This window comes from Toxorhynchites rutilus, chromosome 2 (assembly GCF_029784135.1).
Source record: "Toxorhynchites rutilus septentrionalis strain SRP chromosome 2, ASM2978413v1, whole genome shotgun sequence".
NCBI classification, from domain to species: domain Eukaryota; kingdom Metazoa; phylum Arthropoda; class Insecta; order Diptera; family Culicidae; genus Toxorhynchites; species Toxorhynchites rutilus.
Window position 1 is genome coordinate 121,937,982 of NC_073745.1, and position 60,948 is coordinate 121,998,929.

At 40.8% G+C, this 60,948-nt stretch overlaps 6 protein-coding genes across 8 annotated transcripts in view; 3 read left to right on the forward strand and 3 right to left on the reverse strand.

The window, feature by feature from the left end:
• LOC129766090 (uncharacterized) overlaps positions 1 to 1,817 on the reverse strand; it is a 3,546-nt gene extending 1,729 nt beyond the window's left edge. The window contains exon 1 of the mRNA XM_055766547.1: positions 1 to 1,817. This exon is cut by the window's left edge and continues 1,729 nt beyond it. Coding sequence (XP_055622522.1) covers positions 1 to 1,817 — 1,817 coding nt within the window.
• Positions 1,818 to 16,125: 14,308 nt separating this feature from the next.
• Positions 16,126 to 19,584, forward strand: LOC129766091 (uncharacterized). The gene has a single exon (XM_055766548.1). It carries the CDS (start codon positions 16,126 to 16,128, stop codon positions 19,582 to 19,584), a length of 3,459 nt encoding a protein of 1,152 aa, XP_055622523.1.
• An 8,131-nt stretch (positions 19,585 to 27,715) lies between these two features.
• LOC129765049 (uncharacterized) lies at positions 27,716 to 31,914 on the reverse strand. Of its 3 annotated transcripts, none has more exons than XM_055764877.1 (3): positions 31,707 to 31,914; positions 30,072 to 31,172; positions 27,716 to 29,651 (listed from the first exon to the last, which is right to left on the reverse strand). In XM_055764877.1, exons 2-3 carry the CDS (start codon positions 30,570 to 30,572, stop codon positions 29,544 to 29,546), a joined length of 609 nt encoding a protein of 202 aa, XP_055620852.1. In that variant the 5' UTR covers positions 30,573 to 31,172; positions 31,707 to 31,914; the 3' UTR covers positions 27,716 to 29,543. The 3 variants fall into 3 exon arrangements, with proteins under 3 accessions (XP_055620852.1, XP_055620853.1, XP_055620851.1); XM_055764878.1 differs by having other exon boundaries at positions 27,716 to 29,673; XM_055764876.1 differs by having other exon boundaries at positions 27,716 to 31,172.
• Positions 31,915 to 32,012: 98 nt separating this feature from the next.
• On the reverse strand, positions 32,013 to 35,699 carry LOC129765040 (exportin-2). The gene is made up of 7 exons (XM_055764863.1): positions 35,385 to 35,699; positions 35,148 to 35,299; positions 33,431 to 35,082; positions 33,279 to 33,370; positions 32,916 to 33,222; positions 32,683 to 32,850; positions 32,013 to 32,617 (listed from the first exon to the last, which is right to left on the reverse strand). Exons 1-7 carry the CDS (start codon positions 35,467 to 35,469, stop codon positions 32,155 to 32,157), a joined length of 2,919 nt encoding a protein of 972 aa, XP_055620838.1. The 5' UTR covers positions 35,470 to 35,699; the 3' UTR covers positions 32,013 to 32,154.
• An 8,486-nt stretch (positions 35,700 to 44,185) lies between these two features.
• Positions 44,186 to 55,800, forward strand: LOC129765047 (m7GpppX diphosphatase). Its single transcript, XM_055764873.1, has 3 exons — positions 44,186 to 44,854; positions 44,949 to 45,094; positions 55,273 to 55,800. Exons 1-3 carry the CDS (start codon positions 44,362 to 44,364, stop codon positions 55,798 to 55,800), a joined length of 1,167 nt encoding a protein of 388 aa, XP_055620848.1. The 5' UTR covers positions 44,186 to 44,361.
• Positions 55,801 to 55,868: 68 nt separating this feature from the next.
• LOC129765045 (uncharacterized) lies at positions 55,869 to 57,283 on the forward strand. The gene is made up of 2 exons (XM_055764872.1): positions 55,869 to 56,606; positions 56,666 to 57,283. Exons 1-2 carry the CDS (start codon positions 55,869 to 55,871, stop codon positions 57,263 to 57,265), a joined length of 1,338 nt encoding a protein of 445 aa, XP_055620847.1. The 3' UTR covers positions 57,266 to 57,283.
• Positions 57,284 to 60,948: the final 3,665 nt, after the last annotated feature.

Here is a 60,948-nt window from a genome sequence, read left to right on the forward strand (position 1 = left end):
ACCAATCGTGTTATTGGTTCTTTAATCTCTTCCTGTTCTGCAGCAGCAGTGTATTCGTAGCCGCTCTGCAGATAATATTGTCTTCTTCGTATACATTCCGGTCCGTGTAACCAAAATTCTAGTTTTGCTTCGCGTAATTTTCTGACTGGAATTCCTCTCGAAACCATATCAGCCGGATTTTCTTTCGTAGATATATATTTCCAATGCTCTGGATTCGTGGTGGAGTGTATCTTCTGCACTCTATTTCTAATGAAGGTTCCCCAACGTGTATTTGAAGATTTGATCCAACTTAGCGCTACTTGTGAATCACTGTAGTAATATTCCGACGAGATTCGACCGGCCAGAATGCTCTTTATTTTAGCAGTTAGTTCTGCTAGAAGTGCCGCCGCCAAGAGTTCCAGACGGGGCAGAGTGACCTTCTTCAAAGGCGCCACTCTCGATTTCGAACATAAGAGATTCGTACTCTCTTCTCCTTTTAAGTTGATTGCATGTAAGTAAATGACGCATCCATAAGCCTTTTCGGAGGCGTCACTGAATCCGTGTAAATCTAGTGCGATCGTATGACTCGGAGTCGACATCCGAGGTATTTCTATCTTGCTGAGCTCCACTAATGAAGCTTCGAACTTCTTCCATGAGCTTAGTGCTTGATCTGGAACATCATCGTCCCAGCTGACGTTATAAGTCCACAATTCTTGCATCAATATTTTAGCTGTAATGATTACAGGTTGTATCAATCCGATTGGGTCATACAGTCTCAAAATCTTCGAGACCATCTGTCGCTTTGTGAGCGCTTCGTATGTTTCACCTATGTTTTTCGTACTGATGAACTGGAACACGTCTGTTTTGGGGTTCCAGGCTATCCCCAATGTCTTTATGATCTCTTGGTCACCAACTTGGATCAATGGTTCCAAGTCTTTCTCTGGAATTCCTTCCAGTACGCTTGCGTTGTTTGATGCCCACTTTCGAAGTGGAAATCCATGAAGTGACAATGCATGCTCTATTTCTCGTTTAGTCTCCGTCAGTTCATCTGCGTTGGACGCTCCAATCATTAGATTGTCAACATAGAACGATCGTTGAATGGTGTCGGCAATTCTCGGATTTACCGACCGATAATCTTCAGCTGCTTCGTGTAGTGCCCTACAGGCCAAGAATGATGAAGACGCTTCACCATATGTGACAGTCGTCAGTCTATACGCTTTCAATTGATCATTGGGGCTGTCGCGCCACAAAATACATTGTAACCAAGTGTCTGTGTATGCGATGTGAATTTGTCTGTACATCTTTGCAATATCTGCTACTAGCACGTCGTTGTGCGTCTTGAAATCAATTAGCAGATCAAATAAGTCCTTTTGAATGGTTGGTCCCACGATTTGTATATCGTTCAGGGATACTCCGGTTGACGTCTTTGCACTTGCGTCGAACACCACCCTAACCTTGGTGGATGTTGAATCTGGTTTCACCACACACGAGTGAGGGATGAAATACTTTACTTTGTGAAAGTCTTCTGTGGTGACTGGTACCATATGTCCCAGTGTTTCATATTCATTCATGAATGCCCTGTACTCTTTGTACAGGTCTGCATTCCGCTTGAGCCTTTGCTCAAGCGATGTGAATCTTCTATATGCTTGTTGATAAGAGTCGCCTAACGATGACGGCTCCCCCCGTAGGGGCATTCGTGTAATGTATCTCCCGTCGGGAGCGATCTCTAACGTTGTGCGGAAGTGACTTTCCGCCTCGCATTCGTCATGTTGCTTTGGTTCCCAGTCTTGAAAGCACGCTTCTTCAAGACGCCAAAACTTCTCTATGAGTTTGGCCATTTCGTCCTGTGGGAATTCGAATTCATTTCTGCTACACCTTGTAGCAGACAATACAGTGGTTGATGGGCTGCTGTGACGTAGCGTCCCACATGCAATCCAGCCCAAGCTGGACTCTTGATACGTAAGACCGTTGGCTACGCTAAGCCGGCCTGGCATTAGAATTTTGAAAAATATTCTCGCTCCGAGGAGAATGTCGATTTCATTCGATCTGTAAAACTGGGGATCGGCAAGGTGCAATTGTTCTGGTATCCGTATACCCTTTTCATCAATAGCTGTGCTTGGTTGATCGTCCAATATCTTTGGCACTATGATCAATTCTAAACTTTCATTGTAGTTGCTTGCGTGAGAGGCTATCACAGTTTTGATACCCCTTTTAACATGTGCTTGTCCGCTAACTCCTTTAATGGTTACGTTTACCGAGTGTTGCGGAATTCCTAGGCTTCGAGCAGCCTTTTCTGTGATTGTTTCTACTTGACTCCCTGAATCAAGTAGACATCGAAGAGGGTGCCATTTCTGCTCACCCTTAACATGAATTATGGCTGTGCCCAGAAAGACGTATTCTTCCTGAGCTAGTCATTTCGTTGAACTTGCTTGTGCTTGATTGACATCCTTCTCGGGATGCAATTGTTGGATCTCGTCCCCCTTGGGAGAGTCTCCACGATGAAGTAGTGTATGATGCTTCGTGCTGCATATTTGGCATTTCCGTTGTGATTTGCACTCCTTCGTTGAGTGCCCAGGTATGAGGCAATTAAAGCAGTGCCTCCCTGCTTTGATAGTTTCCCATCGTTCTGGGATGCTCATTTTCGTGAATTTAGGACACGTAAATGCTGTGTGTCCTTCATTGTGACAAACGTAGCACCGCTGTGCTTCCCTTTTGTCTTTGGTGGTCGCAGCTTTGCCTTCGATTGCTGCTACGACTTTCGGCTGGGGTCGATGACTAGAGTGTGCCGTTTCGGCAGCCACTTTGCAAGTCATCTGGTTAGCCAGCCGCTCTAATTCTATTTTGAATTCGCTCCAAACATAAATGCGCTGGAGGTCCAACTTTTCTTCAATCTTAGAAAGTGTTGATTCATCCAATCGTTCTTTCACTAAGCATATTAGTAACCCATTGGCGATGCAATCTGGTTCGCCAGGTTGTTCATTTGCTATTTGTCGAGTGGCGGACAATAGTGTATCGACAGCGTCGATCAGTCCTAGTATCGCTCTTTGCGATGCCTTATGTATCCTTTTAATTTTCAGCAGAGTGTAAAAGTAACCTTCATATGCGATTCGTTTCTTGTAGAATCTTGCTTCCAGTTTGGCCCAGGCTTCAGTGAAAGGCACTCCTGAATTCTCGAGTGCTTCGCAGGAGTTACGAGCGGGCTCGTATTCTAAACATTTCGCCAGGAAAGCGTATTTGCTTGCATCCTCGTTTAGGGTCGCAATCCGCTTCTCAAAGCGGGCTTTAAACGATAGCCACTCGGTGGCTGACCCACGGAACTTCGGGAGCTCCAATCGGGGTAAATAATCGGCCTTGCTATTGCCGGTGATCATTGTTTGATCCAGTACTTGCCTTGAACCTTCATCCTGACTCGGTTCATTCGTCTGTGATTGCGCATGCCGTATTCTCTTTGCCAAACTGGCTCTGGACTTGATATATGCGGGGAGGAGAGCATCCCGTCTCTTGGAGGGCCCCGTTTGGCCCTCAATTTTCAGTATCACTGCACAAGCTTGATCGTACAAGCTTGTTAGTACTTCTTGTTGCACTAGTAATGTTTCGACTTCGTCGTCGTCTTCTGCTAATTTGCATGCGTCTTTGATAATCGGAGCAATGCTTTGCTCCAGTGCCGTTAGCTGCTTTTTCCAGCTTTCAACGGCATCGTCCTCGTTTGTCGTCATGTTTATTTGATTTGATAATTACTAACCGCTTTACTTGTTTGATTGACTCAAATACTTAGCTGGGTCATTGATTATGCTCCAGTCTAAATAGTCGGCTATGGCTTCGGCCGATCTATTTAGTTCAGTGGTAAATCTGCTTTCGTATCTGTTTATAACCGCGGCTCCTGCCGCCAAGTTGAACATGTGCGATATTATCAGTTTTATCGCTGCAGCTTCTTCCCGCGTACGACGCGGGTCCTGTTTCAAATTCTCCTCCGTATCCCTCATATACATGTAGCACATGGAATACAGTAGGTCGTTGGAATGTCGAGAATTCATCTTTACAAATTTTTCACATCAGTCACAATAATTCGTGTTTATCACACATCTTCCACGCAGTTGCACACCGTGCTTCGCTCACGGGCGAAGTTTACTTATTGATCACACAGTCACGCAGTGTCATGTTATGATTCCCGCGAATGGGAAATTCACGTTGTCAATTTTCAGCCACACAGTGGCGCATTGTAATAACTATGCAGTGGCGCAGCATACTTCCCGCGAGTAGGAAGTTCACTTTGTTAATTTTTAGCCACGCAGTGGCACACCATACTTCCCGCGAATGGGAGATTCATTTTCTTGGTTTCAGCCACTTAATGGCGCAACATCTTCCGTGCGCTGAGACAATGTCACTTCACTTTCCGATTATACAGCCATGCAATGGCATCACTTTTTCGCGCGCGGAGAGAATGTCACTTCACTTATCAGAATCGATTACTTTCGCGAGTCCGTGATCGCTCGAAGTGCGATCACGTCGGGGTCTCCAAATGTTGTTCGTTAAAATTAAGATGTTAGTATTGGGCCATAGTGGCCCAACACGGCTTTCGGACTAAGTACTAACTCCTTCACGGTCGGTTTTAGACTGAACTGTATTTCCTTAAATTTTACATTGCTTAGGTCACTTGGGTGTTTCTTGTTTCTCCATGTCAGCACAAAATGTGCGTTTGATTATACAGCGTTCGCATTATTTTGATTATACAGCATTCACACTATCGAGTCGGATCCTCCGCTGCGCCCCTTCCAGTTCGCGCAGTCGTTTCGTGTTTCTCCTCCAATGGTAGTAAATGATGGCGATCACCATCGCCACGATGAATGCCCCGTCTATGGAATATGATGCGACGTCGTGCATCGATATGGTATTCTCGATCTTATCGCTGCCGAACATTATACTTGTTTTTAATTGTCGCGTTTTCTTGGAACTCGTAATGTTCCCTACATTGTGGCGCATTTTATTGCATCGAGGAGGGTCTTAATCGCTGACCCAAGCACTCGAGCGTGTGAAACCACTTCGTTTGGAATTTCGGGTCTCGCTATTATCAGCGGAAATTTGCATTGTCAATTTTTTCATAGGGTCGTCACCCAATCTGATTTCGTGTACTTCCACTGTTCTTGAAACTGCTGTATTTCCTGGTTTTGAGAGTCTATTCATCGTTCTGCTTTTAGGATGTACACCCGCAATCGTTCTCTTTCGTTTTCAGCTTTTTACTTTGCCTTAAAGGTGCTATTGAGTTTTTGCTGCAGATCCCTCAACGAGCTTTTCAATTCATCGATCTCATAGTCCTGAATCTGCATTCTTCGGAGAAAGTTGTTGCCGTTAATATTGGGTGACTTCCTCTTGACAGCATCACGTGCTTGCTTCCAGGTGAGATTTTTGGGCCTGATCACGAACATCACTGCCACGCACGCTTTCACGTTAATTACATTTCACTTAATCTTTTTGTGTCTATCATCATTGTCACGGACAGTTGCGTGTAAAAATGAACTCCGTGAATTGAAAGTGTTCATTCCCGTTTATAGGAGACATTTTGGTTGCATAATGTCGGGTGTTTGAACGTTGTGTCGGTTGCATAATTTCGGACGTTTGAACATTATGTAGGTAAAATTAATACAGCATATGAGATAATATTCCATTTGATTAATCGCATATTTCACAATGTCAAGCTTGCGATTATACCTCGATGATTAGTTTGCTGAATCAAATGCCGGCTCAAAAATGAGGAGGAAACTTGGTTGCTCGGGAATAATGTAGTTGTTGAACTAGAGATAAAACATGACTATTATGTTTAATAATCAAAATCTCGCATACTCTTGTACTTAGCTCTGTCTTACTCGTTTGAATAGTGAGAAATATTTAGAATCATTATTTATGAGCCGTTTCTACAATTTTGATGAATAATATTATCTTCCATATCTCAGAACAAACCCGAATTTATCCACCTCACAATCAGTATAATCTGAGCCACTCCCATATGGGATTCTGAAGTTTAATCCTCTTTTCCTTCCCATTCTTCCAATTTGACATAAGGGACATGTGGTTTGATTTAATTATTTAAACAGAAACAGATCAGCAGCGTCGGTCAGAAGCATAATCCTCATAGCAAACATCTGATGGCTTTCAAGGAATTTGATAAAAGCGGAAAGTGATTCAGATTTTCTTTAGACGGATATCATAATTATGGGAAAAAAAACTGGAGAAGAATTTAAAAACAGTATCTTGTGAATGCTTTGCAATGATAAAGGGTGTGTCACATCAAATTGCATCACGGAAATTGAATGTAGAAATTTAATTTTTAGGAATTATATCTTCAGCTTTCGCTTATAATCAGATAAGAGTGTATAGTTCACGTTGGCCATGCTTCACTGTCAATTTTTCGTAAATTTGGAAAAAATGTCGTCGAACGAAAAAGAGCGTCGTGAATTAATCCTGTGCACTCATTTCGAGAATCCGGAGTTGTCACATCGGGACATCGTTAAGATGCTGGAAATCGTCCAATCCACGGTCAGCAGAGTACTAAAACGATACTTCGAGAACCTAACCATCGACCGGAAGGTGAAGAACGGCAAAAATGGATGCTCCGTCAGTGAAAAAGATCACAAGCGCGTAGTTAAGCAGTTTAGACGTGATCCGAGAAGTTCGGTTCGGGATGTCGCCAATAAGCTGAATTTGTCAAGTTCATTCGTCCAGCGGACCAAGCAGCGGTAGGGCCTACGTACATACAAGGTTCAGACGGCTCCTAAGCGCGACGAAAGGCAAAACATGGTGGGGAAGACGCGAGCCCGGAAGCTGTACACCGAAATGCTGACGAAACCGCATTGCCTGGTAATGGACGACGAAACCTACGTCAAATCGGACTTTCGTCAGCTGCCGGGCCTGTTGTTCTTCTCCGCAGAGGACAAATTCAGCGTTCCGGAGGAGATTCGCAAGCAGAAACTATCCAAGTTTGCCAAAAAGTTCATGGTGTGGCAAGCGATCTGCTCTTGCGGAAAGCGGAGCGCCCCCTTCGTGATGACCGGCACGGTAAACGGGCAGGTTTACCTTAAGGAGTGCCTACAGAAGCGCTTACTACCACTTTTGAAGCAGCACGAGGGCCCGACCATCTTCTGGCCGGATCTCGCTTCGTACCACTATTCAAAGGACGTGTTGGAGTGGTACGAAGCCAACGGGGTCACCTTCGTGCCAAAGGAAATGAACCCGCCCAATGCGCCGGAGCTTCGCCCAATAGAGAAATGTTGGGCGGTTATGAAGCAGGCCCTCCGGAAGAACCCAAAAGTTGTCAAAGTTGTTGACGTTGTACAGAACCTTATGGACGGGGTAAAGAGAAAGGTGCGAGCATACGGGCTTGGGCTCGAAATATGAATAAAAAGAAAATGCCAAAAGTTGTTTAATAGTTTTTATTTTACTGTCTAAAATTTTCAAAAGGATCGGTCTACTGGGCGAATTTCTACAGCGTTTCCTTGTTTGAAACTTATTATTACATTGTCAACTCGCGTTTTAACTGATCCGGCATGTTGAACGTCAAATAAAATCGAGGGGAACTTCAATGAATTGTTTGTTTCGCGTTGATCATGAAATTGGATAAACAAAAGGATTCCAGTTGAAGTTTGAATTCTCATTCGATGGAATTATTTTTTCTGTAATTTAATCAATGTTTTTGTCATGCGAAAATAATGTCAATTTTCATAACATTTCAAATTACATTCGAATGTCACAGCGAATCTTCCATTTGAATATGGCGTCGATTGTTTACGAAATTCTGCTTTTCAACTGGTCCAAGGACCAGTTAATGTTCGCCCAGTTAAAAAGCAGACCAGTTAAACCAGGACCAGTTAGCGAACGATTACTGTAATAGGAAACAACGCCAATTATGTGACTGTTGGATTTCGCGTTATGATCATCAGCTTTAGTATCACTAACGTAAATTTCTCCATATTTTCATACCAATTCGTCCAACTTTTCAGGTCCATTTTTCATAGGTTCTGGTGGTGACATTCAGAGGATTTTGTGGACAGTGACTTTATTGTTTACTGCATTTTGACAATTCAACTGCTCTAGATAGGTTTGAAAATTCTAAACAAATCAGGATCAGGTATGGGCAAAATCGCATCGAAATTCGTTCAACAACACTCATTCACAGATGAAACTCACCCTTCTATTCTCCGTTTATGCCTCACTTTATATGAGACAGAAAACATTCACCTCTTTGCAAAGTTTATTCTCGAGTTTAACAGAAAAATACTATCTCGATTCCGCTCATCTATTCTCAGAGAATTTTGCATTCCCTCATTTGCCTCTCGCAATGACGTTAGATGGTGATAGAATCAAATTGGAAACTTGCTTGAGCCAGCGAGTGTCTCTGTAAAATCATTCGTTTTTCACTCAAATAGCAATCATTGAGCCTCGATCGCGGCAGTAAAATATAGGTAGATAGTTGAAATCGAGTTGTTTCCTGTGCATTATTGCAATTGCATTTTTTGTTTCTAATATGGAATGATCTAAGCCAACGCAAAAGACCACATTACCGTAAGTTATTGGTGAGCGGGAAGGCAAATTCATGTGCACTTCAATGCTGATATGGAAAAGAGTACAAGGGAAAATGAAATCATACATATGCGCAGATTCAGTCTATTTTGACTCACTCGTTATTTTGTTTCGTGCGATCCTTCCAAAGGAGTATTCATTCATTGAATGTTGTTTTCCACTCTTTGTTTTGTTATGTTCACTCTCAGTCCCGAATAAAGATGGTCAGAGAATGAAAAATGATTCATCGTGCAATCTCACGATTGCTTATTGCATTCTTTTCGCCATGATTATTCCAAGCAGATACAAGAGTGATTTATAATTAGGTTTGGAGAAATGAGCGAATGCACTTTTCCATACATGATCAGGGGTGGCATTGCGCATTTTGAAACGAATAACTCGTTTCGAGATCATTCGAACTCAAATCGAATTGGTTTTAGTATTATGTATCTTTTTCAAGTTAATATTTTCAGTGTACTGGATTTAGAGCAAAATTTGTCTCGTAGAGAAATGTAAAATTTTTGGGTTCGTAAACAAAGCTAAGTCGAAGTGAACAAAAATCACTCGTTTCGAAATGCGCAATGTCACCCCAGGTAACACCATCAGTGTTTACATTCGAATGTGCATTCGTTCAGCCAGATTCGAACGAAACCAATGATACCTTCTTCGAACGTGTTCGAACGAAAGCAGATACGGCCGTTAACAAGAATTATGGTGTTATTTTTTTCTACTTATGTAGAAATTTCCCACTTTAATTAAAATAAACATTTGAGAAAATCAATTTGAGTATTTTTTACATACCACATCGCCTGAATAAACCACAAAAACGTAAACATCGATTGAATTTCTACCTTCTACGCTTCATCTGATTCGCTACTCAAAAGTAGCGTTTGACTGACCGAGGATACGAATGAGGGCTACTTTCGAACGTTCGAAAACAAAAATAAGGGTGATAGTCAACTGAGGATAGTCAGCTGACTATCTGAATGATTATCACCCCTGTTCGAAACCATTGGACCTGATCACAAACGTCACTTCACGGTGAAAACGAAGTGAACAACGTTATTACGGCTGCCACCGTGTGTGTAGAATCCGGAAGAGTTCGTCCGCCGTGACAACTTTGATGAACTCGGTGTTATGAATACCACGATACTGTTATATCACGTAGAAAAACAAGTATATTTGTCACTTGTGTTTCAGATGGAGAAAGCTGGTCACACGGATTGGAGCAAGTTTTATTTCGTATTTATTTAGGGTTTTTGTTAACATTTTGAATCTTATCTTGCTATTTAGGAAAGAAAAGATAAACAAACAGCAACTTACCTGCCTGGTGGCATTTTTAGAACGAAATCCTGATATATCCAGAGGACGTAAATTTGTTTATTTGGATTCGGTAAATGCGCTATGGGATGTAATTAAGGACTAAAAATGTGACTCCCGTAGGCCTATTTAAACATGGCGAAAGGTCTACTGCCGATTGTCCTAAATCAGTGATTTTCAACCGGTGGGGACTTCCCCCCTAGTGGGGAACTTGGTCAATAAAAGTGGGGAATTGTGCAAGGGAATATTGTACATTTACTGATGATTAGCAAAAATTGCCACAAAAACTTTATTGAAGACGTTACAATTTGCGATCCTCGGCAAACATTTCCAAACCTCAAATGTAATGTTCATTTGAACAACTTCGCAATGTTTGAAAGACTTTCGTCAGTGAATGATGATGACAGATGACGAAACGGTAGAGTAGACCATAAAAAAGGAAATCATACAGCATTTGTTAAACTTGGAACATATTTTCCTTATATCAAAGATCAAATTTGGTCAAGGTTTGAAATAAATTCCGACTTGCAGTTACGAGTGTTGTCTTTTGCGTAGAATTTATGTGAATCTGGATTTCCTACAATACTGCTGATGGGAACGAAACACCGTAACAGAGTGGATATCGGAGACATGAGGTGAGCTTTGCGACAACGTTCTCAAGAATTACGATTTTGACGGAAATCGTTTGGGCGAAGGTGCCATAGTGACTTGCCAAACTACCTATATCTTTTGATGTAGGACTACGTCTAACCGGAAGATATAGGGGGTGAAATGAGAATCTAGGCACTGAACAAGTAGGAAAAAATGCAAGATTTGGAACGCTTATAACTCGAGCATTTCTCAATAGATCGCAAAGGTTTTTGCATCAATTGATAGGAAATATATCTGAAGTGAAGTTTTAGAAGTGCCCTAGAAGCGTTCTGGATCGTTGATTTTCAAACGTTCAGCTGCTAGCAGTACTTGTTGGAATTCATCGAAACTAGTTGCTTGGTAGATGCTCATGATACAGATTTTCTTCCAGTCCTACCAGACCCAGCCATAACTTTCTTCAAGCGAAAACCTGCTTCGGGGTTCCATTCACTTGCTAAGATTTTTTTAACTCAACATTCTTGTAAATGATTTGCCCTTTCCAATTCGTTACAAATATGTATTTTTGTCGCGTTAATGAAACGAATCGCAGATTGAGATAAGTCCTTTCAAGTGTTTTTCGGTAAAACAAACCCTCATTCCGGAATCCGGTCGGATTTGAAATTAGCACAATGTTGCGTTCTTTAAGAGGGTATTCTAGTCTAGAATTTTGAAAAAATCAATTTCTTTTCTTCATATTTGTCTAATTCAGACATTTAAGAATATACCATAGGAGAGCCTTTTCGAAAATCTCATTATTTACCAAGTTATAGCCATTTTAGTGATGCGATATCTTATCTAGTACGGCCATAACAATTAACTTCAAACGCGTTTTTCTCGAAACATGTTTTTTTCAAACTGGCTTACACGATATCTCAAGTTCTACTTATCCGATCTATGTTTATATGAATACAATCTGTATGTATCTTTCTATCGCATGAACCTATAAAAAATCATGATTTTGTAACTTTACTATTTTAAAAAAATCAAGAAACTTGAAAAAATGTTTTAAACAGCATTTTTTTCTTCAAATTACCGCCATTTTATCAAAAAACACGTTTTTGACTTGTCCGAGGTTCATGCGATAGTGGCATCTTTACTGATTCAGAATCTGTTCGATTTGTTCGAGAACCTGAAGTGCTGGAATCTTGTACGCCATGGCAAAACTTTTTTTTGAACCCCCTCACTTGATCAGCTTCTAATTATGGATATATTTTTTTTCGTTCAATTTTCGTTTTATTGTTGAAAGATAGATAAACGAATAGTGATATAATGGATGGTAAAAATATTCTTTGTTTTACTTTTTCGGAGCTCGAAGAAACGTCCGAAATTCGGTCTCTATCCCCCTTTATCTGATCGAGTCAGATCCTATCGGATTGTACAAATGTTGCAACCTTGAAATGCGGAATGCCAAAGTTTATTTCGTCGGATTGCGATATGTCAAATCCGATCGGGTTCCGTAATATGGGTTAATATGTAGTCCACGCAGTGTTGCATGTTTGCATGTTGCATGCATGTTTTTCGTGATGTTTTGTTTCTGTGATTTCGGTGATTTTCGACATCTGTAGCGAATCTACTAATTCATGTGCATGAAAGATTAATCTTGTCTTTTAATTAATCAACAGTAGCAGCATGAACTTTCCAGACAACTCAAAAGAAGCGCATTACAAAAATTACCAGACATCAATGAAGAACAACATCATTGAAAGAAATAGATCTCCAGAGATACGGCCCGTACACTCATGGAAGAAATTGTTGTTCGTTTCAATGTTCAGAAATCCTTGGGAGTTCTCGAAAAAAAAAACAGTTTTGTCATCAAGAGCAAAAGCTGAATTCAACCCGCACTTAAGTCGTGAATATAGTAGAACCCCGATTATCTGCGGAATAGTGCGGCAAGGCCTCCGCGGATTACGAAAATCGCGGATAACGTAATAAATTACTAAAAATGAGATTCGAACACAAAAAAAAATATTTCGGCATGATAACTAAGTTTTATGAATACAGACATCATTAAACTATGCATCTGTAAAGTCGTACACACCAGGGGTAAATTAATGTAAAAGCCATAACCAAAACAAAATAGCAAAAGCCTATCACTCACTGATCAATTCCGGGAAAGTCCATAGAATTACTATGGAACTCACTTCCACGGATAAACCGCACCGCGGATCATCCGCTCGTGGATAATCGAGGTTCCACTGTACTACAAAAATCCAACTTTTTTTTTGTTATTGGGTGTCTTCATCCTGGCGGATTTAATGGCCCTCTATTACCGATTGGAATAAATTGGATCCTAGTTCATGTGCGTTACTTTCAGAATATACATTTCAGGAAATAGGTTCAGTCAGATGAAAAAATATGGATGTTTGGCCGAGCAGCACTCTCAGGCAGCTCAGTATTTTTATTGATGAATACTGAGTACTCAGGACGTGCGTGAAGTTCAGAAAATCGTGTATATACAAAACATATCTCATTCAATTTTGACTACTAACTTGAATGTTTTACTTTAAAAAATACTTAACGTGTCCACGTGGACAGTATCAAAACCCCCTCCCCCCTCACCGTGGACAAGCGTGGACATTCTCGTAACCCCTACCCCCCCTAAAGTTGTCCACGTGGTATGTGGACAGCTCATTTCATTCTTCCCAGTCAAGTTGTCTTCATTGTGTTTTGAAGTGACTTCTCCCAAAACGAATTCATTCCTCTCTCTCCCCCATGTATAATGTATGCATGCATCTATGTTTGAGTTCAACTAATTTGACATACGCTACAGGTGAGCTAGATTTCGTTGTATCGTACACGAAAATTACTCACACGTATAAAATAGCGTGCAGTGTGTGTGCGCTATTTTGCACGCTATTTACTAATACTAACGCGAGGATTTTATAGCATACCTGATAACTGTCTAAGTTTCTTGGTTTGAGTTCAGGATGGGTAGACAATAAACCGTCCATTGGTGGTGTTTAGGCATATCACCCCTCGGATGTCGATATGAGATGCTGTGAGTTTATCCCATCACCCTTTCGGAAAAATAACTGGTCGGTCGTAATCCATCAGCATGTCCACATAGTTTGTACGTTTGATTGTAGTCTTTTTCTGTAACTTTATGTAATTTATGTGACTAGAATAATATGTGTTAGAATTAAATATGTGTTAATATTCACTTCGACAATCAATTGGTGGAATACATGTTTGCTGTGCCCTCCGAAAAACCAGTACACGGAAAACCCATCCAATCCCTAATCAGCTGGTCCTTCGAACCGGATTTCCAATTCGGTAATTGGAAAATCCTGGAAACATCCAATCCAAAGGGCACAGTCCAAAGGAAGTTTACGCCATTGTCTTCGGAAGAAACAATCACAATATTGGCATAGCGGACAAAAGAAGGATCCATTTTTGAGATCGACTATTCATCGAACGCCATACTTGGCTATCCACAACCTTTGTTCGACATTATATTCAATACAAGGCCTGGATAAGTGGATAGCATGTGAGTAGCTTTCCAAATCATCTAAACAGTTTCCCTGGTATTCCGCTTTGGATTTTCTTTCCGGATTCCCTCCAAGGTTTATGCAACACATTGTTCGCATCCCAAGTAAACGGACTACATCATCCATCGCAGTTCCTGGAATATACCCATACAAGGATTCTAACCATCATCCGGACATTTTCCCTAATAAGTTCAAGGCACGAATTTATTAGGAGCAGGTTAGTACCTCTCCAATCACCACTTACCATCAGAAGGTGCTTCCTGTTTTTTTCTTTCTCCACTTCTCGGTTCTCGGATCAACAATCAACGCTTGTGCTACAAAATGTCAAAGTTGCGGGTCAAACAAATTCGTCTTCGTAATCTGATGACATCGTTTAATGTAATATATTCCTTCATGGAGGAGTATGAAGCCAATGAACAACCCCAAGAGCTGGCGTCGCGGTTGGAGAAATTGGAGCCACTGTGGGAGAAGATAAACGAATCGATGACTGAGACGGAATTGACCGATACTGAAGCGGATGAAGCAGGAGAAAAGTACGTTAAGAAGCGTGCAGATTTTTAAAATAAATTCTTTACATTAAAAGGATTTCTGTTATCCAAGCTTCGGGAGAATCCCGATCAAAACGCAGCCATGAGATCACCCCAGGTTTCGCAGTCCTCTTCTACTACGACTTCTCATCCGCATGTGAAATTGCCATTGATTAGTCTTCCGACGTTCTCAGGGGACGTAGGAGATTGGTTGACGTTTCGAGATCTATTCCTGTCCTTGATTCATCTGTCTAATGAGTTGCCTGAGATTGAAAAATTTCATTATCTTCGGAGCCAGTTGGAAGGAGAAGCTTTAGCAGTAATATCGTCTTTGCCATTAACGCAAGCTAACTACTGTATCGCCTAGGAGCTTCTTGTGAAAAGATATTCCAATAGCAAAATTCTTCGTAAAAGGCAAGTGCAGAATTTGTTCGACATTCCAAATGTTAAGAAGTAGAGTTACACCGATTGGTAGAAGGCTTTGAGAAGGCAACCGAGATTCTAGATCAGTTAACCGAGCCAGAACAATATAAGGATCTAGTTCTAATTCAATTGCTTAGCACAAGATTAGACGAAAAAACAAGACGCAGCTGGGAGGAAAAGTCATCAACTTTAGAAGAGGAAAAATTCTGTGACATTTTGAAGTTTTTACATCGCCGTATTGAAGTTCTGGAGTCTTTGCCTACTAAACAAGCAGAACCAACACAAACATCATTCAGAAAGATTCAACCTGCCAAAATTACTAGCCACGGGGTTTTCCAAACGAATGCGAGCAGATGTTTTTCCTGCACTGATTCACATCCTTTGTATACTTGCCCAGCGTTCGGAAAAATGTCAGTAAATGATCGGGAAAAGATTATTCGACAGCATTCGCTGTGCCGCAATTGCTTCCGCAAGGGCCATCAAGCGAAGAATTGCGTTTCTAAATTTTCATGTAAACGTTGTAAGGAACGTCATCACACGCTTGTCTGCTATAAAACAGACGAAGGATTCAAGTATTCGCAACCAAAAGGGTCCGAAAATCAAACGAGGGAAGCGGGAAACGCAAGCATTACCGAAAGAGTAGTTACAGCCGCAATAGCGGTGGACGAACAAGTAGTCAATACCACGAGCGAATTAATTAGCAAAGTTCTACTAGCCACAGCGGTGGTTTCGATAGTCGATGAATCGGGGTGTGAATTTATGGCACGTGCACTCCTCGATTCGGGTTCCGAATGCAACATAATTTCTTCCAAACTTGCGCAGATGCTACGTACGAAAACAGAAAGGGTGGACGTTCAGATATCAGGGGTAGGACAAGCGCCAACCAAAACTAGGGAAAGGATGCAAGCCGTCGTGAAATCCAAACAAACCAATTACACAGAAGTCATGGATTTTTATGTTTTGCCAAAGGTTACTGAGGATTTACCAACATCAACTATAAACATGGCTAATTGGAAGCTACCATCAGGGGTCCAGCTAGCCGATCCACAATTTTTCAAAAGGAATACTATTGATTTGATACTTGGTGGTGAGTTCTTTTTTGAGTTTTTTCCCACTAAACAACGTATTACATTGGGCACTGGCCTGACTCAGTATTTGGGTGGTTGGTCACTGGCAGATGCGGAGCAAATGGTAGAAGTTCATTGATAATGTGTCAGACTGTGGCAGTATCAGAGTCGTTAGAGAATCTAATGAATAAATTCTGGGAGTGCGAAGATGGACGATCACTCTCCAATAATTCCATAGAGGAAGCAAAATGTGAGGAGCATTTTGTGAAAAGCGTTAAGCGCAACGAAGATGGGCGTTATATAGTAGGACTACCAAAATCAGACGAAGCTCTGGCACGATTAGGCGAGTCGAAGTCGACGGCTATTCAACGTTTAAAAATGCTAGAAAGACGCCTGGGCCGCGATCGCACGCTTAAAAATGAGTATCACGCCTTTATGGCTGAATATTTAGCACAAGGGCACATGAAGAAGGTGGTAAACGATCATACGAGTAGTTCCATTGTCAGCTACTATCTTCCACATCATCCGGTAATTAAAAATTCGAGCACCACCACACGAGTTAGAGTCGTTTTTGATGCGTCTAGTAAGACATCAACTGGAATGTCACTAAACGATGCCCTACTGAACGGCCCAGTTATACAAGATGACCTTCGATCAATCATAATGAGAAGCCGGCTGTATCCTATAGTACTAATCGCTGATGTGGAAAAGATGTTCCGGCAAGTGTTGATAGACCCTGCAGACCTACCATTGCAAAGGATCATATGGAGATTTTCAACAGATGAACCAATAGAGGAATACGAACTATGTACAGTTACTTATGGCACTAAACCTGCCCCCTTCTTAGCTACACGCACCCTGAAGCAGCTTTCGCTAGATGAGGCCGAAAATTTCCCACATGCGTCAAGGAAAATGGCAAGGGATGTCTATATGGATGACATCATCACGGGTGCGAGTGATGTATCAGAAGCAAAAACACTTCGCAAACAATTGGATGATATGTTGTTGACAGCAGGTTTTCGTTTGCGTAAGTGGGCCTCGAATGATGAAGATGCATTAGAGGGAGTCGAACATCAGAATCTCGCTCTTCCTCTTATTAATGGAATAAATTTAGACTCAGAACAGACAATCAAAACACTCGGTTTGATGTGGGAGCCGATAACCGATAATTTCCGGTTCAACATTGAATGTTCGTCAATACCCACCACAGAGATGACCAAGCGAAAAGTTCTTTCATGCATCGCAAGAATTTTCGATCCCTTAGGTTTGGTTGGACCCGTGGTAACAAAGGCCAAAATATTCATGCAGCGGATTTGGGAACTAAAAAATAATGCCAAACAACCCTTAGATTGGGATGAAATACTTCCGCAACCATTATTGAATTATTGGATGGAATTCCATAAAACGATTCCAGAGCTGCATAAACTTCGCATCCCTCGTTTCGCTAAGCAAGTTGATTCGACTCACAATGAACTGCACTGTTTTTCCGATGCGTCCGAACAAGCTTATGGAGCTTGTATGTATCTTCGATCCCAAGATGCAAATGGATTAGTAAAGATTACTCTTCTATCCTCGAAATCGCGCGTTTCCCCTTTGAAGCGTCAAACCATACCTCGGTTGGAGCTGTGTGGAGCAAAATTAGCTGCAGAAATATATATTAAAGGTGTGGAATCACTCAACAATACCTTCGAAACCTTTTTCTGGACAGACTCCAAAACCGTACTGCAATGGCTTAAACAGCCCCCAAATACGTGGAACACTTTCGTGGCTCACCGAGTTGCATTCATTCAACACTCTACTCAAAATTGTCAATGGAGGCATGTTCCAGGAGTATGTAACCCAGCCGATCAGCTGTCAAGGGGCTTAACGGCTCAACAACTTATTGAGGATTTTGTTTGGTGGAATGGACCCGATTGGTTACACAAGGCGAAGGATTTATGGCCAAATCCAATGGATATCTCTTTCGAATCCAATCAATATGAAAATGAAAGGCGGAAGACTGTTGTTGCGACCGTTGCTTCCCAAATCTCGCCTTTCAACAGTTGGTATTTCGGAAGGTTTAGCGAATATTCCGCTCTTATTCGTATAACAGCAATACTCCAACGTTATCTACAGAATTTGAAAACTCCAGATGCTAAGCGGGTTCGCTCTGAGCCACTATCACCCAAAGAATTACTGGCAGCAGAAATGCGTCTTGTCCAATTGGTTCAGCAGGAAACTTTCTGTAAAGAAATAAAGGCATTGTCGAAAGGCGAATATGTACATCGTGACTCCAAATTAAGATGGTTTAATCCAAGACTTTCCAGTGAGGGAATCATTCGCATCGGAGGAAGACTAGAGAACGCCGAACTGTATGACGATGTAAAACATCCAATGGTGATTCCAGGAAATCATCAATTTTCAAAACTCCTAGCTGTCAGCTATCACAAACGATTACTCCATGCCGGACCGCAACTTATGTTAAACGAAATTCGTCAAAGATTCTGGCCATTGGGGGGACGAAATTTATGCCGGACTACTGTGCACCACTGTCTCAGCTGTTATCGAGCAAAACCTCAGCTACTACAACAATTCATGGGGCAGCTACCTGTTAAACGCGTTACTGCTTCACGGCCGTTCACCACAACTGGGGTAGATTATTTTGGCCCAGTGTTTATACGACAAGGCTATCGGAGAGCTCCGATCAAGGCTTATGTGGCAGTGTTTATCTGCTTCAGTACCAAGGCGGTTCATTTAGAATTGGTTTCGGACTTATCCACCGCTAAGTTTATCCAAGCTCTCCGACGTTTCACTGCTCGCAGAGGCAAATGTTCCCATATATATTCCGACAATGGTACTAATTTTGTCGGCGCACGCAACGAATTACGAGAACTCCTTCAGAAATTACAATGCCGTAAACACCATGAAGAAATACGAATTCAATGTGCACAAGATGGAATCAATTGGCACTTTATTCCGCCAAGCGCTCCACACTTCGGTGGATTGTGGGAAGCTGCTGTGCGTTCCGCCAAAAAACACCTTCTTCGAATTTTAGGGCGCTCTTCTGTATCTTATGAAGATTTTACAACATTGTTAGCCCAAGTAGAAGGTTGCTTGAATTCGAGGCCTCTCACATCGCTTACGGACGACCCCACAGATCTCCAACCGCTTACGCCAGCTCACTTCCTTGTGGGATCATCACTACAAGCGTTACCCGACCAGCAGTACACGTGCATTCCAAGTAACCGGCTCGCTCATTGGCAACAAATTCAGCAGCAACTTCAGAATTTTTGGCGTCGATGGCATCTTGAGTATTTGGCTCAACTTCAAGCTCGAGTGAAGAACTGGCACCCGCCAGTAAACATAGAACCAGGGAGACTTGTCATCATTGTCGACGAGAATCAGCCGTCGATGAAGTGGAAGATGGCCCGTATACACCAAGTGCACCCCGGAAATGATGGTATAGTTCGCGTTGTAACTCTGCGTACTTCGAGTGGCTATTTGAAGAGACCAGTTACCAAAATTTGCTTACTCCCAGTTACACCAACTACTGAATCGGTCGAAAGTGTATCACAAGATTCAACTGAAATTCCTAATTTCAGGGGGGGTCGGGATGTTTAGGCATATCACCCCTCGGATGTCGATATGAGATGCTGTGAGTTTATCCCATCACCCGAATCTCGGTTATTCATAAAAAAAACAATAGGGAATTCATCGATGAAAGGCAATAATAACAGTCGGAAAAATAACTGGTCGGTCGTAATCCATCAGCATGTCCACATAGTTTGTACGTTTGATTGTAGTCTTTTTCTGTAACTTTATGTGACTAGAATAATATGTGTTAGAATTAAATATGTGTTAATATTCACTTCGACAATTAATTGGTGGAATACATGTTTGCTGTGCATTCCGAAAAACCAGTACACGGAAAACCCATCCAATCCCTAATCAGGTGGGGTAACTACTTTTTTGCATCAGAAATCAAGTTTCCGTTCCTCTTTATATGGACGTAAAAATAAGATTGCGTACTTTTGTAACCATTACGTTTCTAAGAGGGTAGAAAAGTGGATTGAAGTCAGTTGGATGAAGAGGCAGATTTGTATTCATTAGTCGCGTCAGTTAGAATAACCACTGTCTGGACTAGTTCATCAGTCATCCATCACTAACGCTAATCAATTCATTTTTTGTTGACGGTGTCCGAGATTCAGGTGCAGGGAAAGATTCTTCCAGAGGAAATAACGCCTAGTCGAGTTGACGGTTGAACTACTAATGAAAAATCTTTATTATTCTACAGTAGTTGCTACATTAAATATATAGCAACGGAACGATGTTGCATATGCGCAGGTTGCCTTGATGCTTCAACACTCCTCATCAACATCGTATGGTAGAATCCCAATGGCTTCCCGTAACTGCCGCAACTTCATTGCACCCAAGAGCTTGATGAGAAGATCCGCTTGCATCTGCTCGGTTGGACAGTACCGAATGGACACGATGCCACTTGCTGTCAGATCCTTGATGAAACACTACTTGGTGTCGATGTGTTTTGAATTTCGCGAAATCCTTTCCGCCGCCGCCAGTGCGATACAGCTCTGGTTGTCTTCGTTGACTACGATGGGTAACTCCAGACGCTTGCCCAAGTCTTCAATCAATCGACCAGGCACTGCAGCTCTTGCAAACATTCGGATAGCGCGAATTCATTCCGCTTTAGTGCTGGATAGAGACACACACGTTTGCTTTCTGCTTCTCCAGCCAACTAGTCCGCCACCGAACTTGAAGATGTAGCCAGTGTTCGACTTCCTGTTGTCGACTTCACCTGCCCAGTCCGCGTCTACGAAGCACTCCAGTTGAAGGTTGCTTCTTCTTCTTCTTCTTCAATGGCACTAACGTTCCTAGAGGAACTTCGCCGTCTCAACGTAGTATTACTTGCGTCATTTTTATTAGTACTCAGTTGAGATTTCTATGCCAAATAACACGCCTTGAATACATTCTGAGTGGCAAGCTCTAGAATACGCGTGATCACAGTGCAAGTCGGAGGAAATTTCTTTTGACGAAAAATTCCCCCGACCAGAACGGGAATCGAACCCGAACACCCGGCATGTTGGTTATGACGCTAACCACTCGGCCAAGGGAGCACCAGAGTTGAAGGATGCTACCTCCACCTAGATGCAGCTCGTGGTCCGCCGTACCTTTGAGGTAACGAAGCACCCGCTTGGCCTCGATCCAATCCGCCGTGGTTGGTTTGGTGACCCGCCGCCCGAAAATGGATGTGAAGATTCCTATGTCCGGGCGCGTATTGACAGAAATGTATAACAAAGCACAATTAGACTCTGGTATTGTTGTCCATCTGCTAACGAGTCACTGTCCTCCTCCTTTTGTTGCACGAATCCTGTCACCATCGGAACCCGGGAGGTTTTGCAGTTCCCCATGTTGAACCACGTCAGAGTCTTCGCCACGTATGATTTCTGGTTCAAGACGTATCGGCCCGCTTGCTGTCGAACGTGGGTTCCAAGAAAGAACGTCAGATCGCCCAGCTCCGTTATCTTGAAACTCTTCTTCAACGCTCCGACCAGTAACCGATAGTCCTGCTCTGTCTTGCACACAACGATATTGTCCACGTAAATCAGGATAAACGTAAACACACCGTCCAAATTCCGCAGGTAGGAGAAGTCGGGTCAGCTGCTGATTGGTAGAACCCCATTTCCTACAGTACCGCATCGATTCGTTGGTTCCACACGCGCGCTTGCTTCAGACCGTAGAGACTTCGCTTTAAAGCGCACACCGTATCTGGATCACCGTTAGAGTACCCCGGGGGCTGCTTCATAAAAATCTCCTACTGCAGGGCGCCATACAGGTACGCTGTCTTTATATCGATGTGTTTGACCAACAATCGCTGCTTGCTCGCTACTGTCAGCACAGTACGGAACGTGATCAGCTTCACCACCGGTGCGAAAACCCTGATCGTAATCAGTTCCGTACTTTTGGGAGAATCCCTGTGCGACCAACCTGGCATTGTATCGCACGATCTCCCCGGACTCGTTGGCCTTGCACTTGAACACCCACTTACAGCCTACCTCGTTGCGCCGTTGGGGTAGCTTTGTGAAGATCCACGTTCCGTTGTCCCGGTAGGAGGCCATTTCCTCGTTCATGGCCGCTTTCCACTTTTCACTGTCCGGACTCGCAATCGCATAGCTGTACCTTTTTGGCTCTGCGCTCGTGTTCACGGCCAAGCCAATCGTGCATGTGGCTAACCGCTCCGGTGGAACTCCAATGTTTGCTCTCTGTGACCGTCTCACGCCATCACTTGCTGCCGGAACTACTGCGGTTTGCTCCTCTTGTACCGGCACCGCCTCGTCCGGATCATCTTTGGGATCGTCGTCGCTATCCTCATCGAACCCGGAAAATTCTTCTTCGGACTCTTCGCTTCGCTTGGCATCGAACAATGGCACCGACACGTCCACATCTGCAGCGGTTGACTCACCTGGTGCACCACGGATGGTGAAAAATTTCTCTATTGAAAGAAAAATTTTAACGCTTTCGCGTGAGTTCTGTTACAATACTAAAAAATTTATTCAAAAGTTTCACAATATATACATGGTTCCTTAAACTAAGATTGACGAGGAACATCTCCTCTCTCTCTCTTGAAAACCGATAACATATCGGTTTCGTTTAGATCATCTACCTTCCTTGTCCCTTCTTCTAGCGTATGGTAACGTGCAGTCTGAGACGGCTGCACTACCCTAAGAAAATACCTTAAGTTTATAGCACCTCGTCGGTGCGCCTATCTTATTCTTGGATTTCCCCTTTCCATCCTTCGCTCTAAATAACATCCTTTTATTTTATTACACCCTGCTGGTGTATCTGGCTGAGCGCAGCTAGGGATGGAAAAGGGTAATAAAAATGCATCCTAAATGATGCATGCATTAAATTGTTTACCGGACGCTATTTAAATATTCGTCCATTCTGAATTTATGACCGGCAATAATTTCGAACTACAAGCGTTTTCTAGCCTAACAAAACACTTGAGCTCTTACATCTTTTAATTGCCTTACATTGGTCCTTTCTAAACGTTTCTATACCTCGCTTGGAGGTCTTTTCTAAATATAATCTCAAATAGTGCTTATCTTATGGATCTCTAACTCGATTCGCGATAAGCCTCAGCTGTCCGTAACATTCCGGACTCCGTAAATCTACTACATAGATTTACCAAATTCTTCAGTATTATCATTCTTTTCTACATTTTAATTTAAATTTTTGATAGTCGTTCTACATGTTCTAAATCATATACATTTGCTTGAACATATTTCCATCTGTAGCTGTATCGCTTTATTCTGTGTTTTATTGTGTGATTTGATTTCACTCACATTATTATCTTTTCCTTACACTTACACTTACAAGTTTATACTAGAAAACATAACTTATTATTTGTTTTATTAATAATAGTATTTTTTGTTTCATTTTTATTTCTGCATACAGTTATGCAAACTAATCGTAAACATTCGTAAATTTCGAATAATTGCTCTCACTAGTAATTTGATATAACCGTTAATTATATAAACTAACTTCAAGTTTCTTTTTGGAAAATTATTCATTGAGGTTCAGTGTTATATAATATTTTCCATTAAAGGAAATGCAAATTACATTTTCTTTTCTCTTATAAGATTTTCTTTCATCAAACACAACGTTCTATTTTAATGCTAAGTTATCTCGTTGCCAAGAAAGGAATCTTGAATCCAACATCCCTTTGCTAGTTGTCTTGTTACATTGCTGATATTGTTTTTCTCAAAACATCCTTTTGAAATAATTAGTCAATGTGCTAATCTTTTGGTAGTACAATTACCGTTCCTTCAGCAAGTATTAACATTAAAGTTTGTCTCTGAATACTAAATCCAATTTTAAAGCCTCAGTTCTCATGTAACTGTTCCGACTAATCATATAATACGACTGATCGTAGCTCACATAAACTTTTTCAAGTCGTTTTCTTTATGCATGCAACTCATGCTCTCATAGTGTGATATACTTTGAAATACATTTAAAAATTTCATTCAATTTTTTTTCCTGTTACTTGTATTCAAATAACTCATAATGTCATCTACATTGTATAGTTAACCATCTCCAATCTTTCCCTCAGTTAAGACTGGAAGCTATGCTTTTAATATTCATTTGAATAATGCATTGATCATATTCTCAGCAACTCACATGCTGAGCTTCGCAAACCACTTGTTTAAAAAATCTTTCTTCAGCATCTCACATGCTGTATTTCATCAACCGACTTACTGGTGATGTTGTTACTCTCAGCAATCCACTTGCTGAGTTTTAAGCAATTCACTTGCTTAAAAAAGAAACTTTTGGTTTTGACCCCTTCAGCAAATCACTTGCTGAAGGTTAAGCAATCCACTTGCTAACAAATCAGTCTTCCAAATTCTTCATAGCTGTATTTTTAATTTTTTCTACCATCAACTAATTTACAGTTGATATCGCTCCTTTCAGCAATTCACTTACTGAGCTTTGAGCCAATCATTCGTATAGAAACTGGCTTCAGCATATCACTTGCTGCGCCATAATTTTTTCTTTAGTGGTCAATGTATATTTTTCAGCAGAATACTTGCTATACTTTTAACCCATCAGAGTAATGTTTTGAGCATTCCAAATGCTTGACGCTTGACCAGACAGTCTCTTCTTTTTTGCTCTAATTGATATTTTGGACCTTACAAGTTATCATTTTATTGGGTCCATTTTATAACGAAACAATTGTATCTTAAATTGTATTAAAGTCTTTCAGCAGCTCACTTGCTGAACTTCAAGCAAATCATTTGCCTAAAAATATTTTCTAATTAATTCAGTTAACAGTTTTGTTAAATTTCCATTTTAAGATTTTCGTCTTTATATTTTATCAAGCTTAAGATTTTCTATACTTTATATAGATATAAAGAATATCAACATATTACAAACGTTGAAAAACAAACTTTCCAACCTCTATATTAGAGAGTTTATAGTTTTGATCTACGGTAATAATTTCCCTATCTGGGCCATAATTTTGCAAATTGCGGAAACATATAATGAAAGAATCCGAACTCATATCTTGCGCTAACTCAAGATGTATTGCTCTCGTTGTCATACAGGTAAATAGACGCCCCTAATACTTAGGAAACAGTCTTCTAAAGATTTGAAAGTTATTCAGAGCCATAATTTTTTTGGTTATAAGTAGTCCTATTTTATACGAATCTATGGCTTTTAACTATAACGATCGCATTATTTTATATGTGTTGCCCTATGACTAAATATTGTCAACATGTCACAAATTTTGCAAAATAGAATATTCATCATATTTCGTTAATGATGGTACAATAGTGTAACTCGCGGTTACAGAGTGGAAGTCGTTTTTGATACGACGTCGAGGATACTGGTAATCTGGGGTACAGTATTTATCGAGATTTCCAATACTATAATTATCGACTGAATATGATTTTCTATTGTGGGAATTATTTCTCCTTGGAAGAAATGAAGATTCATTTATAAACAATTCCTTTGGTGTTATTTCTGGCGCTACCTTCCTCGGAGGCTCAATAACACAAATCTCTATATTTGTTGAGTTTTCAAATTGTATGTTAGCATCTTGTGATGAATCATCCATCTTGATGATAACACTTTTGGTTTTACATTGGCTCCCAATTTTTGGGATGAACTTTGCACTTCTAAGGAATTTTTTAAAACCTTCACGCCAGGCTTTCGTCTTCAAATAAAATTTTGCTAATATTTTTGTTCTATTTCTGAGGACTACTTCCTCTACTGCTACAGGTGGTTCTATTTCTTCAAACCGTTTTTCAGTTGGGTATTTTATTTTCTGTTCAACAATCAGTGTTGCAACAGAATTCTTAATTAATCCAGTAGCTGGCCTTTCCCATTCTGGATCTTGAAGGTTGATAGATAGTTTTTCTATCTTAAAATTTTTAGCGTTTCCATTATTGGAATCCGCTATTTCTTTATTTGCAGATATCTCATCCGCCCTGACTTCATGCATCACGCATGGTTTTTTCTTTTCCGCCATAATTCCTCTTTCTGTGGAGGTTTTCGTATTTTCTTCTATCACAGCCCATACATCTGTGATGATACCCGTTTTGCCTATTGCGGGCAAACTATTCTCATAATCAGATTCGCGTTTTGCGACTGATATGGTTTTAAATGGCTCTTTCCTCACTGGGAATGAGCAGCCATCTTCACCGCTCTGAGGACTAACATCTCCTAGTTTTTCATTCATTTCAACTTGTATCACTTCAAGTTTGTCTTCATCATCTGAATCTTCTGACTCAGATGAATTGTCATTTTTCCTCCTCATATACCTAGCCAACTTAGGGTTCCACGGAGGAGGTGCAATTAATCTGGTTACTTTAGATGATTCAAATACTTTGTCATCTGAATCATTACCTTTCCTCCTGCAATCAACTAGATCAGGATTCCAAGGAGGAGGCATTTTTAATTGATGGCATTCCTCTGAGTTTCTAAACTCAGATTCAGAATTGCCATTTACTCGCCTATGCAATTCACTAATTACCCTAAATGGAGGCGGCTTGGTTGGCATATCCTCCTTATAATAATTTCCCCACCCACTAGGATATATGCTAGTAGCGAGTATTCCTATTAAGTCACTTATTCGCACTTTCTTCGAATAATTATATTCTAGATCTGTGCATTTGACACAGATCCACCGATCACCCGTTAGAGGGGCTTGCTTTAGATTAGTGCAACTCAAGTGGAACCATCGCTCACACTCGCAACAATAAATCATCTGTTCCTCATCAGACTCGTGACATAGGTGACAGTGACCCTTCACATTACGTGTGAAGTATTTAGTGGTAATCATCTTGTATGTGTTTTCCATATTCCTACTAATTTTATTGTTTATATTTTAATGTTGGCTCACTTGACCGTACGAATTTATTCCTTTATCATTTCTTTGCTCTCTTGGCCCCTATTTTAAAAACTCCCATGGTTGCTATCGCAACCCCTATAATTCTTAATATAGATTAATTCTATACCTGTTTTTCGATTAACTCATCTGGTGCTGGGATACTACTGCTGCTGCTGGTGCCGACTGGTTCTTGAGTGGTCCAAACCTTCTGGCTCGGATTGTTCTTGTCACTTCTGATAGTGCCAATGCTGGTGCTGCTGCATCTAATGCCACCGCTTGCTTCTGGTTCCGCTGGTTGACAGTTCCTGGTATCTCTAGCGATGGTCTCTCCGATTGTGCCGAGGATACTGCTGCTACCTCTTGCTTCTAACTCCACGACCACGTGCTGCTGCGGCAGTTGGTCATATTTATAATAACTGCCTTCTGGTACTTGAATTAACATATATTTATGTGTGTATATAGCATCCACTGCTTTAGTAAAGTTCGCGAAACGAATACACTCTTTAGGCATCCACTGCCTTAGGAAAGTTCGCGAAAAGAATACACTCTTTAGGCATCCACTGCCTTAGGAAAGTTCGCGAAAATAATACACTCTTTAGGCATCCACTGCCTTAGGAAAGTTCGCGAAAATAATACACTCTTTAGGCATCCACTGCCTTAGGAAAGTTCGCGAAAATAATACTCTTTTTAGGCATCCACTGCCTTAGGAAAATTCGCGAAACGAATACACTTTTTAGGCATCCACTGCCTTTTGATAAAATTCACGAAAGAAATGCACTTTTTAGGCATCCACTGCCTTAGGAAAGTTCACAAATTCACACTTCTCGCATTCACTGCTGAGAAGATTTCACGAACATCACCTCTGGCATCCACTGCCGAGAAGAGTTCGCAAATTAACACATTTTGTACTTAAATAAAAGGAAAAACTTGCTCCTCTCTGGAGCCACCATGAAAAATTTCTCTATTGAAAGAAAAATTTTAACGCTTTCGCGTGAGTTCTGTTACAATACTAAAAAATTTATTCAAAAGTTTCACAATATATACATGGTTCCTTAAACTAAGATTGACGAGGAACATCTCCTCTCTCTCTCTTGAAAACCGATAACATATCGGTTTCGTTTAGATCATCTACCTTCCTTGTCCCTTCTTCTAGCGTATGGTAACGTGCAGTCTGAGACGGCTGCACTACCCTAAGAAAATACCTTAAGTTTATAGCACCTCGTCGGTGCGCCTATCTTATTCTTGGATTTCCCCTTTCCATCCTTCGCTCTAAATAACATCCTTTTATTTTATTACACCCTGCTGGTGTATCTGGCTGAGCGCAGCTAGGGATGGAAAAGGGTAATAAAAATGCATCCTAAATGATGCATGCATTAAATTGTTTACCGGACGCTATTTAAATATTCGTCCATTCTGAATTTATGACCGGCAATAATTTCGAACTACAAGCGTTTTCTAGCCTAACAAAACACTTGAGCTCTTACATCTTTTAATTGCCTTACATTGGTCCTTTCTAAACGTTTCTATACCTCGCTTGGAGGTCTTTTCTAAATATAATCTCAAATAGTGCTTATCTTATGGATCTCTAACTCGATTCGCGATAAGCCTCAGCTGTCCGTAACAGATGGTTCCATCTTTCACGTTCTTGTTCTCCACGTCGAGCTCCAAGAAACGCACATCACGACTGATGACTATCTGACCAGTTGACGTATTCAGCAAACGAAAGGCCTTGCTGTCCGACGCGTATCCTCTTTTCCTCTTCTTCCTCTTTTGCACCGGTTGCCACACGTATGCACTGCAGCCGAAAATCTTGAAGTGCTGCAAATCGGGTTTGCTGCTGAACCAAATCTCGTACGGCGTCGATCCAATCGCTGACGACGGCAGCCGGTTCTGGATGTACGCCGCGGTATTCACAGTTTCCGCCCAATAGTGGCGAAGCAAGCCAGCATCCAACAGCATACACAGTCCCATCTCGTTTAACGTTCTGTTCCTTCTTTCAGCTACGTCGTTCTGCTGCTGCGCGTACCCAACGGTGAATTCAGACTTGATTCCCTCCTCAGCGCAGAACTTGCGCAGGACGTTGCTGGTATACTCGCCGCCCCGGTCTGAATGATGACCTTCGGTTTCCGCCCGAACTGCGTTTCGGTGAACCTGATATACTCACGGATCCTGTCGGCGACTTCTCCTTGAGAAATTAGACGACCGTATAGTGGCTATGTCATCTATCATCGTCATGAAGTATCTGCACCTACCCGGCGATGTCGTCATGGGGCCACACACGTCGCAATGCACGATTTCCAACACTGCTCTCGACTTATTCTCAGCTTCCTGGGGAAATGATGGTCGTGCCATCTTCCGTTCAACGCAACACTTACACGTCTGCCGAACTCCGCAATTCTTGATTTTCATTCCCGACGCCAAACCACGCCGCTCGACCTCGCCAATCACATCCGGATCTCTGTGTCCGAGTCTTGGGTGCAGACAATCAGTGTTGTGGCTCTTACCACTCACCAGCAACGATTTTTCAATCACGTTACAGGCCTCCCGCGCGATCTGCCGTCGCAATCACCAACCCGTCATACACCAACGAACACTGATTCGCATCGAATTCCGCACGTACACCTTTTTCTGCGAGTTTCATCACTGAGATCAAGTTGCTTTCTAGTTACACCAGTCAACGTAACGGACACTTTTTCATTGCGACCGTCCACGCACTCGATTTTACAATCACCAACGCCCGCCGTACTTTTCCGTCGGCGGTTGAAATGTCCGGACGAATACTCTAATCGAGACGCATAAAGTCACTGCGATTTTTCGCCCAATTCGAAGTCGCGCCCGAGTCGATCACCCACGCATTAGAGTCAGAAACATGCTTATCGGACCGCACCATAAAGTGCGATTCACATACAACATCCACGTCACGTTCACGTTCCGTCCCGTCACGTTGCGTCAATTATTCTTCCAAGCAGTTCTTATGCAAACATTCACATACACCGGCAACGGCAACTTCGACTTGCCGTTGCTGGCGTATGTGAATGCTTCAATAGGAGTTGCATGGAACAATAATTGACGCAACGTGACGTGACGGAACGTGAACGTGACGTGGATGTTGTATATGAATCGCGCTTAAACGTGAACGACTTTGCGTCGTTTTCGCGCACTGTTTTGGCCTTGGCCTTTTCCTTTTTCTGCTCTGCCTTACCGCTTTCCGCCAGGAACGCCTTGCAATTCCGCTTCCGATGCCCCGGTTTACCGCAATGATAGCAGACAGCACCTTTCTGCAACGCGCCGGATCCGCACATCCGCAGCGCTTACTCGTCGAACCCAAACGCCTCCGATGTTTATCCACTTCGTCCAACAGTTTCACTTTGACGAGCTCTAGCGTAAGCTCATTCTCGTTCCTCGCTTCCAGAGCCGTTGTGAGAGGATTGAACGACTCCGGAAGACCCCGAAGTATTAGCGCAACTTTGAGGCACTCTTCCATTTCAAATCCGGAACTCTCCAGACGACCATACTGCTTCTCGATATCTGCCAAGTAGATCTCCATGTTGTCCCCAATCTTGAAATTTTGGTTCGTGATTTGCCGGAGAAGGGTCACCCGCTGTCCCAGCGTGATCTCCTCGTGGTGCGCCTTTAGCGCCGCCCACGTGTCCTTCGCCGTCTTCTTGTCACGAATCAGTCCGAATTGGCTTTCGTCCAGCATTAGCTGAATCGTGGCCAACGTCTTTTCGTCGCCTTCCGTCCAAGTTGCCGTAACCGGTGCCGGAGGAGTACTTGGTAGTTTGAATTGGTCAACTTGACAATCTTCGCCCACTCCATCACTTTGAGAAAAAACAGCAACTCTTCACGCTTCAATTTTCCGACTTCAGGAGCTTCCGGACTGGGACCATAACCTGTCCGAGATTCAGGTGCAGGGAACGATTCTTCCAGAGGAAATAACGCCTAGTCAAGTTGACGGTTGAACTACTAATGAAAAATCTTCATTATTCTACAGTAGTTTCTACGTTAAATATATAGCAACGGAACGATGTTGCATATGCGCTGGTTGCCTTGATGCTTCAACAGACGGCAACTGCCGAAGCAGTTCTAGTCGAAGCGAAGCTACTGAGATTTCGAAGATTTCGAGCCCTGAGTATCCGTAGGTGGAAAAACCTCTCCACCAATGATTCAAGACAATGGAGTGCCACAAGGCGGGGTCTTTTCACCCACTCTCTTCCTGTTATCCCGCTGTGTCCTCCGTGGCAACGCAGATGATTTTAAAATTTCGTGTTCAAGCTAGTATACGGCAGTTGCCCGTAAGCACCTGCAACGTAACATCGAGACGTTAGACAAGTTGGCGACATCGGTTGGTTTCACAATAAAAGCACGATGATCCATATTTGCAACAAAAAAACGCCATCATTTCAACAGAATACCGAAGCTTAAATTACTAAACTCCTTGATCCAGAAAGTTAGCTCGACAAGAGTTCTAGGTGTTCGGATAAATCGTATGTCGCAAAGAATCGAAACGACTTGCGACGACTCAACTTTACAAAGCGATCTGATGGTGGGGACAACGACGAACCCTTTTGAATATAGGAAATGCTACTATAACCACGAAACTTCTTTACGAAATCGAACTATTCAAACCTACGGACCTTCACGTAGGCCGTGAAGTTTACAACATCTTTTTACGAGTGTCATCTGGTGCAATCAGATCACCTCACTTCTTTCTCTCTACACCGAATGTGGAGTTCGTGATTTCACCTCAGTAGTGTGTCGCACTCTGGTTCATCGTGCTTGTCGCATTTTCGAGCGTTCAAACGAAACTTCATCCAGAATGTTTTTCAGAACTAACCTCCGTACAGCTTCCTTCCCCAACCAAGGTTCTTAGAGTTTTGTCCAGACCATGGAATGTTCCCCCGGTGCGATTAGATTGAACTATCAAGAGCCTAATAAAATTAGCCAAGAGTACTAAGAAAATGACGAAAGTAGTATCACTTGGGATCAGTGTAGTTCCGTTGCAATCGAAGAAGGATAGAGGCGAATGAACTTAAAAGTTTCAACCCTCTTAAAGCCAAAAAGAAGAAGAATCTCTTCTTCGATTCTTCTTCTTCTTTTTGGCTTTAAGAGGGTTGAAACTTTTAAGTTCATTCGCCTCTATCCTTCTCGTAAAATAACACTTTTTAAAAATAACACTTTTTTGTTTTATTCGTACAGTGAAATAGGTGATATTCAATATCAATGGGGATGTTTTAAAACGTAATCAAATGACATTCACAAAGTTTTCCACAAAAACAATACAATTAAGCAATCTGCACTCCGCTCTGGGCGCAGTACTTTTGCAGAGCCTCCTGATGTGCCGCCGGTAGTGATGCCACCAGGGCACCAATTTTTCCCGGATTCATTTTGGCCAACTTTCCGAGATGCTGCACCAAATACTGACGGATGTTCGACACATCTGGCAGCGGGTCGATGGGTTTCGCCTGGGCGAAATTAAGCTGAGAGTAAGCGGCTTGATAACCGGAGACATCCTCGATTTCAATGAACGTGTCACCTTCGATGTTCGACTCGTCCGGTGGAAGCTCGAAGATCTGTATGACATTCTGCAGCAGCTGGGGCCAGAACTTCACGTACTGGTCGGAGAGCATCTCTGGCGATTCGCAGAGAAGTTTTGTGATCCCAACGGATACGATTTTCTGATCAAGTTCGCCGGCGGCTTTGTTCATGTCTGGAATGAGTATTCGTTCGATGACCATTCCGAACATTCTACAAACACAGGGAAACATTGGTTAGTGACCAAAAGGTAGTTTATTTCAACAACTATAACTTACGCTGTTTGAATGTTATCAATCATTTGCACAAGAGCCTGTGCACCAATGCGTGCACTGTACAAACACAGAAACACGATGAAACTGCGTACGAATTTTGTGGTCTTGGATGAGCTCAGTCGTTGGAACAACAAGGAAAATATCTGACGCATACTTTGTCCCAGTTCCTCGCTGAAAAACAAAATAATTGAGTATATGCTGAACGAAAGCATGGGAAACACAGTTTAATTACGTACGCAGGATAGTGCAGCAGCAGGTTTTGCAGCAAGTAGAAACCCTCGTGGTCATTGCTCTTAGAGGCAATCATCTTCTGGAAAACTCCCAGGACGCCATTCAGCTTACCCTCTCCACTAATCTGGGCCGAGGCTTGTCGAATGAAAGCGCACAGCAATCGAATCATCGGAGTCACATTACCTGGCCTCTCCCAAAGCGCTGGTGACAGAAGGCACGGGAACAGCGCAAGATAGGTTTCCGGTATGGCACTCTTACCCTCACGGATCTCCAAGAAAAGCGAAAGCATTTGAAATACGTATGGCATGAATTCTGCAAAAAAAAAACGATGAAGTTGTTTCGAAGTTTCCATATCGTGAAGAAATTACCCAAAATATCCTGCTGCAGAATAACTTGGAATATAGGGAAAAGCGCCTCCTCGAAAGAACTGACGGCGTTGGGATCAGCTTTGCACACTAACCTGAGAAGTAGATACTTTTTGTGAAACATTTACACACAAAGTACAGGTTTCAAGACATACTTCACCGAAAGAGACAACGTCTCAAACAGATAGTGGTTGAAATGCGGCTTCGAAGGGTTTCTAGACACCACCGTGAGGATTTCCGTTAGGCGAGGAAGTACCACAATCATGAATGGTAGCGACGACTCCTGCAGGGTATTCAGCGTTCGCATGATGCATTTCATGATGTACTCGTTCTCGTTCGAACCTTGCACAGTGAAGGCGGCAAAAAGTCCGGTGATCAACTCGGCGCTGAGTGGGGCAAGAATTTCTTTTGTGACGATTGGCTTGTTGTCGGGCCCCTTCATGGTTAGGATCTTATCGATGGCACACGCGGCATAGCTGTGTACAACAACGTTTCCCGCGGCGAGATGCTTCGTTACGAGCGGTAGAGTTGCGGCGATTATTTGCGGGCCAAGAATAGTTCGAAAGGCCATTATAAATTTGAGCGCATCTGCTTTCAGCACCGGAAGTTCATTGACATCCGATCGTTCAAGCTCAGGAATAATCTGCTGCTGGGTGAACTGGGGAAGGGGAACCAACTCGGACGTTTGGGTGACACCCAGCTTCTGTGTTTGACCCTTTGCGGCCATTGACGTTACTAGATATATTGCAGTGTCTTTAGTTTTCCAGTTGTTAGCCGGATTCTCAGCGTATTTCATCAGTAAAACTTGCAAATATTGCCCAAATATTTCTATTATTTTTGATTCGAAATTCTGCGAAAGTGTTTTGACCAAATCACAAGCGGCCCGACGACGCGTCTCAACATCCGATCCTTCGATATCTCGCCTAATATATTCCTCTGGATTGTCTTCAAAAAGCTCTTCGTCTGAGACACGGAAATCCATGTTAGGAATTATGACCTTCTCGCAAATACTTGCCAGCACATTTGGATCTTCGAATAAATGCCGATAATGGCTCCGATCAGCGACCGTGCTCAAGAAATTCAACGCATTCGAAACGAGTGCATCGTACTTCGTCTGGATACCGGTGTTCACCAACAGTTCCCAAACCGCTGTCACAAATTGTGGCATGTAAGGACCAAACTCTTCGTCATATTTCTGCGCGTACATGCAGAGATTCTCACAAATCTGCGACCGCAAATGCTCTAAAACTCCAGCATCTTCGTCATCGGGTGTTTTCAGACAGGCAATATCAACTGTGAGCATCCCGTGGAAAGCCTTCATCCACGTTTCCATGTTGTCTTCGAAAAACTCCGGCAAATCCTGCGAGTTCAACGAATTGAACACTTTACAAACCAGAACCAACGATCCGTAAATAATCTTCAGTGCTTCCTCGTTGTTGGCATGTGCCTCGGCAAGCCCCAGAGTGGCCTGGAGCAAATCCGTTAATGGTTTTGCAATCTTATCGAGCACGAATTTTATTTCCTCCCAAAGTGCCTGTGATTTGAACTCATACCGGTAGCGTCGGAACAGCGAGTGGGCCGTCTGCAAGACGCCATTGATGACGTTGAAGTCCCCGGTGCTGAACTTTTCGATCATTTCATCCATCAGCTGAGGCCATTTGAGCGGGAAATCATACTTTCCGATGATACTAACCGCGTCGCTCAGTTGTTTCTGGATTGATGGGGGAGATTTCAGCATCAGCGGAACAATCATTGATTTGATGCCGCTCCGGTCCGATTCAGCCACTTTATCTGGTCCATCATTATCCTGCATGACAAAACCCGCCATCTAAGGAATCACTCCATATTTTAATCAAAAATAAATATACTCACCAAGTGATATCCCCAGTTGCGCTTCACAAAGTTTTTGAATGCGATGGCAGCTGCAACGCGGATGGTGATGTCCACCTGAGTTCGGTCAATAAGATGCAAGCAAAGCAAGGGATAGTTCTGACTTATCTCGATGCTTTCGATGAACCGTTCCGCTAGAAAAATCAGCAAAGATTAATTGCAATAAAACCAATAATCAGTAGCGCCCTGCATACATAACCCCACAGCATATTTACTTACCGGGTCGGCGCACTTCTGGATCAGGGCTTAAAGTTTGCTGCAAATAGTTCGCGAGACGCTCGAAATTATTCTCGTTGATTTCCATAATTTAAACCTGATACTTTCGTTTAATAGATAGCTGCACTATTTTGCTTGTTGTTGCTGCAATTCAACTCCACGAGATATACCTGCGGAAGTGCAGCTGTGCTTTGTTGAATGAGTTTTCCAGACTGAGATAAATGTAAATCTTTGTATGAATGTAGGAAACAACTAGCCGTTAGTAAATTGCATGACAAAGTTGCGAATTTTTGGCAGAGCGGCCGGCAGTGATCAATTGTACCCACTGATAAATTCTAATTACACGGTAAATATATGTTAGTTGTTTGTAGGGAAAATCAAGATGTATAGAAGTATTACTACTAAGGTGAGCCAATTAGCCAAAACCACTGTGCAGCCATCTTGAAAGTCTACTGTGTTCTGTTTACAAACAAAACACAATACGTTTTTTATAAGCAAGTTGCCATACGATACGGCCATTTGCATTCGTACTTCTCTTCAGTTAAAACAAATTTGATCTCGTTGATCTTTATTTTATTTTATCGGGATTATTCAGCGCACAACGACACAACCCAGCAAACATTAAATCGTATAACTTTGCACATGATAAGTCACATATAATTTCGTATCAAATCACAATCGCATAAAATATCAATCAAAATATCGATCATATATATCTAAAATCGCATAAAATGCAAAAACACGATTTTCCATGTCATCGATGGATTGAGTGGTAACGTTGTCGTATCAAATCGCATATCAGTCCAAAAAGCATCGCATATCGTTATATACGGCTTTATATTCGTACAAAATATGGCATATACGTATATCGCCTCCACTTTTGTGTGTATATGCTAGTTATCTGCATCATATATCATACAAATGTGTCTTGGTTGTATGTATATCGCCTCCAATTATAGCTATTCATACGACTTAATGTTTGCTGGGAAGCACGGATAGAGAAACAAAATTTGTGGTAAGTGGAAATAGAAACCTGATTGAGGTGAGTAGCTAATGACAATAATGTTTATATTTGCTTGCTCCGCAGGTATCTTCATATTCTTCGTTTGTCGTATTTATTCGGCACGATTTGAGGAGATAAGGACGGCTAAATATACTTATCAGGTAGCGAATGTACTTTTGCCACGCAAAATTTGTTGTTCATCGCAATCTGAAACAAGAGAACATTCTACTGATGGACTATGACAACCTGAAAATAGTCAATTTCGGGTGGCTCGTTCACCCCCGCTCGAATCGACATAAAATGTGTGCCACACATTCGTTCGATTATCTGCCACCGTAGATGGTCTTAGATCAGTGATGTTTAAGTTTAAGTATTTTGAGTTTGCGTCGGTTTTCCATCGTTCGAATCGGAAACAGCCAAGGCCATATACGATGAGACTCGGAAGCTAGAAGCTGCTTCCGGATTGCGGGAGGAGGTGTTTGGTATCGAAGCAAAATCAATGAGTTCAATTTGTGCCTGTGACATATGGTGTGTAGTTATAATTCCCGTTATATGTGTTTTCATCAACAAACGTAGTTGTCTGTTTGATTATTGATTTGGAGGCATCCCTTTTCGTCACTCTTTCTTTCGATGCTGCATGAAATTAAATTTGAAGGGAAACTCGATTGTATATTGCACTTTGTTTATTTGCTCAATGAAACAAACATACTTTTTGTTGCAGTTCGGTCGGAGATTCGGACATTCGTGACGTGATGGTAACGGTGGGCAAATTCGTGAAGAGGCCTTGCAATCTTTGAACAACTACAATGGAGATTACGGCGCGGAGTCGAATGCGGAAAATGTAGACGATGAGGGCGATGACTAGCTTTCAAGCGACCGATCGGCGAGATAACGACGGCTAAATGTGGGAATAACATTGTACCACTGTCCAGAGTATTTATAGGTGTCGCAAATCGTTAAATAATTACATGATCTATCACCAGAATCAGCTGTCGTTTTCGTGCGATGAATATTGCGTGCAGTTCGCCCGCAAACGGTCGCTATAGGGTTACAAAAAGTTACGATTACTGTACGGGAATCTTCTTGTCTTCGAGACAATATTTTCCACCAGAGAACCGTGCACATCATGGAGTGGAATAGCCTCCTTGATGAAGGCACACCAGACTTTAAAAAAGGAAAAAATAAAAGACGAACCGATTTCGTTTGCATAGGTTGTCGTCAGCGTTTCCTGACATAAAAAAATATCAGCGTCACATTAATGAGTTTCTGAAGCACTTCCCAAAAGTTCTACACCGGTGTCAACTGGCGAATCGAATCGTTAGATTATATGCCACCGGAGATGGTCGTATTTCAGTGATGTTTGTGCCTTCTGTATTTTTAGTTTTGCGTCTGTTTTTCACCGTTCGAACCGGAAACGACCAAGGCTACATACTATGAGATCCGATAGCTGAAGGTGGACAATCCATACTTTCTGAGTGCGGGAGCAAGAGATCTGATATTGAAGTTGTGCGCGAAATCAATGATCTCAAAGTTTTCCTGTAATATATATGATGTGTAGTTGTAATTCCCGTTTTGTGTTTTTTTTTACAACAAACGTACTATATCTGTTTGGTAACCTTTTTATCCTATATATTTTAAGGAACTTACTAATTTTTGGTTACAGATTAGAACATTCGTGACGTGATGGTACGCTGAAGTGCATCTCTGAGGACGTCTTGCAATTTTCGGACAACTCCAATGAAGATGACGGCGAGGGGTCGAATACGGACAACGAAGATATTCGCGAAGATGACTAGCCTACAAGCGACCGATCGACGAGACAACGGCTCTATGTTGGGATAATTGCACCGGGAGCGGGAGCAATTATCGTAAGTTATAAGAAAATTATTTCGTACGAAGCATATACAAAACGCAGTTGAATTAATTCAGCAAAGTGCATCAGAAAAAGCTGATCGATAAGAAGTGCGAGGATGATTGTGAGGAAGAAAATCTATAAATAAGATGAGAAAAGATGACTGATGACTGTTTATCTAAATATGTCTAAGTCGCACGCGTCAATTCAAGTAGCAACAACATTGTATATCTTAATCATAAATCATTATAATTGAGCTGCTGTTTAGATAGAAAAATGAGAATATACCTTCTCAAAAATTTGTACGTAAATATTCAATAAAATTTCTATTTTTACAAGGACTCAATCGTCTTAATAGGCAATAGAATGTAGCAGTTTTTCATTCCAACAAATAGGAAGAATCTTGCTTAACGTTTTTCGCACTGCTACGTACACTTTCGGCCACCTAAAATAGCTTAAACAATTTTATGAATACTGTATGTTGTGATTCGACCAACCGCAAGATCGTTAATTGCTGGAAGCATTGAACGTTTTCCGGCGAAGGTGCCTGAAGGAGCTTTCCAGTTGCATCGTGTGACTAATGCTCATGTAATGCTCAGAAGAAAGAATTGCGAGAATTATGTTTTATTAGTTTCGAAATACTCCGGAATTTCAACGGTTCTGACAGTTTGTATGCACACATGTATCATCTGTCTCCCTTCCGCATTTTTTGTACACATTCCCCTCTTACACGCTTCGCTACGTACCACTCCCCTCGCTAACTTACTGACCAAGGCGCCTAGAAGTATATCCTAAGGTGGGCCAACTTGCTAAAACCACTCTTCAGCCATCTTGGAAGTCTACTGTGTTTTGTTTGTAAACAAAACACAATACGCTAGTGTCGAAGTTCACTCATGATCAGTCTGTCTCTTTCACGCTACAAGCAAATAATTCCCCTTCTACTTTCTTTCGTACTGTTTTCATATACCGCTCCCCTAACCAACTTAGTGACGAAACGGCTTCACCTAGTACCATAGACCCGTCTTGTTACTGACGATACGGACTCACCTTAGTAATACTTTCTATTCATCTTGGGGAAAATCACATCTTTGAAGTGCGCAAGGCGCTTATATCAATGTATAACAGGTGAAGCAACATCATCGCTTCAATAAGAAGGGTATAAGGGTTTGTGGAGCGGGGGTTGCTTGTTTTGTTATTGCTAGGATACGCCTTTTTTGCATTTTCACATGCTAGAGTAGTGGAAATTCTACAAAATCATCCCTTCTTTTCACATGAATTCGTGAGAGCCGAACAGAGTAGGCATAGTTCGAATAAGCGTCGTAGCAGTTTGTAGAGAGCCGCCGGCAGCGTTCTGATGCTGTTTGTTTAACTTTCTCTTGGACTAATCTAGCCGACGTTTCCGTGGATGGTGTATATGAATGTGACCATACGATTTCCATGCGAAAATATTTTATTGTTCATTCCTTTACGTTGATTTTACGGTGACGGGATGTTGTATGTGTGTCACACTTAAATGCGATTCACATACAACAGCCACGTCACGTTCACGTGAATTATTCTAACGTGCAATTTTTATGAAAACATTCACATACACCAGCAACGTAACGACCCGTCAGCATGCGACCGGCAGAATTTGTAGAAAAGTATAAACACGGATTTCGACATAATGTAGACGCGCCTTTACAGTCACCAGGGGAAGAGAAGGAATGATAGTATGATATTCTCGGCCAGAAGGGTCACCATGTTTATCTTCCGATTATCATGTAAGAAATAGTTGTTAGTGGGGAGAGGTAAGTGATGTGATTCTGTAAACGTGAACTCAACGTAACAAAATTCCGAAAATCTTATTGTTCACAACATGTTGCAGAGATTATCTTTAGGTATCCTCAGAAGGAAAACCGATCAATTTATCGAACCGAGTTATTTATGACGTATTTTTATCGAAACTCAATCGCGACGGTGAAGGGTTATCGTTTCGAAACATGATAAGGTAGCTGGAAGAATTCCTGTGAAACCGTTGTTCATCGCGCGTACTCTGTATCAAAATCTAGTTGAAATGGTGAGGAGTTACCTTCGAGAAACCTGAAAGGGTAACCGAGAGAACTCCTCTAGACCTGAGTCATGCGAATAGATTCAAATTGGTTGTCAAAAAAAAATTCAATAGAAATGTCAAAAGAGATCCAATAATCAAGAGAGGAAAAATTGTTACTTTTCTTATAGTAATCCACACATAGAGAAAGTATTGTTATCAAAGGTGAAAATAATCGAATTAATAAAAATATATAAACTTAATTATTCTACGGATTGCGTAACCAGCTGAGGTCCAGCAGTTTGCAAATCCACACCAAACTTGCGATCTATAGGACATTGGAACTCTATGGCCATGAAGCATGGCCACTGAAAGAGGCTGACAGGCGAGCTCTTGGTGTCTTTAAGCGTAGAGACTTACGGTCCATCCTCGGCGGTAAACTTGAAGACGGTGTATGGCGCAGGTATGAATCATGAGGTTTACCAGGCATACAAATCGGCAGATATAGTCAAGCGTATAAACACGGCAGGCTACAGTGGGTTGGGCATGTAGCTAGAATGTCGGACGAGCGGTCAGCGTAGGCTATATTTAGCAAGCATCTCGATAGAGGTCGTCGATTCCGTGGTAGGCCCCGCTCTCGCTGTGTGCTGTTGACGAGGATGCCAGCGCAGTGGGTGTTAGGGGGGACTGGAGGACAGCAGCCCATGACCGAGCATCATGGCGACGTATTCTGGATTCGGCCGATAATCGGTCCGTCCGTAAGTAAGTTATCTGAATTATAATTCAATTTTACTTCTCGCCAAATGCTGGTATTTATTATTCTGAATCATATTTTTTGATTTCTTTATTCATTAAAACAAATAAAAAATACGAATTACACAAATTACAACATTTATTTCAATTCTGGTTCGATCAAAATGGTAGATAAACAAAGCCTGAGTCACGAAAACGTTCACTTCTTTTATGGGAAAAACATCTGATAGCATGCGGAAAAAAGACAGCAGGGAAAAAGGTACAAGAAATTTATTTTTCAAGCAAATATTAAATTTAAAATTTTATTGACTCCGCATGACCCAACTCTAAACCAATGGGACCGTCGATATATTCTATTATTCATATTTCGTTTTTCTTACATTTGAAGCTTTGTTTTATCATAAATTTCAAGCAAAGGAGCTTATCGTTGGGTAACCTGAAAAGCAACCAAGAGAACTTATCTTAGGTCAATCGGACCGGCGAAATATTCCGTTGAAATAATTAAAGCAGAAACATATTTTGCTGCTCATTGCGCATAATACATTTTATCGTATTTCCCTCAATCACGATGATGGTTAACTCCATGAAGCGCGAGAAGGAAATCTTGAGAACTTTTTTAAAATCATTTGGGCCGACGATAACAGAATATATTATACAGAATATATTAACCGGAATCAGTGGCGTAGCGTGACTGGGGGACACCCAGGGCGGATGGCTTAGGTGTCACCCCTCCAACCAAATCTTGTTATGAAGTCTTTGTTTTCGTTCTCTATATTCAAATTTACTGATCCGTGAACTCATATTTAACAGCCCCGTGTCGGTCCCTATAAACTGACGTTGAGCCTTTCGTTAGAAAAACGTTGACCATTGGGATGACGGTTACAAAATACGGAAATCTCTGTACGCTGTACTTCCGCTTCGTCGAAGGGCGTTTTCCGCCATCATAGCCAGGAGCTGTTTGTGGTGAAACACAGATAAGCGATAGGTAAAGGACTTATATACAAAGGAGCAAGAACGTTTATAGTTTTCTCTTTCTTCCACACGTTAGATTTAATTTTAGGCTAGAATTAGGATACAAAAAATTGTATGAAAACCCAAGGTTCTCTGAATAAAGCAAGTAGTCTTTGGAATCGTGTCGTACGATTTAAGTCCGAAACCTCCTATTGAATCGACTGACGAGAGTTCTTCAGATTCAAGTTTTCCAACGTCCGCAGCAACAGTTGTATAATTTGCGCTCGGAGTTCATGAAGATCTTGTATTCGTTGATCCTCCCGCTTATTTGATATTTAATAGATTGTGATCAGCTCCCGTTCGTTGCTCGTTCCGTACGGAATTAATGCGAAGGCAGTCAGTTCAGTTTGTTGAAAGGGATAACACTGGTTAGCTTCCGTTCGTGGCTCGTTCCGTAGGAAATTAGTGCGAAGGCAGTCAATTCAGTTTGTTCCAGGAACAAGGGTAATTCACTCGACACTTTTTCTTACTTCAACCCTGTAACGTGCCAATCCAGATTCGCAAGGTTGATTCCTTCGCATTAACCGAGTTTGCGTATTGGGCGTCTTTCACAATTGTAAAGGTGGAAACAGAATGCCGCGTTGTGCGTTGCTTCTCATCAGCTGTCATTGCTTGCGTTTTGTACTAGAACATTCGCGCGACGCAGTCTGTTGATTTGCAGTCACAATCTAGCATTCGCGCCTCCACTTTTCATGTAAACAAAAACAAAATAAAATTCGTATGAAAATCTTTTTCTTGTTTTGTCCACGGATCAGTTGAATGTTTTTGAAAACAACACATTGCTATATCGGCGTTGGCGGCATTGAGCTTCGTTTACTAGTTTAGGAAAGCGTGAAAGAATAGCTGATTTTCAGTCGGAATGAACACGTTTTCAAAATTAAAATTATGAATGAAAATTAGCTTTTCCATATCAAACTAGTATTCTATTTAAATGAAAAACATTTTTGTTTGCAGGTGGTGAAAAAGTTTCATACGAAAATTGTTTATGAAGCCAACTCTATATCATGATGAAAAAATTGAGCAACAGTGTTGAAATTTACCCATTTGGTTGAATTAAAGTCACAAACACGTGTTTCAAATAATCAAATTACATGATGTGAATATTTTCATTCAAATTTTAAAAACCGGCTTCGTGTCTTCTAATTTGATGGAGATTACACTAATGAGTTTGGGACCCAAATTATGGCCTTAATTTGAAGTTGCCACCAGACGTCGACACCATGCCACTGTCATCGCGAACTCGGCGCAAGCAGTTTAGAACAAATGTTAGCGTTTGGTACAACGATGCTAATTATTGTGTTCAACTAAATGGAAATACACATATTTAAAATGAAGTGTCAAAGCACAATTGTCGCAACGCGACGCATAGCGCGGCATTCTGGTTTCACCTTAACACTTCCAATGCAGTCTAATAATAGGCATTGTTTCAGAATAAGAATAATTCCTGCGGTCTTCAAATGTGCATGTACGAAACTTCGGCGTAGAAATTTGTCAGTTTGGAAATCAACGTTTTCCGTTTAGTTGTCAGATACTACTAGCATGTGTCTTGCTAGAAGACCAAAACTGGATGATTTGAACGACCCCTTGTTGAAAAAAGTTAACAGATGTCTCATGTCTGTGTACCCTTAGAAAAATCCTCGGTCGAAAACTACTAAATACATTTGGTAATACAAAATTAGTAGAATGTACAAATTTTTTGTACATATTGTCAACAAACCCGCATCCCTACCAGAGATTAGTATATTTTACTCGATAACATTAGTAAGCTTGGATATTGTCATATCTGAAAACTGGTGAGAAAAGCGCGTATTAACCATTTTCATTGTTCCCATAAGACAATACGGAGGTATAATAAGGATATAATTCTGATACGTGCATTTTCGGCGAGAAAATGTAGCCGATATTGGGCTTCCGAATCATGGTTCTGCTTGACATATGTGTTTATTAGTACGGTCGAAAATGACTATAGATTGGTAGTATTTACCAAAAAATTCGTTATATTTACTAATTATTTCTCTCAGTGTATTCATAAATTGCGGAATGAAATATGAATGTTCTTTATTATTCAAATGAGGGTTTGTGGTGCATACCTCCCTGAGAAATAGTATTTGTACCCACAGCTCAATTTTGACGTTTTGTTGGACAGTGCGTGTGTTGACGATTTCCAAGCTTGCTATTCATTAAACGCGCTCTTTCGTGTTCCATCTCATTTAGGACGGCCCTTTGTACTTAATTCTTCCTAGAGTCAGCGATTTTATTATCTCAACTTTGTTCCTCGACATACTAGGCCTGTGGTTATCTGTTTTAAATCTTGCTGTCAGCTGTACTGATCATGCTAGAGACTGCCGATAAGAAGCAGATTGAAAGCGTTGAGACGAGCAACAGTGACAACCGTAATAAACATGAACGTCAAGGTCAGTCGGCAGCGTCGTCATCTGAATCATCGCCCGTAGTGGTGGTGGATGGAAGCAGCAGCATTAGCAACAACAGCTACGATTTGGCATATTTTGAACCAACACGCATTCTGTGTAATAACAGCACACACAAAACTGTTACACTGCTGGGGCAGTTTCGTAATCTCTCGAGCGACAACTACGCGATCGTTGTATTGGAAAAAACGGCCTTCGCCGAAGTGCACCTGAAAAAGTCGAAATCAGTGACGACAGCAAATTCAGTCGTCGAGACGTCTCCGCGCAGTGAAAGTGAGCGAAATCCAGCAGCTGACGATAGTAGAAGTTTCTTCTCGTCCAAATCACTGCTGAGGACGGAATTCATCAATGATATTTATGGGAATTTCACGTGCTTGACGGACGCAGAAATCAATCGTAAGTAGCAGTACATGTGTTTCCGCAAGAATGTGATTTAATTGAGTGTTTCGTTTCGTTTTTTGTTGGGTTTGTCCGTTCTTTGTTCTGCTAGAACTCAAGGTGACAATCATTTATCCAGCCAGTGAAAAACACATACTCAAATACTCCTCGCAGACCAGATATCTGGTGGAAGAAACGGCCAAAGATTATCAGACCGTGACGTTGCCCCACTTGGAGCAGGAACAGCTGAGTTTAGAGGTAAGTGCGCAATGTACTACAATCACACAAAGCAACGTTATCAAACAAGCGAATGCGATCGGTTCAATCATGTGTGAGCTTTGTCCCACTAAAAAGCGTGAGTCACAGGCGAATTACCTTGAAATATTCGGGAGTGAATCATGTTTGATTTCAAATGCGTACGCTCGCATATTTTTGAATGTGTTGGAATTTTTGGCGCGTGTGCTTTTACTATTAATTTATTCTGCTAACCTACATTCAAAGCGCTATAATGTCATTAATGAACGCATTTTTTTTATTTTTTTTTGCTAGTTTCCTGAGAAACTTCGCCTTCCCAATGTAGCATATTTACTTTCATAAATACTGAATTGAGATTCAGTCGCTAAATAACGCTCTCACCACGATATGTTTGCCTAGTATCCTTCGTGACTAATCACAAATTAGTTAGCAAATTATCGGTCAACGTTCATGACTCAAATTTTAACTACTGATTTTTTTGAAAGAAACCAGAAATATTACGTGATTCGCATGAGTTTTAGCTTTATAACAGGGCTGTGGAGTCTGAGAAAAATTTTCCGACTCCTCTCAATTATTAGTACCGACTCCTGCTAAAAAAATGAAATAATTCAAAATCAGGTTTTTCATTAGAACATTTAATTTACAATTTTTTCTGATTAGACGAATGGTTGAAGCAGGAGCTTCTCTAGATCGATCGCTTTGTTCCACTGATTCTCGGTTAATATTCTCATTCTCATTAGGGGCTGTCCACATACCACGTGGACAACTTGAGGGGGGAGGGGGTATGGATAATGTCCACGTGGACACGGTAAATACATAATTTGTAAAAAAAATCACATCTGAGCTGTCAGATAGTGCTTCCCATTCGAAAATCCATATTTTGAATATATCGTTGAACTTCTTTGTTAAAATGTGTAATCTGATAGTAACGTACATCAACCGAGAGCGACCGATTTATTTTAATTAGTTTAAGAGGACAACGACGAAATGACAGGATGAAAACACCGTAAACGCATGTTAGAATGTTGTAATATTGAAAATACAGGACATTGTTTTCCTAGATGGGGTTTTCGGTTCAACTTCCGCTCTTGATGAAAAAAAACGTTTCGCTTTAATTTTTTGAAAACGGCCAATGCTTCGCGAAAATGGAATACAAACAAAAAATTCTTCTACGGATACACGCAATGTATCTCTCGAGAAGTGTTGTTAGCTATGATACTCTACTTCGTTCTGGAATGCGCTTCTATTGCATTGCCCAGAAAGTTCACGCCGTCACTAATGATCAGGGCTCGACAATTTCGAAACTAAAAGATGGAAATGATGTTTTACTTCCTCCTTTCTCTTCAGCCAATTTCAGTTTCGATTGTGTGTATTCACTACGCATACTGAAATATCGATGCTTCTATTTCGTTTTCGTTTTGCTGTCGTTTCCTTTGAAGCAGACGCTTTTACACGACGATTGAAACTGCCTTATTTATTATCATTTGAATGCGCTATGTGTCACTTTCAGTTTCACATGTAAAAGGATGATCAATGCTTTCAATTGAAAGTATCATTCGATTTCATTTCTCAAAAATAGATTTTGCCGTGGAATGTGGAATTAAAAGGGGGAATATTAATCTTACAACCAGATCCGATAAATGATTACGCCTGCTGGCATACTGCATATTCTATCATATACAGGTCGGACTCGATTATATATAGTCGACCATTCTTTTCAACAATTATTTTCAAATCCTATACATAATCGAATCTCAAGAAAACAATTTTTTCATTAATGCATGAATGTCAAACGTTAATAGAAAAATATCTTTTTTGTGATTCGATTATGTATTGGATTTGAAAATTAACGTTGAAAGTGAAATTGCGATTATATATAATCGAGTCCGACCTGTAGTCATTTTAATTACTTTTAGTGAACACGATTCGAGCTCCAATGAAATTTTCATTCGAAATAAGACATTTTCATTCGATATAAGAACCTTTCATTTTCATTTGACGATTTGATAATTTCACTTCAGTATGATAGATGAAGGAAATGAATGTGAAATGAATCGAGACTGTACGAAGTTGAAGTGATATTCTCTTGATTGAGCGTGAAGAGAGATTAGCACTATAATGAAATTGTAAGGCACTGCTAATGATAATCAAATCGAGACGCTGATCAAGAATAATCCTCAGTACACGACACATGAATTAGCAGCTTCATTACAAATACAGTAGAACCCCGATTATCCTTGAAATACTCTGGCGAAGTTACCGCGAATAACGCGTTAATGGACTAAAAATGAGGTGCAAACACGAAATAAAAATATTTCAGCAGAAAACATTTAATGGATCGTATTTCCAAACTCACAGTTTTAAGCAAATCGTGACTGGTGATGCAAAATCTAAGCATTCATAACAATATTGAGTGAAAAAAAATCTTCGAGCTAACCAAGTAACCTCCGTTAGCTATCCTCGAAGCCTGTCTCCACCAGGAGAAAGAATTTTTTGTTTCAAATATTGCATTTTCAGATTATCATTTGTTCGGGCCGGTGGAAGATAATTAAAGGACAAGAATTTCGATTCATTGGATGTCATAAAAAGCACGTTGCGCAGCGTTTTGACGAAAAAAAAAAACAAAGAAGTTCCGCGATGATGAAATTTTCAATTTGTGTGAAGAATGACGGAAGATTTCATAAGATATAGCGCGGACTCGATTATATACAGTCCATGATTTTTTTACTGTATATAATCGAATCCTGTACATAATCGATTCAAAAAACAATTTTTTTTATTCGTTTTTTATGCATATATTTTTTGTTATTTGAATATAAAAGAAGAATTTAATTTTTGATTCATCCCCTTAAAGTCAGAAAACACCTTTCTCACATGAAAGAGATAAATTTATCCTAAGTCTCTCAGGATTTGATGAAAGAAATCCTTCTACGCATATGTTCGAATTCGAACAATGACAGAGTTATTGAACTATTTTTTTGTTCCGGAATCTGTTGCCTCGAACTAACTCTACATTCAAAAGTAACGCTACGGAACACGATTCTGTTGCTTCCATTTGAAAGATGAGAAAATTTAGTACAGGATATAATTGTGGAACATCTAAATTAGTGGATTAAATCCATTTGGAAGTGAAAACTTGAATGTTAGGAATTTTTAATGTGCTATCAATTATTTTATCCTAAAAAATCATATTGAACTTGATTGCTTCTATCAATCAAATTAAAGCTCTCTATTCGCTCTACAATTTGTTCTTTGACACCCAACTTCTATCTTTCTTAATTTCACTGGTGAAAATTCAAGCAAAAATTTAAAAAATCACGTTTTTCCCTCACCATTTAAATTTTTCTTCGAAGTTGAAAGGTTACATTTTTTCTTTGAAAAAGTCATATTTGAAATGTAAAAAAAAATATTTTAAACTGTATACAATCGAGTCTAAAATTGTATATAATCGAATCACATATAATCGAGTTTGTATATAATCGAGTCCGACCTGTATTAGGCACTGACTAACGTCTATTAGTTTGAGCAATTTAGGTGTTGATAAAGTGCACCCGTGGCCGAGTGGTTAGCGTCTCACATTATCATGCCGGGTGTTCGGGTTCGATTCCCGTTCCGGCCGGGGGATTTTTCGTCATAGAAATTTCCTTCGACTTGCACTGTGGTCACGCGTATTCAAGAGCTTGCCCCTCGGAATACATTCAAGGAGTGTATGACGTATTAATAAATGACGCTAGTTAATGCATACGTTGAGACGGCAAAAGTTCCACAAGGGAACGTTAACGCCATTCAAGAAGAAGAAGAAGAAGGTGTTGATCAAATCAAAACTACATAACACCACAAACCATTTTAATATTTTGAACGGCGTGATGATTTCCATATCGATTTTTTTTATACCACTGAGGTATTGTTTCGCTTCAGCTTTTCTTCGATGATTTCGACTAACTCAATTCCACTAACGAAGCCCTTGATTTCATTGTTTGATTTTCTCCAAAACTTAAGCAGCTTAGCCAGTTTACGTCAGTTTATCCTACAAAATGTCCGAGATAAGAATCGTCCACGTGGACAACAAGGAGAGGGGTACAGGAAATGTCCCCATATGTCCACGAAGAGGGAAGGGGGTGTCTGAAATAGTGCTTTTTCTGTCCACGTGGTATGTGGACGGCCAGATCATTAATGAAAAGACTAAATTCAATCAGTCGCTGAATCTTGAGATATGTACTCCTCTGGCGAGTGGCTTGATCTAAAATTGCTTCTTTCCATGCTCTTCTTTTGAGAGTTGCATCCGTTTTCGGGGTTCTAGAAGCTTTAATAACTTGTCTCATTTTACCAATCAAGGTAGTATCAGAACGATCATTCAGTCCGTCACGAATCGTCAACTGGAGTGTGAGAACGGCGCAACTCATGTGGAAGATCTTAAACATATCGGAAACTTCTAAATTTTCTTGCCATTTCCTCGTTTAAGGCCATAATGCTGGTTGTAACAAAAATGTCAGCGGGATGCTGTTTCTCACGATGACGTATTCTCAATTCAATTCAATTCTTTGTTTAAGAGAGGCTTTAAACTTTGCAGTTCATTCGCCTCTAGGTAGGTATTCTCGGGTTCTTATCGATTAACATCCGATCTGTCTCACGGTTTTCGGATGTAAAAATAAACTACACGAGGTTGCCGCTTGTGAGAACTAACTTCAACTGTATTATCGCTTACCAACTATCTTACGAGCTAGTCTTATGCTATTACATAATTTTCTACCCGTGATATTTATTGTTTAATGTTTAATGTGTTTCTAGTGTTCTGTTTACGCCAAGCGCCGAGCTGGGTGTTTATGTTTATTGTTGTTAGTTTCTTGAAGGTCACATAATAATTATAACACAGGCGGAAGCGTTTTGCTTTACCTGTGTTATGATAAAAGTTGCTTATGAAGAAAGCGGAAAGTGTCAGATACGGATATTAGTGTGGAATGCGGAAAAGTTGGTATTATATTTGGGGTGTAAGTAAGAATGCGATGTAAGTAAGAATTGAGATTGAGGTCGCGATGATTTTAGGTTGGATGATAATTTAGGTTAATTTGTATGCTACAACGACCATATCCACAATGCTCTACTTGAGCATATCAGCAGTCATGCTAACCGTTATCTTGTCGCTTATAAAGAAAGTAGAGAGCTTTGGTTGACCAACACACAAGCGAACAGTCCGGACGTGAATAGGAAATTGATAAGATCACGATATAAACTTTCGTTTAATGAGCCAAATGTATTGATTTTATTGGGTCATTCCAGTTAAGTCGGAGTCGGTGAAAGTTTTCATCGCACTTTTAGAGATAACCCGAGTTTCCCCAACAAACATTCAGAAAATTATCGAGCGTAAATTCCACTGGTACACCAAACGGGGGTCCGTTTTGCAACACTCCATTCCTTTGGGTGTCCAGAAAAACATTCTACATTTGCGAAAACAAATTTCCACTGACCTGTCAATAATAGCAGTCCGAATGGCCCCGATTTCGGTGACCATCATTTGTATATACCTGCCGTGTGACACAAGTTCGGGATTACGATGGATGCTGCTTGAGGCGTTAGAAGGCCTTGGAGGACCCGAAAATCTTGGGGGACCGATTTTCTGAAGTTCATCTATAAGACACCATGACTATAATATATCACGCGGGATTGTCCTCCGTCTCCAAATATAAGGTTTCATCCGTCGACAGGGAGCCGGAATCACTTCGGTCAGCAGCTTTGTGGTCCCTATGAGTCGTCCTAATAATCCTCTCAACCGAAATTTCACCATCAAGTAATTTTCCGTCGTCCTTCGTTCCGCCAAAGGTAAGTCAACTGGTCCCGACGGTATCGGCTATAAGATGCTGAAACATCTGTCCCTACTCGGACAGTCCGTTCTTCTCAGCTTCTCAGCCTGGGGGAGTCTTCGTGTTTATCTACGCGGACGACATTCTTCTGATGGCAGTGGGTGACAGTGTCACGCGTGACATGCATAGGATTCCACGCATCAAGACGCAGGCAGCTACCAATGCCATGGACCGGTGGGCGGCTGAGAGAGGATTTAGATGTTCAGTGCAAAAGAACGGTCATATGGTGATATGCCGCTAGAGACATCAAGGTCCCAACTTCAGGGTCTAGCTATATAAAAACAACATCCCTCGCCGAAACGATCTGGAGTGACCGATTCCGGCAAATGAAGGACTCGATTGTCAGGTTTGACGACGTCGAAAGAATTAGAGAACAACGAATCCTGTCCAAACTCAGGATCGGTAACTGCTCGGTCTCATACGGATTCAATAGAGCACCTTTCCATCTACTCTGCGACCACTGCCAAATTCACAATTCCGTCGAACACATCCTGGGTGGTTGCCCGAAATATCTTCGAAATAATCTTCATGGAATCAGCGGGAGTGTACGAGACATCTTGAGCGACAGTTCAGCGGGAGTAAAAGCGCTTTTCTGCTACTTTTTTGACGTAGAACTACGTCTTTCATTAAGGGTGTCAAATCAGAAAACAGGTCACGTTTTTATGAAATAAAGTTAACGTTAATAACTATTTTTGCCGCGAACGGATTTTGGCGATTTACATACTAAACGAATCGGAAATTCCGTAAGATTTGTTTAATATGCCATACATTAGGATCCCCTGGTTAGTAAATGGTTAAAATTCATGAAAACTTTAAGTGTTTCTATTTTCCCATACATTTGTTCTGTCCATTTGAGTGCTTTTCCGAACAGAGCTATCAATAACGAGCAACTTATCGACGACCAACGGAGGGGAAATCGTAGGATTTAAAGTCTCCGTGAACAAAGGAAAAGAAGAAGAATGAAGGGGAATACTTGCCTAGAGTATAAACAGTGGATCTCGCTGAGGCAAGCTTTCATTCGGCATCGGACTGTTGAGTAATCCAGTTCACTTTGATTTCGCTGCGCTTCGATCTAAGATTGGACCCCACCAGTGGTAATCCAACTTGGAAATCGTCGTTTGATTTTTCTGTTCGTTTTCCGCGTTATTCGTATCGTGTGTTCTTCTTTCCGCGTCATAAATTGGACGCTTCGCGTAGTGTGCGATGAGCAAGAAGTATTGCTACTGTTTTCGAGGTTGTTATTAACAAAAAGAGTTTATTTCTCTTGTTTAGTCATCAAGAAAGTAAATTTTCTGGAATTTTGTATGTGATTAGGTTTTGCTTACCAGTAGCAAAACTTCCTCCACTAAGGGTGACAGCTGCGCTTCTCTCGAGCATGAGAAAGTAATGCAACTCTTTTCGAGGCCAGTAATATTAACAGAAGCGTTTCTTTTGAGAATAGCGCATAATGATTAGAAATGTTTATATTGCTAGTAGTTTTAAGCCACCAATGTATGGCTCTGTATGCATGCTATGGTGAACGCTTGTTTGGCGCTTGGTTTACGCTTAATTTGTACGAACGATATCTAGAGGTGCGATTCCTTTGAGGCAATACTAAATAACATGTAGCATGATATTTGATACTTGCAAGTGTTGTCATTGTTGTTGTTTACATGCGGTGCCAAAGATATATTGGTGTAGTTATGAGATATGGAATAATGGTGCTGGTGCAACATGTATATAATCGACTGTAGCCGAGTCTATGTCAATTTCGAAAAAGGCCACCGGAATAGCCTTCAAGGTAAATTTTCAATGCATTGACATGAAATAAATTGCGACATATGATTGTTTTGCGAGGGCAAGAATGAATCATCAATCAATTATCGTCAACTGATTCTACAATGAAAAAATCATTTCAGAGATTATTCTACTAAGCAGTTGTTTCTAAAATTTCACAGCATTATAGAATAATATCCGAAGGTATAAACAAGCGACTTATATAAAATAACAGCGTAGTTCTACGTCAACAATGCGGTCGTATCTTGGACAAAACCTCCTATAATTTTTTTTTAATTCGGCTATTTTTACAGGGTCAGTTACATAAGTATAAAGGAGTCGAATTCATAAATATATTTTTAAAACTAAATGAGGGGCTTAGAAGATCGACAGCTTTAAGGAAAACATATATTTGGGACATGTAATCAAGGTCTAACCGAGCCAAACATCTCTCACCGACACATTGGGCTGTCTTCCTCGGGCTTCCTCGGGAGCGTTTTGAGGCACCCCTGAATTGCACAGGTCATTTTTTGGTCCAATAAACAAAATGTAAATGGTTGGTTTTTGAAATTTGACATGACCATTTTCGCTGCCACCCTAATATTCCCCAACACAGCCATCAAAACCAAGGTGCCTAGAAAAATTGGCATTGCAAATTTATGCAAGTTGGGGGAACTTTTGTTCCCATCGAAGTATGTTCCCTAACACCATCAAAATCAATGTGCCTTGGGGAATCCGCGTTGCAGATACATGCAAGTTGTGAGAATTTTTGTTCCCATCAAAGTGTGTTCCCTAACTCAGCTATCAAAACCAGATAACCAGAAATTAGGGAAATTGGCATTGCAAATACGTGCAAGTTGGGAAAACTTTTGTTCCCACTGCAGTGTTTTCCCTAACACAGCCAGCCCAACACAGTGTCTGGGGAAATTGACATTGCAACTTTCGTTTCCATCGAAATGTGTTCCCTAACACAGTCATCATAACCAAGGTGCCTTACATTACATGGCGTTTGTTAAATTTTTTACTTACAAAGCAAATATGTTGAATTCAATTGAATTAGAAAATTGTTTCATTCAATCAATAATTTAATACAAATGAATGATTACTAAGCCAACGGTAGTCCCACGTGAAACTTATGGTTATATCATAGATATAACTCACTTTTTTTTTATCATCATTTTGTCATTTTGTTATCATTTTTTTTGGTCAAATTTGACTTTTTTTAAAAAACCGAAAAAATGACCGGAAATCGGGGTTTTCAAAAAAAAATTTTTGATGCCAAATGTCTTATAATTGTACGTAACGTCGATATTTAAGCGAGATATTTTATATTAAGAAATTTTTCTAATTTCAACTTTCTTGCCCGTTGTTCAGCTCCTATATTTTGTGTTGCGTTTCGATCAGGACTGTTTAAACTTTGAATGTCTTCAGGTTTGCACAGGCTTTCATTCGCCGAACTGTAAAGCCATTTTACGATTAAAGCGTCATTTAAGTTTTTGAACGTTTTAGTTGCACTTGACACAGTATTTTGGTTCACTTTAGCTTTATTGGCGATTGTTTATTGGGACCACTGCGGATATTTTGTAGAGATAACATCTTGCTACTAATTGCTCATATATTAATAAAAGTCCTATGAGAGATCATCAGAAATTATCTAATAAACAAATCTCTTCAATCCGCTCTTAATTTGCTCTAATATTTTTCGAGATGGACCCGTTTGAAGTTATGCATTTTTTTCTGCCTTAGTCCTTACTAAACGAGTAGAATACGGGGGAGCTAAAATTGCAATATTTTCTCACATTGTCCGTAGAACGAATGCTGCATTTGTGTTTCGAACGACCGATTTACGCTCGTCTGATTAGCGGTGATATTCAAATATTGTACCTCGTTGATACATACTCGGCTACGGAAACACGACAGGAAAATGTGTATTTTTTGAATTTTCCTAAATTTAAATCATTTATGGGTTAGGAAACTGTAAAGTATATATTACCGAAAAATTCTGGAGAATTTCCGATTCGATTGGAATGCAAACCATCAAAATCCGTTCTGAGCTGAAATAAATATTAGCGATAAAACTATTTCATAAAAAACCTGACCTGTTTTCTGGTTTGGTAGCATTACTGAAAGTCGTAGTAATATGTCAAAAAAAGGTAATGATTTCATATGCATATTTTCACATCCATATTTTCATTTTTATTCACTCATGTCGACAGAATTAGCCCCAATTATTAGATTAAATATATTTAATCTACTAACAGCTAATTAATGTGCAAATGCGTAATAATATATAATTATTCTCCCCTCATGCTTTCTTAACGATTTATTAAATTTTTGTGATTGTTACACGTACAAAATGGTAACGGGCCAGGCGGGCCAAACAGAAAAGCCCGGTGGGCCGCAGTTTTAGTATGGGTGGTCTAGTGTTTATTAGCGCATTGGTGTACTTGCGCTGCCATATGTTTTTTGATTTCTTCTAGATAACATATGTGTGTAGTATGCATTTTAGATGGGTTAAACGGTGTTCATTCAATCATGTTATAATATTCTATTTCCCTTTCTTCTCAGTGGCTGTACAACATTCTCGAACACCGAAAGGAGCAAGAACGCATAGTTTTCGAGGACCCTTCGGACGAGTTGGGATTTATTCTGCTGCCGGACTTGAAATGGGACGGTAAAACGCTGGAACAACTCTATCTGCTTGCTCTAGTTCGCCAGAAAGGGATAAAATCGTTGCGAGATTTAACGGCCACACATTTGCCACTTTTGAGAAATATCAGAGATTGTGGAACCAAAGCAATCAGCGAACGGTTCGGAATTGCCAGTAACCTGTTGAGAATTTATCTCCACTATCAGCCATCCTTCTATCATCTCCATGTGCACTTCACTTACCTGAAGCACGATCCACCGGGTATTCAGTGCGAGAAGAGTCACTTGTTGTCGACAGTGATTGAAAATATCGAACTGCTAACGGATTACTACCAGAAGGTTACACTTTCCTGCGTTCTCAACGAGAGGGATAAATTGTACGAGAAACTTGTAGCGGCTAAAAATTCAACCGAGGAGCCCGAATGTAAACGGGCGAAGATAGAATAAATATTTGTATTTATTTCTAGTTCTAGACCAATTCCCACCTAATCTTTAAGCCTACAAACGGAACTGATATGCCTGTCGGAAATGTCGAGCGTATACTCATAGAACTGCGGCCGCGACTGCAAAGTGCCAATTTCTTCGTTTGTTTTAGTCGGGGCTTCGCGGAGATCAAATCAACCAAAATCGATCTTGGCTCAGACCGCATCATAATCAGTACCGAAAATGATGATGAATCTTATGAAATTAAGTTAGGAGATTATTTCAAGCTACACACTCAAACGCTAAGCTCGCTGATGATCAAGAAAAATTACATCTGCTTCCGGATCAACACAAATGAGAATAAGTTCCACTCAGAAGTGCTAGAAATCAATGATTATAGAGCATGCAACGAGTTCAAGATAGAGTGTGGTTTGCAGACGGGCGTAAGCTATACGTTGGTGTGCAGCAACTGCGGAAGCCATCTGCGAGACGAACCGGTTACTTTCAGGCGCATTCTGGAGCTTCCTTCTGATCACATGGACAGTAACGAGTGGTACTGTCATCGTCATCCGCATACAGCAAACGGAGTGTCCTCGAATGAAGAATGTTCCTCGAAACCACCCCATCCGAACAAGTTTGCGCCGGCGGAGACGGATTTGTTCTATGCACCATTCTATGCGCTTTTAGCTAAAACGCATCTGGACCGGGTGCATCTGAAGGCTGAACGATTTCTTTACTGCAAACGGTGTCTACAATTTCTTGGCATGATGAAGCGAAGCGGTTGTGCCAAATTGTGGTATGAAAACTTGCGATTTCTGCAGCGTGACGATGTAAGTATTCGATTTGACAAAATTTGACAGTAAACACTAACCAATTCTTCTCATTGCAGGATGAGTCAAATAAAATCCAAACCAATTCCTTATGCCTGTTCCGCGTTGACCAATCTCTATCGAACTTTCTCTATCTAGTTCGCAAAACGGTCAACGAGTTCAACTTCATGTCACATTTGGGACTTCCCTCGATTTTTAAAATAATATTTGAAATGCGCCGTCCGGGACTAGATGGTGAGGTTTTCCATTTGCTGCTCCAAATAATGGACGCCAAACTGACCGTGTTCAAAATACGCAAAACCCTGGATGTGGATTCCTCGGCTTCCAACGAACAAACAGATGAGGATGAAGATGAGGAGAATGCCGACGACAAGCCCGACGACGACGATGATGAAGTTTTTGTGTCGGCAAAAAAGAATAATTGCAACAACGTTTATCTCGACCGATACCAAACAATGAAGGTCATGTACCGGTATGAGAAGTACGATCAACAGCCGATTGTCAATTTTTGGCTCCAGGATCCGAACGTGGTTGTTGTGGAGATCTCGGATCAAATGCTCCGTGCGGCGATTTGCTATTTGGACACCAATTCAGACTATGTGCCAGAGTGCTATAGACATAACCTTGGATTTCAACTGAGTTATCTTGATATTACATAGAGAAATTTCATAATCATACACGGGACTGATCCCATGACTACATAGAACATAAAAGAAATTAAAGTCTTAATTAGTTATCTCAAAGATATCTTGGATAAATATTCTAGACAAAGTATGAGCATGAAGAATTCGAATCAAAGAATATTCAAACACACCGACAAGTGTGTTTGATAATCCGGCTTGATAATGAATTGAACACAATGTGGAGTATCTCAAATTCGTAGGGTTAGATCGAACAAATTGCGAATTGTTGTGACCGGAAGACCGCGAACGAGATTGTAGCTGATAAGCATTTTACTCTCGAATATCCCGCATTTATTCTCTCCCATGACGTATAAATTGAGTCGTTATAACTGAAACGGGTCTGACAGACGAAACTATACAGACTAAGTGAGATAGAAGTTCAAGAAGCTCCTCTCGATGGGAGTCAAAGTCTTGGTCTGTCGCCAACTCACTTAAGTCTCTCATGAAGGTGAAAACACTAAATTTACGCCGTCCGACTCGTTTCAAGTTATTTTTGCTGGGTCCGCCCTCCCTAACTGCGTTATGGTAGGCAAATCGAGGCTACCGGTGTGACTTTTCGTGCCAAAGCCCATGACTTGTCAAAGATGAAAATCAGTTGATCACACTGCAGCTTATTGCGCCTACAAGGAGCGCCACATGTGGGTGAATCTTGCAGTGCGACTGAGCATAAGTGTCCATACTGCAGGGCAACTCTACAGCTCTCGGTTTGTGAAACTTACAAGTGTCGCTGGGAGAAACAGAAGCACACTTTAAATAATAAATAAAAGCCCAGAGCGCACTCTTGCGTAAATTTTTAAGGGTGCTTCTCCACCGGCCCAACAACAACCCATCTCCACACACAAAGTCTTCTCCGCGTTGTCAGTTGATGGAATAGAAGCAAACACAGTTAACTAGGCCACACCGTTCATTTTTCCAAGGGAATCCCCGGTGCAAAAATGTGTTCACTCCCAAAATTTAGTGGCAAGTCTCATCGGTGATATCCCTTGTTAGCTAGCCTAAAATATCGAGTTCACGGGAAAAGCTAAATCAGTTTCCAGGGTTTCGACTCAAAATCCGGAAAAAAAATCCCTGGTATTTCCTGATTTTCCAGTAATTTTTCAGAAAAATTCCAGATGTAGACTTAATTAAATTCTCTACTAGTACTTCCTAATAGTTCCTAAAACATTTTGTTAGCTTAAACAATGAAATTTAGTAATGCCTGTCGATTTCATCCAATAAATGAATTGTTTGACTAAACGACGACTGGGAAGTGACGTAAGACATTTAAAAAATGGATTTACTAATACAGTTCAAAGTTATTCTGAAGGAGTCTTAAACACTAATACAAATGAGTTATTTTTATTTTATTGTTTTATCCCATTTGTTTATTTTAGGCTCATTTGCATTTTAGATGTAACAGAGCCGAATTTTTAATCGTGTACATGTCACATGTTTATCATATCTGTAAATAGCACATTACACAGTTGCCATTTTTCGGCGTAAGAGTATCCCTTCTATACCATATGGTACATTACACAGTAGCCATCTAGGCGTAAAAGTATTCCTTCTGTTCTTCCATCTTCCAGTTAGACCACCGGACAGCGGAGACAGTTGATATGATCATTGTTGTGTTATTAATAGATTGTTGTGTTAATTAATAGAACAGCCCGATGTTTCTTGCAGAAATCGACCGTGGATCGATCTCCATCACTGATGATTGTTGCGTGGACGTAGTGATTCTGTAACAACACAAAGATGGTCAATGAGGAACCTGAGTTTTGAACTCACGATTGATCGCTTACTAAGCGAACGCGCAACCAATGTGGCTACGAAGATCTCCTATCATTTTTATTTTTATTCTGATTTGCCGTTTCATGAAATTTGATTCATATGGCGATAAAGAGAATGAAAATTTCGAACTAGTTGAATTAACTAGCTCAACAATTTTATTGACGCTATCCTTCCAAAGTGAAGTATAACATCATAAACTTGTCGTAAGTTCCGTAAACCTATCCTTTCCAAAAATGCTCTAGTCGTTCATTTTTCGGATCATAGTGAGCAAACTTGTTTTTATTGCTAGTAATATTGTTTCAGTGATAAGCAGAGATGCCAACCTTACTGATTTTTCAGGATTTCCCAGACTTTTTAGCACGCTCCCTGATATCCTGACGAACACTCAATTTATCCTGATTTTTCTGAAATGATCCTGATTTTTGTACTCTTTACATCATTCGTAATAAATATACTCCCCCTTATTCTACGCGGCGAGTCACGTGAGATAGCAAAGTTCCTCGCTTAATTGTGGAAGCTACATTACTTTTCAACTTCTTTTTGATACCCGAGTCGATAACATATGAGGACACGACTTCAAATCTCACCTAGTGACAAACTATATTCCCGCCATTCGCCTACGGGAATGCAGTGACTTGAGCCATCTCACCCCATTCGCCGCGCGGAATAAAGGGGACTGGTTTCCATGTCAACGTTTCCTGTCATGATAGTTCTTCGGTTAAATTCTCTGGACGCAAAGCTATACTTAACTTTTTTTTATCTCTACCCTCAATTGTTTCGTGCTAGAAAATTTTATGAAACCAGATTGTCTGATGAATTCATGAAATTACAACGAGATTAAGTTTGAGAAACAACATTGCTTTATTGAGGATAATATGTATGTAGATGAATCCCCTGAGTTATTAGTGTAGGAATGCGTTTCAGAGTGTAAATTTACTCAAGAGAAAAATTTTAAATCCACAGTCAATATAAAAAGATTTCATATGTTATTTCTGATTCAAAGTAGGATTAACTTTAATGATGGGACTATGGTAAATATATCTATAACCGTACTAAATATCATAAAAATTAGGAAAAAATTAAAAAGTTTTCCACTACTGATATGCTTTCCTCATTCATTCCAAAGCATGGATGATGAATTTAGTTAAATTTTCAGTATTGATTTCTCTGCAATTGACTAGTGATACTGTAGGTTTTTCGGAAAAAATATAAACGATCAAAAGATCAAGCGAAACACTAGCATTTCCGCTTATGCGAGGATTTATACCATGCTCATTAAACACTAGCATTTCCGTTTATGCGAGGATATATACCATGCTTATTAAACACTAGCATTTCCGCTTATGCGAGGATTTATACCATGCTTATTAATTCTTTTACATATCCGGTCTTCGCTCGAAGAAAGATCTTCTGTTTCTGGTGGAATATGGAATGGATTCTGTATTGAGCTAGAACCAAGCAATCTGTTTCTCACATGTATGGCTCGCAGCAGTTTTCGACGAGGATCCAAACATGGTCTGGAAGGATAGAAAATTTAAGTTGTGTAAAAGATGGCGAAAGATTGTGAAACAGAACCTTTGATGGAAAATTATGTTTTTGTTTTCCCAAAAATTGACATTAACTTTTCTGACAACCCATTATGAGCTATCCTGATATATTCTGATTTTTATTTTCATTCTTCCTGATTTTTTTAAAATTATAGTTGGCAACCCTGGTGATAAGTCTGCAGGAGCTACACTGATACGTCCAAAATCCGTCAAATATCAAATAGTCAAAAGATTCTCAAATCTATTTCCTTCCAATTTTCCATCGAAATCAATGACGGAAAGATGAAGGATACATCAAAGCTTTAAAACCAGTGCTTTGTATGTCATGCGAAATTTCGTAAA

Coding starts and splice junctions, on each gene's coding strand:
- LOC129766091 (XM_055766548.1), top strand. CDS start 16,126: ATGTGTCAGACTGTGGCAGTATCAGAGTCGTTAGAGAATCTAATGAAT.
- LOC129765047 (XM_055764873.1), top strand. CDS start 44,362: ATGCTAGAGACTGCCGATAAGAAGCAGATTGAAAGCGTTGAGACGAGC. Junction 44,855..44,948: donor GACGGACGCAGAAATCAATC/GTAAGTAGCAGT, acceptor TTGTTCTGCTAG/AACTCAAGGTGACAATCATT. Junction 45,095..55,272: donor AGGAACAGCTGAGTTTAGAG/GTAAGTGCGCAA, acceptor CTTTCTTCTCAG/TGGCTGTACAACATTCTCGA.
- LOC129765049 (XM_055764876.1), bottom strand. CDS start 30,572: ATGCTGGACGAAAGCCAATTCGGACTGATTCGTGACAAGAAGACGGCG.
- LOC129765045 (XM_055764872.1), top strand. CDS start 55,869: ATGCCTGTCGGAAATGTCGAGCGTATACTCATAGAACTGCGGCCGCGA. Junction 56,607..56,665: donor GATTTCTGCAGCGTGACGAT/GTAAGTATTCGA, acceptor TTCTCATTGCAG/GATGAGTCAAATAAAATCCA.
- LOC129765040 (XM_055764863.1), bottom strand. CDS start 35,469: ATGGAAATCAACGAGAATAATTTCGAGCGTCTCGCGAACTATTTGCAG. Junction 35,300..35,384: donor TCCAGAAGTGCGCCGACCCG/GTAAGTAAATAT, acceptor TGATTTTTCTAG/CGGAACGGTTCATCGAAAGC. Junction 33,223..33,278: donor TCTGCAGCAGGATATTTTGG/GTAATTTCTTCA, acceptor TTTTTTTTGCAG/AATTCATGCCATACGTATTT.